The sequence below is a fragment of the Diplotaxodon limnothrissa genome, linkage group LG5 (genome assembly GCF_057381915.1).
Source record: "Diplotaxodon limnothrissa isolate DT_005_m linkage group LG5, D_limnothrissa_male_GT1.1, whole genome shotgun sequence".
In the NCBI taxonomy this organism is placed as follows: Eukaryota; Metazoa; Chordata; class Actinopteri; order Cichliformes; family Cichlidae; genus Diplotaxodon; species Diplotaxodon limnothrissa.
In genome coordinates, this window is record NC_140600.1 from 8,312,421 (window position 1) to 8,383,151 (window position 70,731).

General features: G+C 41.7%; 5 protein-coding genes across 5 annotated transcripts; 2 read left to right on the plus strand and 3 right to left on the minus strand.

Annotated features, from left to right (window-relative positions):
* Positions 1-672: 672 nt before the first annotated feature.
* LOC146631554 (uncharacterized) lies at positions 673-2,121 on the minus strand. The gene is made up of 2 exons (XM_085353761.1): positions 999-2,121; positions 673-914 (listed from the first exon to the last, which is right to left on the minus strand). The coding sequence occupies exons 1-2, from the start codon at positions 2,119-2,121 to the stop codon at positions 673-675; spliced, it is 1,365 nt and encodes a 454-aa protein (XP_085209887.1).
* A 9,723-nt stretch (positions 2,122-11,844) lies between these two features.
* Positions 11,845-17,486, plus strand: cdk5rap1 (CDK5 regulatory subunit associated protein 1). The gene is made up of 13 exons (XM_085353762.1): positions 11,845-12,270; positions 12,349-12,452; positions 12,537-12,571; positions 12,657-12,757; positions 12,830-13,040; positions 13,128-13,248; positions 14,664-14,894; positions 14,982-15,079; positions 15,177-15,232; positions 15,513-15,643; positions 15,742-15,891; positions 16,668-16,808; positions 17,179-17,486. The coding sequence occupies exons 1-13, from the start codon at positions 11,985-11,987 to the stop codon at positions 17,308-17,310; spliced, it is 1,797 nt and encodes a 598-aa protein (XP_085209888.1). The 5' UTR covers positions 11,845-11,984; the 3' UTR covers positions 17,311-17,486.
* Positions 17,487-19,191: 1,705 nt separating this feature from the next.
* LOC146631556 (bactericidal permeability-increasing protein-like) lies at positions 19,192-23,419 on the minus strand. The gene is made up of 15 exons (XM_085353763.1): positions 23,317-23,419; positions 23,110-23,224; positions 22,884-23,015; positions 22,655-22,810; positions 22,500-22,563; positions 21,760-21,820; positions 21,590-21,681; positions 21,311-21,487; positions 21,169-21,228; positions 20,929-21,096; positions 20,783-20,850; positions 20,656-20,698; positions 20,518-20,581; positions 19,392-19,468; positions 19,192-19,230 (listed from the first exon to the last, which is right to left on the minus strand). The coding sequence occupies exons 1-15, from the start codon at positions 23,417-23,419 to the stop codon at positions 19,192-19,194; spliced, it is 1,419 nt and encodes a 472-aa protein (XP_085209889.1).
* Positions 23,420-28,337: 4,918 nt separating this feature from the next.
* Positions 28,338-28,781, plus strand: LOC146631557 (paraneoplastic antigen Ma1 homolog). The gene has a single exon (XM_085354822.1). It carries the CDS (start codon positions 28,338-28,340, stop codon positions 28,779-28,781), a length of 444 nt encoding a protein of 147 aa, XP_085210948.1.
* A 16,413-nt stretch (positions 28,782-45,194) lies between these two features.
* On the minus strand, positions 45,195-49,415 carry LOC146631558 (bactericidal permeability-increasing protein-like). Its single transcript, XM_085353764.1, has 15 exons — positions 49,325-49,415; positions 49,118-49,232; positions 48,892-49,023; positions 48,663-48,818; positions 48,508-48,571; positions 47,767-47,827; positions 47,597-47,688; positions 47,318-47,494; positions 47,176-47,235; positions 46,932-47,099; positions 46,786-46,853; positions 46,659-46,701; positions 46,521-46,584; positions 45,395-45,471; positions 45,195-45,233 (listed from the first exon to the last, which is right to left on the minus strand). The coding sequence occupies exons 1-15, from the start codon at positions 49,413-49,415 to the stop codon at positions 45,195-45,197; spliced, it is 1,407 nt and encodes a 468-aa protein (XP_085209890.1).
* Positions 49,416-70,731: the final 21,316 nt, after the last annotated feature.

A 70,731-nucleotide genomic window follows, 5' to 3' on the forward strand; every position in this document is an offset into this window, starting at 1 on the left:
ATCTCCTGTAACCTGCGGAGCTAAGCTGTTTTACCAGCTCTGCTCTCTGATTTTTCTTTTATGAAAAAACACAAGTTGTCAAAGTTATTTGTTTGCAAATGTATTTCAGAAATATCGACATACTTTTTTTAATCAGCAGAAACTTTATGTCAGTAGTGCAAAAACCTGCACTGATCTGACCTCATTTCTTCCTCATCCTGATTCCTGACCTGGGAAGGGAGAGAAATATTTGTTTTTGTTTGTCTTCTTGTTTTATTTAATTCCTTGTGGGATTTGGATCCAACACGTAAAGTATGCATATTATGCACACACACAAACACACATGCAGCTATTACCCATTTCTTGTATTCTTGAATAAAGACACTGATTTGACACATTTAATTAGTGACCAATTGTTTTTATTGTTCAATTATTAAGAAAAAAGAGAAGGTGGGGGTGGGTGGGATGTAAAGAAGAGCGTAAAGTAAAGGGAGAGAGGAGAGAAAACCCCAACAATCCCCTCTGAGCAAGCACGAGGCGACGGTGGATAGGAAAAACTCCCTTTAAAGGAAGAAACCTATGACAGAACCAGGCTCTAGAGGGGGCAGTCAACTGTCGGGACTGGTTGGGGGGTGACTGTGAAAAGAGGGGAGGGAGATGGGAGAGGTGTTGGGGGGAGGAGGGGGGGGGGAATTAAGCTGGAGCAGAGGTGGGGGAAGAAGAGGTGACATTGGCAGTAGTGAAAGAAGGAGTGTTCTTCCTCCAGAAGAAGCGTTTTTTCTTTTTCTGCTTTTTCTCGAGGATGAGGATCAGCTCCTCGATTTTTTCTGTGTTTTGCTTCTGCAGCTTGTTGCATTTTTTCTGCACTTCTTCTTTTTCGGCTTGTTTTTCTTCCAACCTTTCTTTCAGCACTTTAGATGTTGCCTCCTGTTTTTGCAGCTTTTCATTTTCTCCTTCCAGCTCAGATGCTTTGAACTTCATTTTGTTGTAAAGTTCTTGCAGGTTTTGGTTTTTCTTCTCAAACTCCTGGAGAAGAAGTTTTTCTTCTCTCTGCTTACCGACCAGCTGTTCTCTCTCTTGAAGCAGGTCTTGATATTTGTGCAGTGTCTCATCGAACTTTACCTGCAGCATCGTGTTGTTTCCCTCCATGAGCTGGAGTTGGCACTCCATGTCTCCCTGCTTTCTGTCCAGCTGCTCTTTCTCTTGAAGGATTTCTTTATTTTGTTGCAGAGCTTCATCAAGCTTTCCTTGCAAGCTTTCATTTTGTTGCTTGATGCTCTGCAGATTGGAATCCATTTCTTTTTGTTTGATTTCTTGTTCCCTTTTCTCTTGGAGAAGCTTCTCGTTTGCTTGCTCTGTGCGATCAAGCCTTTTTTTGTCTACACTGTACATTAGCTCCATGTCTCGGAGATTGGAGTGCAGCCCTCTCTTCTTCGTGCTGTCTTGCATCTTCTCTTGGAGGAGTTTTCTATTTTGTCGCAGAGCTTGATCAAGCTTTCCTTGCAAGCTTTCATTGTGTTGCTTGATGCTCTGAAGCTTGGAATGCATTTCTTTCTCTTTTAACTCCTTTTGCCTTTTCTCTTGGAGGAGCTTTTCATTTTCTTGCAGTGTGCGATCAAGCCTTTTTTTGTCTACACTGTACATTAGCTCCATTTCTTGGAGATTGCTGTGCAGCCCTCTCTTCTTCATGCCGTCTTGTTTCTTCTCTTGGGCAAGTTTTTTATTTTGTTGCAGGGCTTCATCAAGCTTTCCTTGGAGCTCCTGGTTCTTTTTGTCCATGTCTTGGAGATCCTGTTGTTTCTCCTCAATAATAGCTTCCTTTTCTTGAAGCTGGTATGATAACTTTTTTAGTTGAGCGCTCTTTCGCTCATTTTCCTCCATCAAGAACTTAATGTTCTCTGTGTTTCTGAGCACTTCAGCCTCCATTTCTTCCAAACGCTTTTCCTCTAGTTCCACTTGGTCACACCAAGGAAGAGAGGAAATGGAAGAGTCTAGTGGCTCATCCCAAGGAAGAGTGTAGGCGTCAACTTCTTGTCCCTTTGGATTTGTTTGAGACATGTTGTGTCTGGATACAGTTACAATTGCAAAGGATCCAAATATTTCAAAAGGCTTTTCTGGCGAACGGTTCAATGCTGCACACATCAACGCTGCGAGAAACGGACTAAAAGTCGTTGCTCTTCACCCCTATTTATAGGTTTTTGGATCAAAGGATCAAAGGAAAGAATGGTGGTAAGATTCTACGTGTGTGACGTCATAATTCTGTAAGGCAATGAGGTTGTCACGTGATATTTTTGGAGGAGGGCATTTTTCAACTTGGACAAATTATCAGTAAAGTTTCAATCTCTGTTATTTTCCCCCAAAAACGTGTTGTCGCAATAATGTTTTCTACTGTAATTGGTGCCAACAGATGGCGCAGTTTAAAGTTGGCTGTTACTCTGCCCAGGCTGCTACCATAGAAGAAGAATGTAGACCGATGTCCGCTGATCGTTTCCGTGTAAATCTTAGCATTGCTTTAGCCGTCAAGCTAAAGGTTTAGCTTCATACTGCCATATTTTCAGAGGAACAAAATATTTAAACGGTCTCAGATCATGGTGAGTATTTGAAAAAATGTTTATTTAATGTGAAGCCTGTCATGTGGAAAGGTTAGCAAGCGTAATTTTGCCTATTGTGTTATACACGGGTGCTTACATCCGAGTAGTGTTGATCTTTTCTAAGATCCATGGGTTTATCCAACGAGCAGCTAAGTCACCGTTATATCTGTAATTTTGTGTGCAACGTCTTAATGCAAAAAAAATCCCGAAGCAAAGCAACGAAGCAAAGACTAAACAAAAAAACCCCACAATGCGTTTTTAAGCTCTCTCTGCGTTCACTGCCTCTGCAAGTGTCAAACTTCCTCGCTTTAGCTGATGCTAACCAACATTAGCGCTTACGGTTCGTATATAAACACAACTGTCAGCCCTTCACTTTTGGTGCCGACAACATTTTGAGCATTTTCTACAGTTTGTGAAATGGTCGCCATTGGCATTACATGCCAGTAGTGTTCGCTAATTGACTTTACCGGGGATTACATTTATTACAACGTTACTGCGTGGAAGTGATCATAGTGTATGCTTATGAACGTGAGTGGTAGGTGTTATTAGTGCGACTTTACCCTTAATTAGTTTTCCCACCGGAAGTAGAGTTGTTTATGCGACGTGATTGCTAGAGCAGTCCCAAACAATCGATCGCGTTTATTAACAGACCAATTCTCTCCAAACTTTTAGGGTAAGCTAGACTCGAGATATGGTTGCAATAATACGAACAATGGCGAGAACTTTAATATTTACATTGTGTTAGTGCACCCATCGCTCCGCATCCTTAACGCTACATTGATGTCGAGAGTCTCTGACACAGCTGTGCTCTGCAGCACAGACACCCTGCTTATCTGTGATTCGGCCAGACTGGTGTTGAACTCCAAAGACATGCGCGGGGTTAGGTTAGTTGGCTGTTGGTGTGAGTGGTTGTCTGAGTCTCTCTAATAACCCTCCAACAGACTGGCGACCTGTCCAGGGTGTACTTTTGCCCTATGACAGCTGGAATACAACCTGAATAAAATAAGTAGGAGAAAATGAATGATGTTTATGAACTGTAGTTAATGTAGTCAGACAATAAGTTACCGAGCAACAGGCCACAAGTCTTGGTGCAGAATCATACTAAGATTTAAAAAATAAAATGTTGGCACTGGTGTTTGAAACGGTATACTGTCAGTAAGACTGGAGCAACTGCACACATCTGGAAACTAATAACTAGAGTAGTTAAGTAACATTTTGTTACTGCATCCATTTAGCCAGGTATAATTAGCATGTCTACATACATGTCATTTCTATGTGGTATGTTGTAGGACAGTGAAGTGTCTGACACTGACCATGTAGCAGTGCCTGAGAACACTGGTATGGAGGGGGAGAACGCACCTCTTTACTGTATTTGTCGGAAACCAGACATCAACTGCTCCATGATGTAAGTATATATCAGTTTTCTATTTGCAGTACGCGCAGTAGGGGTGGGCGCTAGCTTCAGCAATGTTATCAGAGATTTTTTTTTTTAAATGAAGAGCTTCTATTTCGAGAAAACTACCAATAAGGATATATGCACAGATATAGAAAACAATACTGTAACATTTTATTGATGCTTGCAGTTTGGAGGAAGCAGTATTTGCAAGTGTAACTAAATTCCAGGCATTTTCCATCCTTCTTTTCCTATCAGCTTTTTTCTAGTTGTCAGTGTGAACCAAGGTGTCAGCAGCAGCATTATAGTGCAAAAGTAGTGACCCAGCATAGATCAAATGTAAGCACAAAAGTAGCCAAGGTAGTGTTTTTCCTGGAAATTTTAAGTGAAAGGATAAAGTAACTGCTTACCACTTTAGTTTAACAATGATTAATGAAATGTAACCGTGTAACTCATCAGCAGTCTGCACAGTATGGTCACATATTAAAACTGAAGAATATGTTGTACTTGTTGTAGTGTTTCATCATGGGTCCAGTTTTTACCCAGGTGCTTAAAGCCCTTCTTTACCCTCATGTAACACCAACAGTAATTTCCAACCACTATTTCCTGTTCCTGTCAGTCAAACAAACAGACGACAAACATCTTCTATAAACAGGAATAATGTCATTTTATCGGATTAGAAAACATCTAATCTAGCGTTGATATTACACTGCTGTTTAGTGTCTGGCTGATCTCAGTGTCACCAAAATATCTGCCCTACATGTCAAACAATGAGAGAACTTGAAACAGTACCATCACCTAGCAGCTTATTTTAATTAGCCAGCAAACAAACATTAGCACTAACATTGCTATTATTATAGTCCCAGTTAAATGACTTTGAATAGCTTTATTTCAAAAGTAATTTTACAATTTCACAGCCATTTAGCTGTGTTAACTGTACATGCTGTAGGTCATAAGGCGTGCATGGATCATTTTTATAATCAGCCTCTTATCTTTTGTCCACCACAGGCTTTGCCATGATAAATTGGTCAGTTGACAACCAGGAGCCGTACACCTTAACCTCAGAGGCCAGGACATCCAAGCGCAGTGCGAACACGAACTTCTTTAAATGGGATGCAAGATGGACTACAGAGGGCCACCCCGTCGCCAGACAACCAAGTGCTGTCCCTGTCCACGGCCAGTGTGAGAAGGACTCTCACTAAAGTCAACCCACACAAAGCTGCTGGACCAGACAATATACCTGGACGCGTGCTCTGAGCCCGTGCTGACCAGCTGACTGATGTCCTAGTGGGCATCTTTAACATCTCCCTGAGTCAAGCTGTTGTGCCACAGTGCTTTAAAACCACCACCACCATCATACCTGTACCAAAGACAGCTACAGGCTCGGAGTTGGAAGACAATGGACGATGCGATCTCATTGGCCCTCCACCTAGCCCTATCACAACTGGATCAATGCAACGCCCATCTAAGAATGCTGCTCAATGATTTCATCTTAGCATTCAACACCATCATTGTCCAGCAGCTGATCAGCAAGCTGGACCTGCTCAGACTTATCACCTCCACCTGCAACTTGATCCTGGACTTTCTTACTGATAGACCCCAGACACTACAGGTTGGAAATATAAGATCCAACACCATCACACTGAGCACAGGAGTCCCCCCAGGGATGTGTGCTGAGCCCGCTACTCTTCACGCTGCTGACCGACGACTGCACCTCCAGCTCCAACTTGTGATGATTCAATGTTGTGATTGCTTGTGATTGATAACAAAAGCAAACGACATTATCAAGCTTGCAGATGACACCACAGTGGTGGTACTCATCAGGGACGATGATGATGCGGCATACAGGGAGGAGGTGCAGCGGCTGGCGCTTTGGTGGCAGGACAAGAATCTATGTCTCAATGTTGACAAGACAAAAGAGCTGATTGTTGACTTTAGGAAAACCGAGGCTGTCCATCTCTCGCTCAGCATTGCTGGTGTCACTGTAGACGGAGTGAAGAGCACCAGATTCCTCAGTGTTCACTTCATAGAGGACCTGTCCTGGACCAGTAACACCAAATCAGTGACAAAAAGAGCTCGGCAGTGCCTGCATTTCAAGAGACGACTGAAGAAGGTGCGCCTCCCCAAACCCATCCTTAACACCTTCTACAGGGGTACCGTACAGGGGTACCTTGTGATGCTGTTATGAAGTCCAGGGTCAGCCAAACACAAAATACAGACGAGTCCTTGGTCCCCAGACCGTGACAACGACAGTTCATTCTTGAATGAAGACACTAATCAGACAGTTGTAAAATAGAGCCAATTGTGTTTATTAAAATATGGAGGAAATGGAAGGGGGGGGGGGGTGTTGTAGAGACGAGGGTAATGGAAAGGGATAGAAAGGAGCAAAGAGAAAAAGGAGAGAAAACCCCAACAATCCCCTCTGAGCAAGCACTATGCGGAGAGGGGAAAATTAAGCTGGAGCAGAGGTGGAGGAAGACGAGGTTTCATCAGCAGTAGTAAAAGCAGGAGTGTCCCTCCTCCGGAAGAAGCAGAAGCGTTTTTTCTTCTTTTGCAGCAGCTTTTCGACGAGCACTTTTTTTTCTAGGATCAGGGTGCTCAGCTCATCGATTGTTTCTCTATTTTGCTGCTCAAGTTTCTTGCACGTTTTCTCCACTGCTTCTAATTTGGCGTCTTTTTCATCCAACCTTTCTTTCAGTTGTTTAGATGTTGCCTCCTCTTTTTCATTTTCTGCTACCAGTTCTGTTGTTTTGTTTTTCATTTTGTTATAAAGTTCTTGCAGGCTTTTGTTTTTCCTCTCAAAGTCCTGGAGAAGAAGTTTCTCTTCTTTCTGCTTTATGACCAGCTGTTCTTTCTCTTCAAAGATTTCTTGATGTTTTTGCAGAGCTTCGTCAAGCTTTCCTTGCAAGCCTTCGCTGTGTTTCTTAGCGCTCTGAAGCTTGCAGCCCATTTCTTTTTCTTTGATCTCCTGTTGCTTTTTTGCTTGAAGCAACTCCTCATATTTTTGGAGTGTGTTATTAAGCATTGCCCGCAGCATCCTTTCTTCTCCCTGCATCTGTTGGAGTTGGTACTGTGTGTCTTACTGCTTCCTTTCCAGCTGTTTTTGTCTTGGATGATTTCTTCATTTTTTTGCAGCGCTTCGTCAAGCTTTCCTTGCAAGTCTTGGTGTTTTTTCTTGGTGGTCTGAAGCTTGAAATCCATTTCTTGTTGTTGGATCTCATGTTGCCTTTTCTCTTGCAGCAACTCCTCATATTTGTGCAGTGTCTTATCAAGCCTTGCCTGCAGCATCCTGTCTTTTTCCTGTATTTGTTGGAGTTGGCACTCCATGTCTTTTTGCTTGCAAGCCATTTCTTTTTGCTTGATCTCATGTTGCCTCTTCTCTTGACGAAGATCTTCATTTGCTTTCAGTTGGTAATCAAGCCTTGCTTTTAGCACTCTGTGTTGTATCTCTGTGTTTTGGAGTTGAAACTTCATGTCTTTCTGCTTTCTGTCCTCTTGTTTCTTCTGTTGGAGGATTTCTGTATTTTTTTGCAGAGCTTCATCAAGCTTTGCTTGGAGCTCTTGGATCTTTTTGTCCTTATCTAGGAGTTCCCATTGTTTCTCATCAATAACAGCTTCCTTATCTTGAAGCTGGTAGGACAGCTTTTTAAATTCGGCGCTCTTTTTCTCATTTTCTTGTGTCAATAACACAATCTTCTCTCTGCTGACGAGATTTTCATTCTCTAATTCTTCCAAGCGCTTGTCCTCTACTTCTACCTGTTCACACCAAGGAAGAGAGGAGAGGTAAGGGTCTAGTGGTTGATCCCAGGGAAGAGCGTAGGGGTCAACTTCTTGTCCGTTTGGATCTTCTCTTTGAGACATGTTGAGGTCTGGATGCACTGACTTTGCAAAGGATCCAAAAGTTTTTGACCAAAAGCTCCTTTGACCAAAAGTTTTGAAATGCTTCTCTGGCGAAGATTCGAATGCTGCGAACTTAAATGCTGCCAATAACGGACTAAAAGTGGTTGCTTTTCACCCCTATTTATGGGTTTTAAGGATCAAAGGATCAAAGGATCAGATTGGTGGTATGATTCTAAATGTGTGTGACATCATCATTCTTTTAGCCAATGAGTGTGTCACAGGACATTTGTGGAAGAGGGCATTTTTTAAATTGGACAAATTATCAGTAAAGTTTCAATCTCTGTTATTTACCATAGAGTCTGCACAGTATGGTCACATATTAAAACTGAAGAATATTTTGTACTTGTAGTGTTTCATCATGGGTCCAGTTTTTACCCAGGTGCTTAAAGCCCTTCTTTACCCTCATGTAACACAACAGTCATTTCCAGCCACTGTTTCCTGTTCCTGTCACTCAAACAAACAGGCGACAAACATCTTCTCTAAACTGGAATCATTTCAGTTTATCGGATTAGAAAACATCTAATCTAGCGTTGATATTACACTGCTGTTTAGTGTCTGGCTGATCTCAGTGTCACCAAAATATCTGCCCTACATGTCAAACAATGAGAGAACTTGAAACAGTACCATCACCTAGGAGCTTATGTTAATTAGTGCTAACGTTTTGTTTGCTGGCTAACATTGCTATTATTGTAGTCCCAGTTAAATGACTTTGAATAGCTTTATTTCAAAAGGAACTTTGCAATTTCTCGGCCATTTAGCTGTGTTAACTGTACGTGCTGTAGGTCATAAGGCGTGCATGGATCATTTTTATAATCAGCCTCTTATGTCATTGGGTGGAATTCATTTCTGTTCTGGGATTGAATAATTGGTTGATCACACCAGTACTTAACCACCAGATGACAACCCCCTGGTCCCCTCTCTCCAGCCTCCACCACCCAACAAACAGCCTGTCCTTCCAAGCTTACTTAGTGTCTTTGTCTGAAAACTTGCATGTATAACCCGATGTGTGTGTCTGGCGCTTGAGCATTTCCGTCGTAAATATTTGTGAGTAGCTTTGTAAAGTAGCATTTTCGTGCCTTTCTCACTGTGTATGTATTGTCCACTGCAGCAGCCTAGTAGTGGTATGAAGCCCTTTCTGCTGACTCAGTTTTCTCTTTTGGTTGGATTTTTGTTTTTAATCGGGAAGCTTGAGTACCTTTAGGGATTTTCTTTGTTTGTTATTTTTGCATTGCTCACTGGCGATGTAAATAAATGGCTGCATAGCACTTTTAAAAGTACATTGTTTTTGCTCTTTCTTGGGTGGTGGGTTTGGGGGGGGCATAACAAAAGCAAACGACATTATCAAGCTTGCAGATGACACCACAGTGGTGGTACTCATCAGGGATGATGATGATGATGCGGCATACAGGGAGGAGGTGCAGCGGCTGGCGCTTTGGTGGCAGGACAAGAATCTATGTCTCAATGTTGACAAGACAAAAGAGCTGATTGTTGACTTTAGGAAAACCGAGGCTGTCCATCTCTCGCTCAGCATTGCTGGTGTCACTGTAGACGGAGTGAAGAGCACCAGATTCCTCAGTGTTCACTTCATAGAGGACCTGTCCTGGACCAGTAACACCAAATCAGTGACAAAAAGAGCTCGGCAGTGCCTGCATTTCAAGAGACGACTGAAGAAGGTGCGCCTCCCCAAACCCATCCTTAACACCTTCTACAGGGGTACCATACAGAGCACCCTAACCCGCTGCATCACAGTCTGGTATGGAAATTGCCACGCGTCCGACCGCAGAGCCCTCCAGAGGATTGTATGGTCCGCTGAGTGCGTTATTGGCAGCTCTCTACCCAGTCTACAGGACATTTGCACCTCACTCTGGATTGGGATAGCCACTAGCATCATGGCTGTCCAACATCAGCCCTCCCACCAACTGTTTACTCCCCTATGCTGCAGAAGACGACTGCGGCATAAGGAGCAAGTCAGCGAGATTGTCCAATAGCGTGAAACTTAAAATGTCAAAAGTCTACTTCATAATATAAATATCATTAAATAACTTTAGAAAGACTTCCATTTGACTCTTTACTTTTAATGTTATAAAAAATGTATTTTATTTTAAAAATAATCTTAAAATGGTATTCTACAAAATGTGCAGCAATTTACTTTGTTTATTCTTTTTAGATGATAGTCTGTGAGGCCCGGGAAGACCGTATACCTGCATCTCTACAGTTTCTGTGCACTCCAGCCTCTTCTGTTCCATGTGAGGGGAAGGCAGGGGAAATTATCTCCATGAAAAGAAACAGATTCGGCCATCGCACAGTGGAACTAATTCTTAAATAAAATTTAAAAGGGGTTTCCTTAAATGCATCATGTTTTTAATTTGCAAGTTTATAAGCATTTTCCCTTTGCAGTTCACAATCAATTCTACCCCCAGGTCAAAAACATATATAAGAAAATTGGCCTAATATAATATTATATATAAACATACCTGTCCAGCTGTCCAGTGATTAATTGCATTAGTACATGGAGGCAGGACCTCACAGCAGAAGCATACTCCATAATCTGTTGTACATTATTACATGTATATTATTTGTGTTTTTCAATTACTGTATTTACCGACATCAAGAAGTCACAAGTAAAGAAAGACCACACCGTGACACATGTTTAATCAAGGAAAGTTTATGTATCAAAATTGTTTATTAAACAAATAAACAACATTTTTTTCACCCCAAAAAATACATGTTCAAAGCAAGACAACGGTGGCCCAATATCAGACAGAAGTGTGAACTCTACGCTGTAGAGTGGGCAGTCATAATGAAGCAGTTCGTTTCATTTTGGAGCTTCAAGCTGCTCTTCATATTTTTGGCCACCAGATGTGACCAGAGAGGACTGTGTTGAAAAGCTTCGAGTAATGAACCCTTTTTCAATACAAGCTTCAATGCTTCAGAAAGCTTCATTTGGCCATCACTACATTTTCCCCCCAAGCAGTCCGGCTCCTGAACACCATGCTGCTCTCCTCCACACTGGACTCTCTTCTTGGACTACAAAACACTCCCTCTCACTCCCGATACTTGCACTATTCTGTATTGCACTGTTCGTATCTGTCTGTGTATTGTATTTATTTATTCTAATTCTCATTGTTTTCTATTCTTACTCTCTCTGTATTCAAGAACAATAGTGTTGTACTCACTCTTAGTTTATCTTATTAATGTATAGTTGTATGTATGTATATTTAAATTTTTTCATTTTATTTTTACACTGTGCACCTTTGATCCAGGAGGGTGATATTTCGTCCTACTGTATACTTGAGTGTATATTGTTATGTTGACAATAAAACGCTACTTGACTTGAATTAAACTTGTGCATGAATGAATGAATGAGAAAACGCTCGATAGCTCAATCGATTCATGTAAATAACAAAACAAGCAAGCAAATAAACAAACACAAATCATTAACTTTTTATTTCATTCGCCACACTAATCTCGATCTCAACTGAGTTTTGAACAATAACCTAACGACATAAATCCGTCTCTCACCATCAATAACCCGATTCTGTAAATGTTAAAGTTCCCTTCAAAGCTTTGTCGCACATACGGAACCATAGTTTAGAATAAGGAGTTTATGATGACGGACCGTGAAGATGGACGTACAGTGACATTTTTGTCTAACGGACATTACGGACTTCTCGAGGATTTTCAGTCTGACATTTAATTATCTTTTACGACACAGTAACATCTTATTAACACACCAGATAAGCACCTGAATTGACTTAAAAACAATTTTTTTTACCTCATTTCGAGCTTCCTCTATGTTTGAAACAAACTTACTAGTATGTAGCAACACTTCACAAGAGTGAAACGTTTTTCCGGGTTTCATTAGCGTCAGGTACTTGAAACAGGGAGTGACTCCTCTTGATACTAAGACATCTTTGGCTCCACATGATATCTGTACCTGAGTGACAATTCACTCGAGGTAGTTAGCACTCGTGCTTTATCTTACTGAGTAAAAAGGCACTTTTGACACTATGTTAGTTTTTAGGTTGCGGCAAAGGTAGCTAACTAAAATACATAGTCGCTCATTTCCAGATACACCCGATAGGGAATTACGAAGCCTTTGCTCTTGTGGTTAGCTAAGCATGGAGTACCTCAGGACTTTAAAACCCATATTTACAGTAACCCAACACTGGCCCCCTCTCAGCCGCATCCAGGCTAGATACTGTTCTAAACTGGCTAGCGCTGTTGACACTGTGAGAGAAAAGAAGAAGACTGTAGACAAGTTCAAGAGTCGGCTATCATCTGGTCCAAGTTTTCAGGATTTCGTTAAAGGGCTTCCAGCTAACAGGAGCCGTGCTGCAGATGAAGAACCCTCAGAAAAGCATGACTATCTCTCTGAAGGCTTGTTGATGGGAAACTCAAGGAAAGGTCGGTGAAAGCCATTTGTTTACTTAGCTTTGAATGTTTGTGGTGATGCTAAAGGGGTTCTTTGGCTTATTGTTGCAGTTTATTTTGAAACCTATGGATGTCAAATGAATGTGAATGACACAGAGATAGCCTGGTCCATACTGCAGAAGAAGGGCTATCAGCGCACAGCTCATCTAAGCGAGGTACAGCTGACTTCTGGTTTTATTTTATGAATCTAGCAGAAGTAACTTTAATGCAGTTTGTTTAAGATGTGCGTGTACTTGCAGGCAGATGTTGTTCTTCTGGTAACGTGCTCTGTAAGGTAGGAGCAAAGATCAAACATGAAAAGTTTTGAAATCTAGTGCTAGGTGATGGCAGCTTTGCAACCTAATCTCTTTTCTTAACAGAGAAAAGGCTGAGCAAACAATATGGAATAGACTGCAACAACTAACAGCTATGAAGAGGAAACGATTAAAGACCCACACACCAATGAAAATTGGAATTTTAGGTGAGTAAGCTCTCATGCACTCAGATGATGGAGGTCACATTAAGGGTACGTTCATGGGTGTGTTTGTCTCAGGCTGTATGGCGGAGAGGCTGAAGATGGAGCTTCTGGAGCGAGAGAAGCTCGTAGATGTCCTCGCCGGTCCAGATGCATACCGGGACCTTCCGCGTCTCTTGGCTGTATCTGATGGAGGTCAGCAGGCGTGCAATGTGCTGCTCTCTTTAGAGGAGACCTATGCTGACGTCATGCCCGTCCACCACGCGCCTCGGGGGCACAGTGCTTTTGTGTATGTTGTTTATCAAATGGTTATCCGCCTTTTCCTGTAACAACGCATCTTCATACTGAATCTGCTGATGGTTTTGTGTACCGGCAGGTCCATCATGCGAGGCTGTGACAACATGTGCAGTTACTGCATTGTTCCCTTCACTCGAGGGAGAGAGAGGAGTCGACCCGTCCGCTCTATCCTGGAGGAAGTTCGTATGCTCTCTGATCAGGTAAGCTGTAACTTCAACATTAAGGTTGGTTGGAAAAACTCCTGCATTTGTAACCACGCAACAACAGAATAGGAAAAAAACAAAAAAGAAAGTGACTTTGTGTTTGTGTTTTATGATAAATGCAAAATCTATACAACAATAATTTAACATGACTTATGAAACAAACTCAATTCAGTTTTACTTATATAGCACCAAATCACGAGAAGAGTTGCCTCCAAGCACTTTATGTGGTAAGCAAAAGCCCAGACAATAAAACAACACCCCATGAGCACGCACTTGGCAACAGTGGGAAGGAAAAACTCCCTTTTAAACAGGAAGAAACCTCCAGCAGAACCAGGAAGGGACAGCTATCTGCTGTAACTGGTTGGGGTCGAGGGGAGATAAGACTGAAAACATATGCCATGTTCCTTTCAATAAAGGTTGAAACTATTGATTAAGACCATAATCTCGTCATGAAAGTGTTTATTGAGGTCATGCAATAAGGAAGTCGACAAAATTCTGTAAAACCAGTCATTTTTTGATAATAACCCATAAATCATAGACTTCCTGCTATTATAAAAAAGTTTGTAGCTTCTAAGTCTGAAAAATGAAGTTTATGAAAAAGTACATGAAACCTTAAATCTTATTATGGCCAGCAGGGGGCAACAATGCCTCTTATCGTTAAAAAGATGTATGCATCTATAATCAGGGGTGCACATAAGTGGTCCGCAGGTACGTGTCTTTTATTTTGACAGCGCAAGCGCACCTGCGGACCACTTATGTGCACCCCTGATTATGAGTCAACTCACCTGATCTGTCACCTCAGCAATTGCGCTACTTGTCAGTTTGAGGTCTCAGTTGTTACAGTATGATGTTCATTCTGTAATTTAAACTGTCCAGTAAAGTTAAAAAAGGAGCTAAAGCAGGGTATGCTTTACCATCTCATTAACAAATCGTTGGGCTGTGAGCTTGGAGCATCCCTCTGTTTCTCAGTCAGATCCACCCCTAACTGGTCTGGTATGGATAAAAGAAGCTAATGTGATGACAGTGAAAACCCTAACATTACAGAGACATTATCCCTCTTTTCTACACAGTAAATGCAATCTCCCTCTTGCTCTGAACATAGACTGTTGTACTGAAGGAATCCAAAGCTTGAATATGATTGGTCAGAGAGCTTTCAGTGCCCAAATATCATCCACCTTGTTTATAGATTCTCCAAATTCATATGTAGATGTGTGTTTATACAGTTTGCACTCTATAGGCAGTAGGCGAGTGCTTTAATAATTATGTCTGGTTCTCTGGTGTTGATTTTGATCCTTTTCTTCTGAATTATTCATGTGTCTGACACTGCTGCAAATTTCTCGTCCTTTGAGTTCAGCTCTCTAAAATGAACACTTGAGTGTGCCTGACGAGTGTGTGCTGGGTGCTTCTGTCAGGGTGTGAAGGAGGTGACGCTGCTGGGTCAGAATGTGAACAGCTACAGGGACACGTCAGACGAGCAGGTCTGTGGTTCAGATGCAACCAAGCTCAGCCGTGGCTTTAAGACAGTCTACCAGACAAAGCGGGGGGGTCTGCGCTTCTCTGACCTGCTCGACCAAGTGTCACGTATCGATCCCAACGTGAGGATCAGATTCACATCACCTCACCCCAAGGATTTTCCTGATGAGGTATTTTCTTTAATATGCTTTTCTTCCTTTGGATATTCACTTGGTTCAGTGAGCCCTGCTCACCTGGTCTGTGTGTCGATCTTACAGGTTTTGCATCTGATTGCGGAGCGAGGGAACATTTGTAAGCAGATCCACCTCCCAGCCCAGAGTGGAAGCAGCCGGGTCCTTAAAGCAATGCGTCGCGGGTAAGAGATTAGTTCACTAGCATATGACTTTGTGAAATTAAACTTAAACACCACTAATTGTCCTCATAACATGTTGTTTTCCTCCTAATATGTACAGCTACACCAGAGAGGCCTACCTCGATCTTGTGAGGAACATAAAGCAGATCATCCCAGGTACTAAAATCAGGTTTCTCCTTCAATTTGTCACCTGTCTCTGGGTATGATTATTACATTTAAACATTCATTTTACTACCTGAGTATCTTTCACTTGTGTGTAGAACGAATGTAAAGAGATCTTGGTATTGTCCATTCATTTTTAACAAAACTTTCTCCTTTTTCCAGGAGAATCCTGAATCTATCTGTAAAATTATAAAATACACTAAGAAATAAGGAAAAGCACCTTCTGTCCTCTTTAACCGCAGTCTGTTTTACATAATTTCTGTTCGTGTGTCAGACGTGAGTCTCAGCAGTGACTTCATCTCAGGCTTCTGTGGTGAAACTGAGGACGACCACCAGCAGACTTTGTCTCTAATCAGAGAGGTGGGCTACAATGTGGGATTCCTTTTTGCTTACAGTATGAGAAAGGTGAGTTCTTCTTACTCTAGAACTCACTTACTTTCTTTTCACCCGTCCTTTAAATGATATGTGATGTAATTGTTTTTCCATGTCTGCCACACATTCAGAAGACGCATGCCTTCCACCGGCTCCAAGATGACGTCCCAGTGGAGGTGAAGCAGCGAAGGCTGGAGGAGTGCATCACCGTGTTCAGAGGAGAAGCTGAAAGGGTCAACGCTGCTCTCATTGGCAGTACACAGCTTGTCCTGGTGGAGGGAGTGAGTAATACACACAGAGTTTACCAGTGTGTTATCAAAATTGTTTTTAAATATATGTTGACCTTCAAATAGCATGATTGCAGGTGGTAGAGCAGTGAACAGTAACTACGTCAGCCACACCCTTGAACCACAGGCCATATGTAAAGGATGGTGTAGCTGTTGTGATGTCACCCATTGGTTTTGGACATTTTGAGCTATATGAGTAAAACACAAACACAAATGTGCACAATTACTGCACAAACTGAAGCACACTTTGTACCTGGTAACAGCCCCATTATATGGCTATTCCATTAAAGAGGCACCAACAGCACATCGTCGAGAGGTCCAGTTCATTGAGTTGTATTAGCCCCCCTAACTTCAAGCCTTGCCAGTGTCCAAATGTACGTCTGTAAACGATGCATGAAAGACCCGACCACATATTTGCACTTGTCGCTACACCTCTTTATTGCGGCTGTCGATTTACATACTCGGCTGCAGCTTTTCAGCTACAGCCTACACACAACAACAACAGGACATAGTTAATGTTTTAAGCCGGCGAGACCACGTCCCACCACAATGACATAGTAAAACAAAGTAATAGACTGTACTCATGCTTTTCAGTGCTGTTTAGTTAGATATTTTGACATTTGTTAAGGTTTGTGGTGGTTTACTTGCTGAGGAACTAAGTTTTTTGGCACTTCATTGTGGGCTTAAGGCCTGGATGTTGCTACTTGACTGGAACTTAAATTGCTTTGAGTCGAAAGAAACTGAATTGGCTGCTTTTGATTTTTATTCAGGAAAGTAAAAGATCTGCTGAGGACCTGTGTGGAAGAACTGATGGCAATATGAAAGTGATTTTCCCCAAAGAGGACGTTCATGTTCAGCCTACAGCATTCAGCACTGTACCCATCAGTGTTGGAGACTATGTGCTGGTGAAGGTAGGATATAATTGATATAGACGGATGCAACTTTAAAGAATATCTGTTGTCTTCTAAAAAAACACAATTTATATGAGCAAGATGTTTGGCAGATTGAATGAGTGTTAGGCCACTACCTGAAATAGTCAAAGCCAAGTTTTAAGGGATCCTTTAGTGAATATATCATGTGTTTATGATGTATCATCATGTCAGCAGTTTAATGTTTCGGCTGTAAGCATTGGTTGATCCAACTTTAAATGCTGGGTACACTGTCACCAGTCAGGAAAGTGACTGGAAAAGTGTTTCAGGAATATTGATTATCTTGAATGTATAAATAAGGTTCTTGTATTCAGTCTTTTATTCTCTGGCGTCTTCTTTTGTCTTGTTTTAGATCTTGTCTGCCAACTCCCAGAGCCTGAGAGGTCGAGCTCTCAGTCTCAGCTCCCTGAGAGCCAGAGAAGTGCACTGTAGGACTCCACCTGAGGACCAGCGTGATGAACATGTAGCTCACACTCAACCGTGACTTAAACATGTCACTGATTGATGGACTCGGATGATACCACATCGAACAGACTGCTACATTTCCTTCATCACTTGTTTGACGTTTTTGACAAATGGAGGATGCTTTCAGGTGGACTGTTGCAACAAGCTGTGAAAGTTTCACTTGTAAACAAACTATGGAAGTTTATTAAAAGCTGTTTGAACGATGCCTGACGGTGTTCTGTGTGATACATAAAGTGGCATTTTTTTAAGATCATTGAATCATAAGGAGACACATTGTCTTTTATGTGACTTTGTCATTTATTAAGCACTCTAAATTGCCAATGTCTGAACATGCTGTAAGGTAACTTACAAAAAGCAAACAGGGAAGCAAGCGTTAGCTAATATTAGCCGGACGACACCCTAAGGTAAATTCTACAGTCCAATTCTAATCCCAACTAAGGTAAATTCCAACCTGACTTATATGTCAAAATGTAGTCTTGAGAGAAAAAGGTTAATTGCAGGGCTGAAGTAGTAGCTTAGCTTTCTTTTGCCAAAATACTTATTGTTACAAATGAATCATGTCATATTTGTGCAGCTAGCTTGGTTACAGCTAGCCTGGTTACAGCTAGCCTGGCAACTGTATGCTGCTTGCTAAGATTAATGTCATGTAGCTTCACCCATAAAACCATGTGGAAGTAGCTTATATTTATATTCTTTTAATCTCTACCCACCACAGAGGGATGCATGCAGTTGCAAAAAGACTAGCAGTCCTAAAGTGGTCAATCCGGTTGTTCAGTCTGACGTCACTAGCCGTGTCTGGGTCTAAACTCCGCTGCAGGTCCATATATCAAACGATCACTATGGCATTACTGAGAGTTGAAAAACTGTCTAAAGTCTTTCATCTTTAATAAAATGATCAGCGTTCTGCTCTACCAGGTGTAACAATTGAGTTTAACATCCAGGCATCCATGAAAACAGAATTTATGACATTTAACAGAATTAGAAGTTAGCAGGGAGTTAGCTCGCTAGCTTCTATCTAAATACAATATAGCATGTCCTGACTGCGGGGTTTTGGAAACAAATTAAAACGTACAACTCTTATCACTTCCAGCATAAATGAAGACAGAAAACTAAACAGCAGTGACGTTTGTAGGGTTACTGAAGTTGGGCTAGCTGGTATATAATGATGTGCTACGTGATCGCTAGCGACACAGCTATGTTAGCATAATATAAACAAGCTAACTTTTTTCCCACTCGATAAAAGTTACCGTGAGTGTTCTCGGTGGTCAGGAACAAATGTAATCGCACGGCAGGATGCTGTAAAAGGACCAAACTTCAGCCAGGAGAACAACTGAGATAATCCATCCACAATACGAGGTTAGTCATTCATATACTGCTGTATGGGCTGGGCTGTAGTTACAGCCTAAGGTAAAAACTGAGCTTAAATAAATGATTAGCGGTAATAAAAGCCGAGGGAGGTCAACAGTGATCACTGACTGTTTTAGGAGCTTTTTGAGATCAAATATAAGAAAATACATAACATTAAACATGTTAACAACACAAAAGCCATATTAAACGCAGACTACTTTAGACCCAAAAGTACGATTCGTCGCGTCATCACTGAACAACCGGATAGACTGGAGCTCAGAAGACATTTTGCTGATGAGTGTGCTGATGATGTCCTTGGCAACTCATTTCACTCATATTAAAAAAGTTCATACGCACTAAATATAGAAATGGTTAACTTCAGAGGAGAACCAATACATAGAAAACACAATATTCTGACTGCTGTCAGAAGTAATACTTATTTAGCTTTTTCTTGGGAATTTCTGCCAGATTATCGTACTCTGACTGTAATTGTGTCTTCATGGAAGGACGCTAGAATGCAGAAAAGAATCCTGGGAGTTTTCAGGAGTGCAGTTCAGCTGAACTGAACATCTGTCCCAATCAGGATGTAGTCCTAGAAGGAACAGTTCACAGCTTTGAGTTAGAAAATCTGCTCATTCCTTAGAAATGTCAAGATTTCTTAATTAGATCTCATGTCATATACAAGAAGCAATACGCTCACATGCATGAAATCGATTAAAAAAACAACAACAACATATTATCAGTATCTCTGACCTTCAGCACATCAAGCTGGGTGTTCATAAGCTTCATCTTTCCAATTGTGGGCAGTGGGTATCCCTTAGCAAGTTGGACTGCAAAATGAAATTCATAATTTTAGACCACAATTTCACAAATGTGGCAGAATGTCATAATGATATTATAGATGTATTACATAGCATGCACTGGAATCATTCCACCTAATGTAACTTCATACACAAATTCAATTAAGGAAAATACTGACATCAATAAAATTATTGATGAAAACAGTGGAATGTGTTAAAGTAAGGTCTCTGATGAACGTCATTCATTTAAACTGTTAGAAAATAGACTCCCACAGTGCAAATTAAAAACAGCAGACTCATTAGAAGTGGTAAAGAGATGCACAAGGAGATGACCCTGAAGGTGATTCAAAGGTATATATTTTTGGAACATTTTATGATTTCCCCAATAAGAAAATGGGGTAGAATCTTAAAATAAATGGTAAAATATTCAGAAGACCAGTACAAGCTCTATCCCCATGCACTAAACAGAAGTGAAGAAGTTAAAGAATTGAAAAGTGGAGGGAGGGTGGGACACGTCAATGAGAACGAACAGCTGTTAGAACTGGGGGAACGTATATAGATGAGAACCAGGAGGAGCATATTTGGAGGCGTGGTCCCACTCCTGAAATTCCCGATATTTTATCTCCAATAAAAGCAGGAGTGAAGGTAGGTGAGTACAGTTCCTGTACTGTGGTGGAAGTATTCTGGATTCTTGTAAATTACTTGAATAACTTTATCTTTTATGTTTTAAATTCTTAACAACACCTGAGAGGTAAATAATGAACTTCTTCCGATTTCATAAACTTATTGACTTTATAAAATATGAGCTGATAGCCTAAATAAAATCAACAGAAAGAAAGAAAAGGAATGAGAATAGTCTCCATATAAGTAAGAGCTGGGGGTCTGTTTTACACAATACAATATTAATAATTATCCAGACATATGTAGCTAAAAATGATAATCCTGCTGGTCCCTCGTGTTGTTTGTCTAATATTCCCTGGAACTTTGGAGCTGCTGTGAAAATGCAAATGGAAATCCTCTTTGGAGATTTTGGTGAAAAAAAAAACACTCTTTAAATTTCAAAGTGAGGATGAACTCACCATTAACTGTGGGTATCACCACCAATTTGAAGACCCCTTGTAAGATGCTATTGAGGGCGCTGACCTGTAGGTTAGATGTAGGGTTAGTTTGAGTTGCTGATGATTCAGACTGTTATTGTATAGAAATGCACTTCTTACCTGAAAGTCTCCCACATTACTTTTGTCCAGGGTCAGATCCATTCTGTGCAAATTAGACTAAATTAGAACGTGATGTTCATCTTAACAAAGACCTCTCGGCCCTATTTTTCTTTGCCAGTTAACTCACTTGTTGAGGGTGACAGCTGCAGCCAATTTCATTTCACTGACAAACATACGGGCACTCACGCTGGCCTCCTGTCAATGGTGGTTCATTTCAGATGGTTTTCTAAAACCACAAAGACAATTTAAAATCATATCAGCTGGGTAACTTACCAAGTTCAGGACAAAAAGAGGCGACAGAGTAGAGTTGGGCTGGATGGCAAAGGCCGTCACTGTGGTGGTGGCCTGGACTGTTGCGTTGTTGGGCTCAAAGGTCAGTGTGGGGGTTTTCTCCATCTTCACCAGCAGCTTCATCATCAGACCTGGGAACTGCTTAGCAATCTAGAAAAAAAGAATTTCATGTGAAAAACTGCCAAGAATGCGTCACATAAAATGACTGGGATGTGTTGTCACCTCTGGGATAATGACTCCAAACGTTATGGTGTTGAGTCGGATTGGAGAGCTTTTTGGTATCTGGCACGACAAAGTGAGAAAAGTTAGAGATCAGTTTGATGTCCTGAAAAGAAGGTATGAGACTCAGGAGGCAGCAGTTTACCATGTCGTCAGTGATGGACAGGCTGAGGACTCCAGCATTGTTGTAGACGAAGGCTGCAGAGTTGACAGTAAAGGCAGACATGCCGATGTACAACATGTTGTTGTTCTGGGGTGGCAGGTTAAAGGCCGCTGGTGAGAACGGAGGCTCCTGATGCTTCCCGATGTTGTAAAATTCCCCCTGAGAAAGAAGACCCAGAAAACAATGCTCCAGATTTTTTAAAACTAATAAAAATGTTATCTTTAGATTCCTGTAAAAATGTAGTGTTGCATAATTCTTTACCTTCAAGCTCAGATCTATCGAGGACTTTAAAACAGTCGGGGACGATACCATGGAATATTCAATCTCTGCATACTTGTCCACCTTGGCTAAGACTGCATAGAGACAGAAGCTCACTCATGTGTTCATCACCAGTGAAACAGCTGATTGAGTAACTAAACAGGATACTTTACCATTGAGAGTTTTCAGCTGAGGGTTTAAATCAGATACTACAGTGGTGGCCCGAGGGCAGATCTGCAAAGCGGAAGGAAGAAATCTGGTGTTAGACTTTGATTTGTATTGGAGAAAGTCATCATTAAAGGCTCACAAAGACATTTCAAAATTAAACATTGGTGAACAAAAGAGCAGATGTTAAATAATCACTTAATCGCTTCTCTTAATGGATATCCATGAGCAACATGGATATCCATTAAGAGAAGCTCACAGTTCTCCATGTAGCAGCTTAAAATAACCTAATGAAAAAACATACACAAGTTTTTCTGAGAACAAACAAAATCCTTCTAACTGGGAAAGCAAAGAGATGATGATGTGTTTGTTTAATGATAAACTTAATGCTGCTGCAGTTGAACGTTTCATTCCACATACAGCTTGTTTCATGATTTCAATTAGGCTACATTGTTAGTGTAGTTTGGTTTGTGTTTGTTGCCTCCCTTCCTCCCTGCTTCTGGCTTTCAGTGCATATCTAAGGCTCCTAAGGTTTCCATATTTTGGAGGTAAATCAAAGTATCTTGAAACACTGCGGGCTAAGCCCGAACCAATAAATCTTTACTTCTTTATTTTCATCATTATCCGGTTACTTCAGAGTAACAAATGAAGGAAGATAATGTGAGACACTGTGAACTAGCAGACACCTTACCTAGCAGGTAAAGTGTGTAAGCTGGATTTCTGCTGCATGTAGCAGATTTGCCCTCACCTGTTTCTGAATTGCATTGCGCAGAGCCTTATCAATAAACCTTGTGAAGAGATTGTACAGCCAGCTATCAAAAAACAAAACCAGCAGGAATTAGAAGAATTCTGCAGATGAAGTAAAATAGTAAAACCCTTCTCCCTCACAGCTGGGTTTCTCACCTCGCTCCACCATGAAACTTGACCTTTGCACTTCCAACAGCAGCTGAGCAGCTGTCACTGCTGACCGCTGGTCGGCCTGTCTCATCAGTCTTGATGGAGATGGTTGTAGCGATACTGAGACCATTCACATTCAATTCAAAAGACCCGCTGTGCTTTCTGGTAAAAGAGAAAAAATATCTTTTTAAGCAGATAAATTACTTCTCTAAAGAAGAGATGTTACCTCACTCACATTATTCGCAGGTACTTGACCCTCCAGTTTCCATTCAGACTGATGAAGGCATCACCTATAGACATTCTGACTCCAGTCCCTGGCACCAGGTCCACTGAAGACTTTGGTATTCCCACCTTCAATACACGTATACTGGAAGAATTCGTGTTTTGTTTGTTTAAGCGGAAACAGGACAAAATACTTTGTAACAGAATTTAGAGACATGTTGAACAAACTGGAGCCTTACTTTGACAAATTGTACTGGACTTTTCCAATCGGAGACACCCTCTGTTTCCCTGAAAAGTCTGGAACTTGGATAGAATTGAGTTTCTGCTGCATGTCAGCCATGCCCAGTTGCCTGCCTAACAAAATGTAAAGAAAAATAATTTACTGAGCAAACACTGGAGAAATCAGTCCTTTTTGAGCAAGAGGACAGCTTTTACACAAACCTTACCATATTCAATGCCTTTTTCTGTCAACCTGACCTTTACTCCAGGATTGATGCTTAAGGTTGTGGGGATGAGAGCCCCCAGAACCAGCCAACAGCACAGGAACATCTTCAGAGCTGAGCCATGAAGAATAAGAAGACCAAGGAATATTTATACAAGCACAAAAGCAGAAGAAGCTAAGCTTCTGCTTACGAAATCTATGGGGAAAAATCGGAGAGCAATAAAATCCAGCTTCTTCTTTTAGTGACAGTTTACAAGAACATGTACCAATTCAACAGTACTGACATACAGAGCTTAGTGGAGCAGCAATGCAAAGCAGTTTATTTCCCCACTTCCTCGGGTTGCTTAGAGTGAAAGCCTATGAAAGAGCTAACGGCCATTGCTCCACATGAGACTGCATAAGATTGAATGACAAATTACATAATGATGAAGTTTAGTTATACAATGACAACACAGTTATCACACACTTAGTTCATGTGTCTCAACATTTAATTTTGTTAACAAATAAACCACAACAGAAAACTACTAACGATTTGTAATCAGAGCTATACAAAAAACCTCTAACATTAAGTCTTAGAAAAAGTTAAAGACATCTAGCTATGAAATCGAGAGCACCCTAAATTTAGAGTCACACTGAACATCAAAAGTTATCCTGGTGCTATAGACACCTGAAGATGTTTTAGGTGTATTTGGCAGCAGGTACAGGTGTGACTGTGAACCTGAATGAAACGGTTGCCCATCTTCTAGGAAAGGTGCCCAAACACCATTGCTCTCTCCTAATCCATCCTATTTTTTTCTACTTTTGCTTTTTGGTAGTGTCATTGTTACTGCAAGACACAGTGCAAGAGTGTGACAGAGATACCAGGAGATATGCTGTTAAACAAGGAGAGCAGGACTAGTGATGGCTGCTTTGTGCAATGAGGAACAGAACAAACGCTGTCAGTCGTGCAGTGGGACTTGTGCTTGCAGCCCAGCACCATGTATCCATTGGAATTCCCCAGAGAATACCAGAACTGGCTGCTTTGCTCTGACATCCTGTTTTCATCACACATCGGAGGCTCACACAATTTCTGTTAACAGGGAAAGACTTTCTGGCAAAATAGTGACGAGAAATTTGCAAAGAGCGTGTCAGTGGTGGGAGCCATTACTCCTGTACTAGCCCCCCTTGTGTTGTGTTGTGGTCAAATTTGACCAATTTAATAGTTTTATGTCTGAAAAGTGTTGTTAATTTGATCACACAGACTTAAGATTCTGTGATTTTCTCCACAAAGAGGATGTCAACCCACAACCTAAATTTGATTAATTTGCATAACATTTTGTGTATTTTATTGAGCATTTTTACACTCTTGGTGTTCCTGGTCAAACGTAATCCCATTAATAGAAATGATTCGTTGTTTTCTAAGCCTTGCTCACAGAGCACTGTCTGGCAGCACCGTGGCAGGTCGATATAGAGTGAGGCTCGTGATTACACATTTGATCACCACACTGGTGAGGAGAAAGAGAAGCCAGGAAACTGACGCTGAAGATGGATTAGAGGGGGAAGTGTCAGAAGTTGAATATAATCCAGACCAAGAAATGACTAATGAGGGCGAATCCACTGATGTAGATAATGGCTATGCTGATGCTGATGTCACATTCAAGTCAAAGACTTGGACTTAATCCCCACCTGAGAATCAAGGTGGGCTTTTAGCTGAAAATGTCACAAGTAAGCAGCCTAATGGTACAGTCTGGTTTACTTTTCTTACAGATTCATGATGGAACTTTAGTCCTCCTTTGAAATGAGTTATAGTTGGTTTCACAACAACAATTTCAGAATGCTGCCTCATCCACAGTGCTTAGCTGATTGATCTTGTAGGGTTCATTTTTGTTCCTTCACCTGATTCAAATTGTGAATACTTAGCTTCCCTGAATTTTTCCATGGTTGTTTGTTATTTGAAAAAAGATAAAAATGTTGAATAAGTTGAAATGTTCCACACTGTGCCTCTGTGAGTGTTCCAGAATCCAGAATGACCTCTCCATGTAAAGACCATTTCCCCCCTGCATCTTTGCGGATTTGAAAGTTAACTGGTCTTCACGTTGCAGTGCAGAGTGATTGCCCTACACTCTTTGATCCTGTTCAAAAGCAGAATCCAAAAGCGGATTGTTTGCAGAATGGTTCCTGACTTCAACCTTTACTTCTTTCTGATATTTTTATATTTGAAAAAACTCAAATATATTTTGATATTTTTAGTGTCAGAAAATTTATTTGAATTTTTGTTATATTTAAACCTGTCATGCATGAATTATGACAACCTCAATCAAGATTTTTTTCTTAAGTATTTTTATTCATCTTTAGGCATGAAAAAAAGACAAAAATTTTTAAAACGTACTTTTCAAAGAGTTTTTTACATGTCCACTTAGGTGGACAACATGTGTTTTAATTTATGAAATTGACAAACGAGTGCACATCAGTGTCTTATGTAGTGGTTTATGTGCAAGTATACCATCAACACTGATACAAATACAAAAAAACAGCCTTTGAATAGCTGTCCACTGTAGTGACCACAATGAGTGAAAGGGTTAAAATGCTATTGATTGTATTTGTCTCACTTCACTTTATTTTGTGACTATTTTAAGAATAATATAAAATATGTATTTCTGTTATTATTACTTTTCTATAATTTTACCAATTTAGGGGAAATAATGACAAAAGATACATGACTATTATAAAACAGACTGTGAAATTACTGCAAATTACTGTAAATATACCTACCAACTGACAGTCTATTAATACTTTCTGATGTTACATAGCCATAACAACACAAAATTACATAACATAGAAGTTGATTAACAAGCAAATCTATGTAAAATTACAAAAACATCTGCAAATAAATCATCTTTATTTACAGGTGCAATTTTTCACGTTATTGTACATTCGACATGTTAATTCACGTCTTTTTTGTAATTCAATGATATTTCATGTATTTAAAAATAACAGGAAATTTCTGAAAAAAATATATATAACAAAGTTCTGGTAAATTACAGATTTTGTTTACAGTATAGAAAGCCTGTTAAAACATGTCTGGTAAAACACTATGCACAGTAATATGTGTGTTAATGCAGTTTGAAACCTGCTAATGCGCTCTAGTGTAATAGCAAATTTCTTCAAGAGAAGGACAGAAAGCTTCCTGCCTCTGTGAACTACATAATAAACATTTTTATATTTTTAAATATAATTATTACAATTATTATAAACTGTTTGGTGCTGAATATGTAAATATATTTGATTCATTATGTGACTCTGACTCATTATCGATTACTTAGATTAAATATGTCAGAAAGGGAGGTAAGGCTTGCTAACACAGTGGTATAAAAACTATTGTAGATCAGTGAATTTATTAACTGCTAATTAGTGAAAAACTGAGGTTTGTCTCTGTCTTTCTGTCCATGTTCACACATCTGAGTTTCCCATTGTGACAGTTTTTAAAGTTGTGGATAGAAGTGGGGGGCTGGCCTTATGCCATGTGTATTGTGGCTGTGAAAGTTATTCCTATGAGTTGATTTATTTGGCGTGAGAGGTGGAGATGTTATTAGAATGGATGTGTGCTTTAGCTCAAACCTAAACCCCCCAAACTTGACTCTTTTTTTTTTTTTAAACACTAACTTTCTATGATCAGTATTTAGAGATGAACCACACACACCTCAATAACACTCTTATTTTAATGAAACAGAGCAGAAATAAAGTGATCTCAGTAATCTGCATACAGGAAGTTAATTTTTTATCACAGATTTTATTGAATCTGTAACAATAAAAGTGAAATGCCTGTCCAAATGTTGCTATTAACAGGACTGTGTTAGTGTGTTCGATTATTTTGTAACTGTTACAATGTTCTGAACCCTTCTGAAGCTATGGCCATCATGTAGAGACTTCCAGGTTGCTTCACTCACTCAGGATCTTCCTAAACAAAATGGACCACTGAATCATACCCTTGACATCAGTACAAACCTTCCTGATGAGTTTATGGGCTGAGCCACTGGTTTCAGGTCATAATGAAGAAAAGATTAGGTCGGCATCAACTGTTTATATACCTATCACAAAAGTTCACAAAATCAATACATAGAAAATATATAATATATATTTTAAAAATCAAATGATGTCCAAACAGTCATCAGACAGAAGTAAAACTCATTCTCATTCTTTTTGTTTGGTTTTTTTTGTCAAATATCTGTTAGATTATCGTACTCTGACTGTAATTGTGTCTTCATGGAAGGACGCCAGAATGCAGAAAAGAATCCTGGGATATTATTTGATTATTTTGTTTCTGTTGAGGTAGATACCTTACCATTGTTTAACAAACTTTATTGATTTTACTTATTTTCTTTTGTGTTGTTAATTAAGCATTCACTAAAGTGGAGTTAACTTTATAATTAACCTGCTTGTGTGTGATTTATTTCCATATAGTGTAGATTTATTGCATATTTAATACCATAAGCATTAAAAAGGGAGTATCAATAGGAAAGTAACAACAGGAACCCAGGGCCCCTCTCAATAGAACGTGGGACGGGTGTTACACAATTATGGAGGCACCGCTGGGATACTCCCGTGCTTAACTTTTCTAGTTTGTTCTTCAAAGGAGTATTTTGTTTACAGATTTGCACAGCTTAGCACACCAGCATTAGGGTTTGTATGATGACTACTCGAAAAGAGTCTCAAATTGCACCTGAGCTTAGTAGCTGGTGCAGTAAAGCAGGTATAGACCCAAACCGGGCTTTTGTACTGCATGATGTTCCTTCTGATTTTGACTTATCAGACATTGAAGAGACAGCTCAGTCAGTGAAAGCTTTTGGAAGAGTAAAAGTGAGAGATAGACTAAGAGACGCCCAGACAGGCAATAACCTTGTGCTGTGTGAATGCCGTCAAGATATTCAGCCAGACCGCATACCACCACATGTACAGCCATTGAACGGAGGGCCTGTCTGGAAGATTTCCCTCCTCACTGAATCTGTGAGGTCAGCTGATGACTTCTCAGCCAAGCTTAAGAAACTAATGGTAGAAGAAGGCAAAACAATTTATGATGTTAGTGCCTTGCTGTCTACTGAAACCCCGCAGGAAAACTCCCCTGAATCCATCCTTCGGGCAGTCGGAGACCTGTTAGCAAAAACTATGCGACCTACCAGTGAGAATACTGCATCTCGACGTCTGCGGATATTCTCTGGCCACTCTCCCACTCCAGCAGGTGAAGAGAGCCTTGATAGCTGGGTTGAGCAGGCTCGCCTGATGATTGAAGAGTGTGACTGCTCTGAGAGAGAGAAGCGAAGGAGAGTAGTTGAGAGCCTAAGGGGACCGGCGTTGGAGATCATCCAAGCTGTATGGCGAGATAACCCTAATGCTAGCCCGGAGAGCTATGTAGAGGCTCTAGAAAGTGCATTTGGATCCCTGGAGTCAGGTGAAGACTTGTACCTCGCCTTCAGGAGCCTGGGTCAACAGTGAGGAGAAAAGCTGTCAGACTTCCTGAGAAGATTGGAACGCTCTCTGACCAAAGTAGTGCAGAGAGGGGGTCTCCCTAGCCATCGAGTCGACCGTGCACGTATTGACCAGCTTATACGGGGTGCAACTCAGTCAGAGATAATGTTACTGCAGCTAAGACTCAGAGAAAGAAAGGAAGAGCCACCCGCTTTCCTGAAGCTGCTCAGTGAGATTCGAGAAGAAGAAGACCATGCAAGAGTGAGGCATGAGTCAAACACCACAGTTAGACAAGTGAAAGTTGGCGAAGAAACAAAAGCCAAATCGACAGAGGTTCAAGAGCTCAAAGCCGAGATCAAAGAGTTACGCTCTGAGCTTAAAGAGTTAACAAGCAAGCGCTCAGATGCTGAGCTAATGTTGAAACAAACCAAGAAAGTTGCTGAGGCTGGGGCGGAGAATGAAGTCCAACAGTTAAAGCAGCAAGTTCAACAGTTACAACACCAGCTGACTGTTATGGCAGTGTCACAGGGTTCAACCCAAACTGACTCAACAAAGAGAGATGGGAGAGCCAGACGAAGCAAGGTAAACAGACCATATGCTGCAAAAGATTCAGAAAGTTACTTCTGTTACCGGTGTGGGGAGAATGGCCATATTGCCACCCGCTGCATGGCTCCTGAAAACACTGCCAAAGTAATCCAGAGGCTACTCGGAGCCCTTCGTAGGAGCAAAGAGGGAAAAGGAGCTACAGGTGGCGCTTCTGAGCCCACACAGGTCGGTTCCATTAGGAAAAGTTCCGTGCACACATCCTCACAGTGTGGACTCCCAGAAGGATTGGTTGGCCCATCCATGATGACCGATGTGACCATAGAAGGACAACCATGTAGAGCTCTCCTTGACAGCGGCTCTCGAGTCACCATTATATTCGAGAGCTGGTATTCCCGTTTCATCCCCAATGTGCCCATTCTTCCTTTAAAAGATCTCGCCATATGGGGACTGAGTGATTCCAACTACTCATACAAGGGGTATGTGGCAGTTGAGGTGGGTTTTCCCCCCCAACTCGAAGGAAGCTGTAGAGACAGTCACTGTCTTGGCCTTGGTGTGTCCAGATCCAAAGAGCCCAGACCCGGTTCCTGTCATCATTGGCACTAACTCCCAGAAACTGCATTCTCTGCTGAGAGATTGTGAAGAGGTAGGAGGGAAAGATGAGGTTCACTCACTGAGGATAAATAAATACCCTCTCCTCAGAACAACCCTCATCACATATTACCCAACAAACAGGCGTGGTGGGTCATGTGAAGTGGCAAGGCCCCGGGCCAATCACTATCCCTCTTTGTGCAGTACAGTATGCAGTTTGCAAGGTGGAACAACAGCAGCCATTAGACAAAAGTATTCTAATGGTGGAGGTGGGCGAATCTACAAACCTCCCAGCTGGAGTGTTGGTTCCACCTGTGGTACTACCATCTTCTGAGATGGACACTAACAGTTTCACACTTCTGCTAAGAAATGAGTCCCAAAGAGAGACTATTGTCCCCACCGGTACAGTGCTAGCTCAGGTGTACTTGGTGGACACTGTCACTGAGTTAACAAAGACCTCCGCCCAAGAAAGGTCTATTGACCCTGAACTGTTTGACTTTGGAGATTCTCCTATCCCTGAAGAGTGGAAAGCCAGGTTAGCAGCAAAGTTATCAAAAAGAGCAGATGTTTTTTCCCTGGAGGAGTGGGACGTTGGCTTAGCCAAAGGTGTCACTCACCACATAAGGCTGAGAGACCCTCGACCATTCAGGGAGAGATCCCGCAGAATCGCACCCGCTGATATTGAAGATGTCCGACGCCATCTACAAGAACTGCTGGCAGCCGGCATAATCAAAGAGTCACGCAGTCCGTATGCTTCCCCAATTGTCATAGTCAGGAAGAAGAATGGCAAGGTGCGGATGTGTATTGATTACCGTCAAAGGAGCTTGCAAAGAAAAGCGTCTGGACTTAAGCAACTTAAAGAAGTCCAGACGCTTTTCTTTGCAAGCTCCTTTGACTACGATGACCTGGATGACTAAGAACCTTCACAGATGTATTGATTACCGTCTACTGAACTCCAGAACCATCCCAGACCAGTACACTATGCCACGCATAGATGATGCACTGGATTGTCTGACAGGAAGCAAGTGGTTTTCTGTACTGGACCTGAGAAGTGGATATTACCAAGTGGAGATGTCTGAGGCTGATAAAGAGAAAACAGCTTTTATCTGTCCTCTTGGGTTTTTCCAGTTTGAGAGGATGCCTCAAGGCATCACTGGCGCACCCGCAACCTTTCAAAGGTTAATGGAGAGAGCTGTTGGAGACATGAACCTGATTCAAGTCCTTGTGTATCTGGATGACCTTATTGTGTTTGGCAGGACACTGGAGGAGCACGAGGAACGGTTACTTAAAGTCCTGGACCGGCTGGAGGAATGTGGTCTCAAAGTCTCCATTGACAAGTGCCAATTTTGCCAACCCCAGGTGAAGTTCTTGGGACACATTGTCTCTGCCTCTGGAGTTGCCACTGATCCTGAGAAAGTGAGTGCGGTGACCCACTGGAAGAAGCCCACTGATCTGAAATCCCTAAGATCTTTTCTCGGATTTTGTGGATACTACCGGCGGTTCATCAAGAACTACTCCGCCATAGTCCGCCCTTTGACAGAACTGACCAAGGGATGTCCTCCTGCACAGGGTAGCAAAAAGGGTGTCACTAAAGGAAAGCAAAATAGCTACTTTCGAGTTGCCGAGCCTTTTGGTGATCAGTGGACCCCAGCTTGTGATGACGCCTTTCAGGGCATTGTTTACAAGCTCACACATGCTCCAGTCTTGGCATTTGCTGATCCAGCCAAACCATACATCCTACATGTTGATGCAAGTTTGGACGGGCTAGGAGCAGTCCTGAACCAAGAGTACCCAGAAGGACTCCGCCCGGTAGCGTTTGCCAGCCGCAAGTTGAGTCATGCAGAGCGGAACTACCCAGTTCACCAACTCAGGGCTCTAGACTAACTTTTTTACATGGGCGCCTAACTTTAAAAATTTAGGCGTACCAGCACAAAAGTTAGGCGCACTCAAATTTTTCAACCGCATCGCTTAACACCGCAGTTTTACATGTGCACTTTCTTATTAACTAACAAGCTTGTGCTTAAAGTGCTTTGTCAATATTGTAGAAAATGTTAAACTTAATCATCATCTTGGCCTCCTCTGCCGACCTGTTTGCTGCTGTCTGCTGCTGAAAGGCCGTGGGGAGAGGGGACACTTGGGCAGTGCATTTATTGCAGCATATAATGTGTTTTCTGGATACACTGTGCTTTTTCAGCATTCAAATATTGATGGCACCGTGTCAGAGCACTGGCTATGAATTTCAGACAGATCAGGCCTTAACTTAACAAAAAAGTTATCAATAGTTCTTTTCATCTTTTCTTATTACCCACAGCTACATCTACTTCTCTCAGGCCTAGGCTGCTCACTAGGGCTGGGTATCATCACTGATTTCTATAATCCATTCAATTCCGGTTCTCAAAGTCCTGATTTGATTCAATTTAGCCTCAGACAGTCAGAAATATTATAATTCTGATCATTTATCAGTACTGATACACATGAGACTTCATCAGAATTGTGAAAATCACAGCAGATGCCTTTGTGTGAAAGTAACTGAGAATAAAACACAGGAAAACATGAAGGAGATTTTCCTGGTCTGGCTTTTTATAGCAGATAACCTTAAAAATATTCTGCAATATTCTGCAATTTTGCATAATTTTAAGAAATTTAAATTTCTTCAGTATTGAACAGCAGAAATTAGGCTTTCTTGTCCGAGGTCATTTAAGTGAAAAAAGAAAAAGCGCTGTAAACAACGGTAGACTGGTGGGTAATAAGCGAATGAATAATGCAGAAAACAGATTTGAGATGGGAAACTGTTCCTGAAGTACAGAGAGAGAGAGAGAGAGCTGTGCAGGAAGTGTGATTTTTATCGTGGTGGAAGCAAAACAGCAAAAGTCAGAGGGAATTCATGACGACATTGATCAAATGTGAAGCGCAGTTTGCTGCTTCTTTTGCTGCTGGCTCGGCGAATTTTGGTTGGAGAGAGACAAAACCTGCAGCTCAGAATCAGCGCAAAAAGACGTAAACACAGCGCGGACCCGAAGAATCGCTAAGCTCCGACAGCGTGTCCGTGTTCGGGCCGTCGGGTGAGAAAGCCAAGAAAGACGAAGCTGATTCTGATGTGTCAGGTCCGCTCCGTGTTTAGGTCTTTGTGTGGAATCCGTTAATGAATTGATATCGCTTTATTCAAGCTACTCACCTCTCTCTTCCACCTGCACTTTCAATTGGACCACGGCCAATCAGAGAGGTCCCACCCCTGACTATCTCTGATTGGTTTAGTCCACGATAGGGGCATAATGTGTGTCTGTTGTTGACCACACGGAGAGTTGCAGAGATTTTTTTTTCATTACCAGAACAGTTGGTCGCACCTGTGCGACCAAATATTTATTTTTAGTCGCACCACTGAAAAATTTGGTTGCTCTAGAGCCCTGCAACTGGAGTTTTTGGCTCTGAAATGGGCAGTAGTGGAGAAGTTCCATGACTACCTTTATGGGGCTAAGTTCACAGTGAGAATTGATAATAACCCACTCACCTACGTCCTGACCACTGCCAGGTTGAACGCGACAGGTCATCGGTGGCTAGCAGCACTCTCCACCTATGATTTCAGCATTCAATATAAGCCCGGCCGTGAAAATGTGGATGCTGACTCACTGTCCAGGAGTCCGCAAGAGACAACAGATGGATGGGTGGATATCCCACCTTCTGGGGTAAAAGCTTTGTGTCGTCGGATCACTACAGATGGTTTTCAAGAACACACCACCAGATTTGTCGACCAGCTGGGTGCTTCGCCAGACGCCATTCCAGCTTTATATGCAAATTTCACTCAGATAGAAGTGGGCCCGCTGGAACAGCTAAGCCTGAAAGAACTGTCAGAAGCCCAAGACTCTGATCCAGTTATAGGTGTGGTGAAACCTCAGGTTGAGAGAAACCAAAGGGTTTCAGCTTCCACGCATGCAAACCCAGATGTTGTGTTGCTGATGCGAGAAAGATCCAAGTTAAAGGTTAAGCGTGGCCTTCTGTACAGAGTCACCACAAGACCCTCTGGTCGAGAAGTGAGTCAGATCGTCTTGCCTGCTAAGTATCGGCCAATGGTACTAAAATCAGTGCATGATGATGCTGGTCACCTGGGCACCGAACGAACTACAGAGCTCATTAAAGACCGGTTTTACTGGCCCAGAGTGGCATCTGAAGTTGCAACATACATACAGAACTGTGGAAGGTGTGTAGCTAGGAAGTCCATCCCACAGAAAGCTGCCCCTTTACAGCACATTACCAGTAATGGCCCTCTAGACCTGGTCTGCATAGACTTTCTTTCTATTGAGCTAGACTCTAAAGGCATAGCTAATGTGCTGGTTGTCACTGAACATTACACCAGGTATGCTCAAGCATTTCCCACAAAAGATCAGAAAGCACTGACTGTTGCCAAAGTCCTTTTTGAAAAGTTCTTAATGCGTTATGGATTGCCTGCTCGCATTCACTCAGACCAGGGTAGAGATTTTGAGAGCAAGCTCATTAAGGAGCTATTGACCCTGCTGGGCATTCGTAAGTCCCGAACGTCACCCTACCACCCTGTGATGGCATGCCACACATGGTAAGCTCCACACCTCACCACCCGTTGATTCACTTTTGTTTAATTTACAGTCACTACTTTAAAATATTCTGTTTATTGTTCAATATTGTTTCTTTATTAAATGTATTTATTTTTCCATCACACCTTCCAATGTTTATATGGCGTGCACTAGTGATGGCCCGCTTGAAGCTGACGCTCCGGAGCGTGTGTCGAAAAAAACAACACACTGGTTCAGAAGCACTGTGTCGAGGCTTGCTTCGTTTGGCAAAAGTCACGTGACCAGTGACGTCCGAAGCTTCATTACGCACGTAACTGCTTCGGTACCTGATTCAAACGGATATAAGGAAGTGAATCATCCACGGGATTCGTGGAGTGTGTTGATGGTGACAGAGAGCGAAGAGGTGATCATTCCACTGACAGATATGAGCGAGGAAGAGAGGACGTTCTGGCGTGTGGGAATATTTTGAGTTGATTTTGCTCAATTCATTTTATCTGCCGAAGTGAAAAACTTGAAATGTCCAAAATCATGTTTTCATAATGTAAATATCATTACAGCATATGACTTTAGGAACACTTCCATGTGATTTAAAGCTGATGAAGACTACAACAATGTATTTGACACTATACGTACAATACATTGCTACAGTTTAGAAAATCATTTTGTTTATTGTTTTTGGGTGATAGTCTGCAGGACCCAGGAATACCTGCATATCTACCAGCTTGCAGTGTGGTTCCTGCACTCCACAGCCTCTTCTGTTCCATGCAAGTGGATTTTCTCCAGGGCAGGAGAAACTATTTCTAAGAAAAGAAACAGACTCAGCCAGCGCACAGTAACACTAATCCTCTTTTTAACTGTAAATAACAAAAGGGCTACCTGACATAGATCATGTTTTTACTTTGCAAGTTCTTGATTAGGGGTGGGTTTTGATTATCGCCTTTCTGATTACAATCCATGCTAAATTGAATAAAGTGATATTGATTCATTACAATCCTGTGTCGATTTGTAAATTAACGTTATTATGCCTGAAACGCCAGCATCTCAGGTTAAACCTCACAACATGTCGTCAAACACCATGCAGCTAAAACAGTAACTGGGAGCAGGTTTACGGATTCTGCATACAAACGTGAACACAGAGCGCGGACCCGACGCGTCAGAATCAGATTTTGGTGTGTCGTCGGGTCCGCGCTGTGTTTGCCTCTTTTTTCTTCGCTGGCTTCTGCAGCTGCAGGTTTCATAACTCTCTGTTTACATCTCTAATTAAGTCTCACATGTGTCAGCTTTCTTTTAATAGATACGAAATTATGGATATATACTGATACATGACCAGAATTGTAATATTTCTGACTGAGGCAAAACTTTCAAGATTCCAATCAAATTGAATCGGATCCTGTATCGAATCAAAATGATTCTACAAATCAGTAACGATGCAGCCGTACTCAGCCCCCTAAGCATTTTCCCTTTCCAGTTCACAATCAGTCTCCCCCCAATGTCAAAAATATGTATAGGACAATTGGCCTCGTCTAATATTTTGTATGAACCTGTCCAGCTGTCCAGTGATTAAATGACAAGTAGATGGAGGCAGGACTCCACAGCAGGGGCATACTCCATAATGTGCTGTGCGTTATCATATGTATATTGTATATATTGCTCACTTATTGTATTTACCAACATAAAGGAGTTATGAGCAAAGAAAGGCCACACCATAGTGCATGTTTAAATAGGGAAAGTTTATTGATCAAAATGTATTACGCAAATACGCATTACATTTTTGTCAGCCCCCCAATCGAGAAAACAAAACCAATTACATGTTCAAAGCAACGGAACGGTGGCCCAATATCAGCGAGAACTCCACTCTTGAGTGAGCAGTGATGCTTGAGCAGTCCGTTTTATTTTGCAGATTCAAGCTGCTCTTCAAAATATTCGCCACCAGATGTCACCGGAGAGGACTGTGTTGAAAAGCTTCGAGTAATGAACCATTTTTCAATACAAGCTTCAGTGCTTCGGAAAGCTTCATTTGGCCATCACTAGCGTGCACACATATTAACCTTGCATGGTCAAAGTTCTGTTTTATGTTATATTAATACATCTTTCTTTGTTTGAGTTACCTGGGGGTTGGTGTCTCCTCCTGTCTGGCAAAAGGTGTGGCAAATAGTGATGTGACGTTCTGTATCGAGGCTTCGAAGCGTGTGTCGAGTAATGGAGGGGGCGTTTCCGCGAAGCGCGTATCGAGGCTTGCTTCATTTATGGGAGGAGCTGAAAATGATGACGTCCGAAGCCTCGCTGCCCGGCTGTACCACGTGACTGGTTCATGAAGTGGTTCGAACTTTGCCGCGAGCCATGACAGCGATATAAACCCCTCAGACCCCATTCAAAATGTGGGTGTTTGATGGAGAGTTGCGGTTAGTGAGAGTTTGGAGACAGTTTGGAGGTTTATGAGAGTGAGGAGAGAAAGTCAGGAGAGAATGGAGCCAGCTAAGAAGAGGAGGATGTCCTCCCCTGTGTGGGAACATTTTGAGCTTATATCTCCCAACAAGGTATGTAAATTTCCACAGAAGATGTATTTTCATAATACTGATGGTGCAATAAAACCTATGTTAAGCTGTCTGTACTTTTGTACAAGGTGAGGTGTTTGCTATGTGCCAGGGAGCTGGGATATAACAACAACACCTCATCCATGCTTAGGCACTACAGAGCTTTGCATGAGAATAAGGGGAACACCGATTGTGGAGCAAGACCAGGTGAGCCATCAAATGCCATGATAATATAGCATGCAGTAATGTTACTAAATGATATAACAATATCATACACTGCAATAAGTGACGTGTGTGATATTTATATTTGTGCTTTGTTTTATTGTCTTTACATTCTGCCAGCATAAATATACACAGTATGCTGCCATCACTACAATATAGATGTTTTACACACTCCTTTTGTTGTTGACATTTACAGGCTGTGTGCAAAATGCCACACTCTTCAAATTCATGCCAACTAATATTTTTACGTCCAGTAGGTGTCCTACTAGAGCAAATGAAGCTTCAAGAAGCTTCGCGTTGGGGTGAACCAATTGGATGAAAAGCTTCAGTGCTTCATGAAGCTTCATCTGCCCATCACTAGTGGCAAAGGGCTGGGAGACCTGAAGTACCACTGACAGCCTAATTGGATTGCACCACATGCTTCATTGCCTGGGGGGTGTTTCATGTTTGTTTAATTGTTTTTTATTAGTTGGTTATATGGCAGCCATCTTGTTTCCCCCGTGTGTATCATTTGGTTTAGCTAAACCAGTATTTAAGTTCCCCTGTGTGTCATTTCAGGAGGTCAGTTTATCATATGTTTGTTTGAGGTTTTGTTAATTATTATCTTGAGTTTAGTCTATTGAGTTGACCTCTTTTATTGGTCTGCCTGTTTAAGTTTTGGCTTTGTTAAATATGTTTTCATATTTTTGGGTCAATAAAACCCCTTTTTTGAATTAAAACCACCTGTGTCCTTTATGCTTTACTACTTGGTCCCTGACAATTGGTGGCAGCAGTGGGATCATCCAGTATTGGACACAGGTCTTTTTTTTCTTTTTTTTTCTTTTTTCTGTTTTTCCCCATGAGGAGGAAGAATGCATCGTGGTGGCAAGAATGAAAAGAAAAAGGGATCTGCTCAGCAAACCTGCGTAGAGGAGGAAAATGGAACCTCAGGAGTCACCAAAGTTGTGGAGAGAGTGGAAAAGGAGCCTACTTTGTCTGATCTAGTCAATATGCTACATGCTCACATGGAACAACAGGACATCTGGGATGCAAAACAGAGTGAGTTAAATGCACGACAAGAACAGCGATTTAAAGCCTTTCAACATCAGTTTAGACTTCTGCAGTCAGAAATCCAAGTCAGAACATCATCATCAGATTCTGCAGAAGCTCGCTCTGAATCATTAGAGTTTGATATTCATCCTTCTTCCTCTGTTCAGCAGGCCCAGGGTGAACCAGTTATGACTAATTCCAATCCAGCCATTTCACCAGCATTTCAGTTTCCCCTACAAATAGAGGGCAGATTGAACATTTCCTGATCACATTTGAACGTATGGCTACAGCTTATCGATGGCAGAAATCAGATTGGGTTTTTCATTTGATACCCTTGCTTACTGGTAAAGCTAGAAGTGCCTATGTTCACATGGACATTGATGATTCATTAGACTATGATAAAGTGAAATCAGCTATTCTGTCAAAATATGACATTAACCCTGAAACATATAGGCAAAGATTCAGATCCCTGGACGTTCAACCAGATGAAAGCCCTCGTGAGCTATATGCGAGACTGAAGGAGCTTTATGGGAAATGGATCCAGCCAAAGGGTAAAACTATTCATGACATTGGTGAAACTATAATCTTGGAGCAGTTTCTCAGAATGTTATCTCCTGAGCTTCAGGTTTGGATCAGAGAACACAACCATGGTTCAGCAATGGAAGCGGCTCGGTTAGCTCATGTTTTTGTTGCTGCCAGAAAGAAGGGGCAAGCATGGAGCCATAATGCATGGAAGGCATCGAGGGACACCCGGAAGATACCTCAGCAAAACCATCTGGATTCAGCAAATACAAGCACCAGTAAGAGCTCTCAGTCTACCACTAGACCACCAAAGGCCTCTGGTAAGAAGCTCATTTGTTATCTTTGTGGATTAGAGGGCCATACAAAACCTATGTGCCCAAGAAATTCTGCTAAAATGGTGCAAATGTGTTTTGCTCCTCGTTCTAATGCTGATCCTGAGCAGGAGAGTGACAAATCCATCAAAATGAGCCAGATTGAAGTGAATGGGGTTCTACTCAATGCCCTTCTTGACTCTGGCAGTTCTCGGTCTCTTATTCACTCAGATTTTGCCCCACCTAATATTGTTCGCACCAGTGATACAATTTCAATCTGTTGTGTCCATGGAGATGAGAAAAGATATCCGACAGCTGACATCTACATTAAAGTTCAGGACCAGATGTATCTGCTGAATGTGGGTGTTGTGAACAGTTTGCCTTACTCTGCCGTGTTAGGGCGTGACCTTCCTGTGCTTTTTGATTTGTTGGAGTCTGAGCAGACTGAGGAGTGCAATGTAGCTGTTACCAGAGCTCAGGCTAAGCAAGTCAGTACCCACTCTGAGACCCTGAGTGCCCTGCCTTTTTTTAATGAGGAGTTTGAGACAACTGTGGCGAAGCCACGGAAGACCCGCAGACAAAGAAGGCAGGAGAAATTCAAATTTTCACCTGTGGATACACTAACAGACGCTGAGCCAACACCGTCACCCCTAGGGTTTAATATTCCAACTGAAATTGCTGAACTCCAAAAATCTGATCAATCTTTAATATCTCTTTTCCGGAAGGCCAAAGAAAAGGAACCTGGAGTGGAGCAGGTTAACAGTGAGTACATCTTGCAAAATGACATTCTCTATCGTCAGCAGGGGTCGGTGCTGCAGCTGGTGGTTCCCCAGAAGGTTAGAAACGCCATTCTCACCTTAGGGCATTCTATTCCGTGGGCTGGCCACCTTGGTAAACACAAGACCACAGCTCGCATCAAACATCATTTCTACTGGCCTGGTCTTAGCAAAGATGTGGCTCAGTTTTGTAAAAGTTGCCCACAGTGTCAGATAACATCTGCTAAAATCCCCCATAGAGCTCCACTCCAACCTCTCCCTGTCATCGGCACTCCTTTTGAGCGTCTTGGAATGGATATTGTAGGGCCTGTTGAGAGGAGCAAAGCAGGAAATCGTTACATGCTTGTTGTAACAGATTATGCCACAAAATATCCTGAGGTGTTCCCTTTAAAATCTATAAAGGCCAAGCCCATTGCATTTTGTTTAGTGCAGTTCTTTGCAAGAGTTGGGTTTCCACGAGAAATACTAACTGATCAAGGCACTAACTTCATGTCTACTCTGTTAAAGCAAGTTTATCAGTTGTTGGGCATCCGGAGTCTGAGAACTTCACCATACCACCCTCAAACTGATGGGCTGACAGAACGGTTTAACCAGACATTGAAACAGATGCTCAGGAAGTTTGTCAACGACAGTGGTAACGATTGGGATCAATGGCTGCCATATCTACTCTTTGCTTATAGAGAAGTCCCCCAAGCCTCCACAGGTTTTTCACCTTTTGAGCTGTTGTATGGTTATGAGGTTCGTGGCCCTCTAACTCTGTTAAAGGAGATTTGGGAGGGAGACAAGGTGGAGGGGGGATCCAAGAACATTTTGTCTTATGTCATTCAGATGAGAGAACGGTTGGAGAAAATGGGTGAACTTGCTCAATCACATATGGTGGAGGCCCAGCAGCAGCAGAAGTCTTGGTATGATAAATCTGCTCGTCAGCGTGCGTTTGAGCCAGGACAAAAGGTGCTCGTGCTCCTCCCCAGTGACAACAACAAATTGTTGGCAAAGTGGCAGGGGCCATTTGAAGTCATGAGGAAGCTGGGACCCACCACATATGAGGTGTCCACCCCAGGGCAGTTGCGCTCCAGCAAGGTCTTGCATATAAACCTTCTGAAGGAGTGGGTGGAGCGTATTGAACACAAGGCGGATGCAATGCTCATACGGCGAGTGCCTGAAGAAGATGAAGCAGATGAGCAATATCTACCACCTGCTGGCTCTCTAAATTATGATCTCAGCCATCTCCCAGAGGACAAGCAGCAGCAGGTGAGAGAAATGTGTAAATCAGCAGTCTTTCAAGAGAATCCAGGGAGAACTGACATTGTCGAACATGATATTGTGGTACGAGAAGGTGCCTCTGTGAGACGATTAAGTTACAGGATCCCAGAACGTCTGCTGCCTTCATTGAAGAAGGAAATCGATTTGATGCTATCTCTAGGGATCATTGAAAGATCTAAGAGTGAATGGTGCAACCCTGTGGTCTTGGTACCCAAAAAGGATGAGAGTATGAGGTTCTGCATTGATTTCAGGTACCTGAACTCCATATCCATGTTTGACTCCTACCCGACACCAAGAATTGATGATCTACTTGAACGTCTGGGAAAAGCAAGGTACCTGACCACAATAGATCTGTGTAAGGGTTACTGGCAGGTCCCACTCACTCAACGGTCCAGAGAGTTCACAGCATTCAGAACACCATGGGGGCTTTTCCAATTTACAGTCTTGCCATTTGGACTACATGGAGCTCCAGCAACTTTCCAACGGCTAATGGATCAGGTATTACATGACTGCTCTGACTTTGCAGCTGCTTACTTGGATGATATTGTTATCCACAGCAACACCTGGGAGGAGCATGTGGAACACCTGCGAACTGTTCTGGACCACCTGCACTCAGCTGGGTTGACGGTGAATCCGTCAAAGTGTGTTTTCGCCGCTGCTGAGACAGAATACCTGGTGCATGTCATCGGCAAGGGGGTTATCAGGCCACAGGTCAGCAAAATCGAGGCCATGGAATCATCCCCCCTGCCCCAAACAAGGAAGCAGCTGAGATCCTTTTTGGGCATGGCAGGTTTCTACCGTCGTTTCATCCCTCAGTTCTCCAACAGGGCAGCTCTGCTCACAGACCTGACGGGATCACGTTCCCCCAATCACATCCAGTGGACAGAGGAGGCAGTGGCAGCATTTCATGACATACAACAGTCACTAAGTAAGCAACCGGTTTTGTACAGTCCCAACTTTGATGAACCGTTCATATTACAGACTGATGCTTCAGATCGGGGCCTGGGAGCTGTCCTCCTTCAGGAAACCATGGAAGGCCGCCATCCAGTGGCTTACATCAGCCGGAAACTGTTTCCACAGGAAGTTCGGTATTCCACAGTAAAGAAGGAGACCTTAGCGATCAAGTGGGCCCTGGACTCCTTCCGCTACTATCTACTGGGAAGAGACTTCACCTTGGAAACTGATCACAAAGCACTCCGGTGGCTTGAGCAGATGAAGGACACAAATGGGCGAATTACCCGCTGGTACCTGGCCTTACAGCCATTCCGATTCACTGTCCACCACGTACCAGGCAAGGAGAACCTTACTGCTGACTATCTCTCTCGCTGTTCCAGCGAGAGCTCTGAAGAGGGAAGGTGTGTGATGGCATGCCACACATGTTACCTGGGGGTTGGTGTCTCCTCCTGTCTGGCAAAAGGTGTGGCAAAGGGCTGGGAGACCTGAAGTACCACTGACAGCCTAATTGGATTGCACCACATGCTTCATTGCCTGGGGGGTGTTTCATGTTTGTTTAAATGTTTTGTATTAGTTGGTTATATGGCAGCCATCTTGTTTTCCCCCGTGTGTCATTTGGTTTAGCTAAACCAGTATTTAAGTCCCCCTGTGTGTCATTTCAGCAGGTCAGTTTACCATATGTTTGTTTGAGGTTTTGTTAATTATTATCTTGAGTTTAGTCTGTTGAGTTGACCTCTTTTATTGGTCTGCCTGTTTAAGTTTTGGCTTTGTTAAATATATTTTCATATTTTTGGGTCAATAAAACCCGTTTTTTGAATTAAAACCACCGGTGTCCTTTATGCTTTACTGCTTGGTCCCTGACAGAGCTATATGAGTAAAACACAAACACAAATGTGCACAATTACTGCACAAACTGAAGCACACTTTGTACCTGGTAACAGCCCCATTATATGGCTATTCCATTAAAGAGGCACCAACAGCACATCGTCGAGAGGTCCAGTTCATTGAGTTGTATTAGCCCCCCTAACTTCAAGCCTTGCCAGTGTCCAAATGTACGTCTGTAAACGATGCATGACAGACCCGACCACATATTTGCACTTGTCGCTACACCTCTTTATTGCGGCTGTCGATTTACATACTCGGCTGCAGCTTTTCAGCTACAGCCTACACACAACAACAACAGGACATAGTTAATGTTTTAAGCCGGCGAGACCACGTCCCACCACAATGACATAGTAAAACAAAGTAATAGACTGTACTCATGCTTTTCAGTGCTGTTTAGTTAGATATTTTGACATTTGTTAAGGTTTGTGGTGGTTTACTTGCTGAGGAACTAAGTTTTTTGGCACTTCATTGTGGGCTTAAGGCCTGGATGTTGCTTCTTGACTGGAACTTAAATTGCTTTGAGTCGAAAGAAACTGAATTGGCTGCTTTTGATTTTTATTCAGGAAAGTAAAAGATCTGCTGAGGACCTGTGTGGAAGAACTGATGGCAATATGAAAGTGATTTTCCCCAAAGAGGACGTTCATGTTCAGCCTACAGCATTCAGCACTGTACCCATCAGTGTTGGAGACTATGTGCTGGTGAAGGTAGGATATAATTGATATAGACGGATGCAACTTTAAAGAATATCTGTTGTCTTCTAAAAAAACACAATTTATATGAGCAAGATGTTTGGCAGATTGAATGAGTGTTAGGCCACTACCTGAAATAGTCAAAGCCAAGTTTTAAGGGATCCTTTAGTGAATATATCATGTGTTTATGATGTATCATCATGTCAGCAGTTTAATGTTTCTGCTGTAAGCATTGGTTGATCCAACTTTAAATGCTGGGTACACTGTCACCAGTCAGGAAAGTGACTGGAAAAGTGTTTCAGGAATATTGATTATCTTGAATGTATAAATACGGTTCTTGTATTCAGTCTTTTATTCTCTGGCGTCTTCTTTTGTCTTGTTTTAGATCTTGTCTGCCAACTCCCAGAGCCTGAGAGGTCGAGCTCTCAGTCTCAGCTCCCTGAGAGCCAGAGAAGTGCACTGTAGGACTCCACCTGAGGACCAGCGTGATGAACATGTAGCTCACACTCAACCGTGACTTAAACATGTCATTGATTGATGGACTCGGATGATACCACATCGAACAGACTGCTACATTTCCTTCATCACTTGTTTGACGTTTTTGACAAATGGAGGATGCTTTCAGGTGGACTGTTGCAACAAGCTGTGAAAGTTTCACTTGTAAACAAACTATGGAAGTTTATTAAAAGCTGTTTGAACGATGCCTGACGGTGTTCTGTGTGATACATAAAGTGGCATTTTTTAAGATCATTGAATCATAAGGAGACACATTGTCTTTTATGTGACTTTGTCATTTATTAAGCACTCTAAATTGCCAATGTCTGAACATGCTGTAAGGTAACTTACAAAAAGCAAACGGGGAAGCAAGCGTTAGCTAATATTAGCCGGACGACACCCTAAGGTAAATTCTACAGTCCAATTCTAATCCCAACTAAGGTAAATTCCAACCTGACTTATATGTCAAAATGTAGTCTTGAGAGAAAAAGGTTAATTGCAGGGCTGAAGTAGTAGCTTAGCTTTCTTTTGCCAAAATACTTATTGTTACAAATGAATCATGTCATATTTGTGCAGCTAGCTTGGTTACAGCTAGCTTGGTTACAGCTAGCCTGGTTACAGCTAGCCTGGTTACAGCTAGCCTGGCAACTGTATGCTGCTTGCTAAGATTAATGTCATGTAGCTTCACCCATAAAACCATGTGGAAGTAGCTTATATTTATATTCTTTTAATCTCTACCCACCACAGAGGGATGCATGCAGTTGCAAAAAGACTAGCAGTCCTAAAGTGGTCTATAGACTGGAGCTCAGAAGACATTTTGCTGATGAGTGTGCTGATGATGTCCTTGGCAACTCATTTCACTCATATTAAAAAAGTCCATACGCACTAAATATAGAAATGGTTAACTTCAGAGGAGAACCAATACATAGAAAACACAATATTCTGACTGCTGTCAGAAGTAATACTTATTTAGCTTTTTCTTGGGAATTTCTGCCAGATTATCGTACTCTGACTGTAATTGTGTCTTCATGGAAGGACGCTAGAATGCAGAAAAGAATCCTGGGAGTTTTCAGGAGTGCAGTTCAGCTGAACTGAACATCTGTCCCAATCAGGATGTAGTCCTAGAAGGAACAGTTCACAGCTTTGAGTTAGAAAATCTGCTCATTCCTTAGAAATGTCAAGATTTCTTAATTAGATCTCATGTCATATACAAGAAGCAATACGCTCACATGCATGAAATCGATTAAAAAAACAACAACAACATATTATCAGTATCTCTGACCTTCAGCACATCAAGCTGGGTGTTCATAAGCTTCATCTTTCCAATTGTGGGCAGTGGGTATCCCTTAGCAAGTTGGACTGCAAAATGAAATTCATAATTTTAGACCACAATTTCACAAATGTGGCAGAATGTCATAATGATATTATAGATGTATTACATAGCATGCACTGGAATCATTCCACCTAATGTAACTTCATACACAAATTCAATTAAGGAAAATACTGACATCAATAAAATTATTGATGAAAACAGTGGAATGTGTTAAAGTAAGGTCTCTGATGAACGTCATTCATTTAAACTGTTAGAAAATAGACTCCCACAGTGCAAATTAAAAACAGCAGACTCATTAGAAGTGGTAAAGAGATGCACAAGGAGATGACCCTGAAGGTGATTCAAAGGTATATATTTTTGGAACATTTTATGATTTCCCCAATAAGAAAATGGGGTAGAATCTTAAAATAAATGGTAAAATATTCAGAAGACCAGTACAAGCTCTATCCCCATGCACTAAACAGAAGTGAAGAAGTTAAAGAATTGAAAAGTGGAGGGAGGGTGGGACACGTCAATGAGAACGAACAGCTGTTAGAACTGGGGGAACGTATATAGATGAGAACCAGGAGGAGCATATTTGGAGGCGTGGTCCCACTCCTGAAATTCCCGATATTTTATCTCCAATAAAAGCAGGAGTGAAGGTAGGTGAGTACAGTTCCTGTACTGTGGTGGAAGTATTCTGGATTCTTGTAAATTACTTGAATAACTTTATCTTTTATGTTTTAAATTCTTAACAACACCTGAGAGGTAAATAATGAACTTCTTCCGATTTCATAAACTTATTGACTTTATAAAATATGAGCTGATAGCCTAAATAAAATCAACAGAAAGAAAGAAAAGGAATGAGAATAGTCTCCATATAAGTAAAAGCTGGGGGTCTGTTTTACACAATACAATATTAATAATTATCCAGACATATGTAGCTAAAAATGATAATCCTGCTGGTCCCTCGTGTTGTTTGTCTAATATTCCCTGGAACTTTGGAGCTGCTGTGAAAATGCAAATGGAAATCCTCTTTGGAGATTTTGGTGAAAAAAAAAACACTCTTTAAATTTCAAAGTGAGGATGAACTCACCATTAACTGTGGGTATCACCACCAATTTGAAGACCCCTTGTAAGATGCTATTGAGGGCGCTGACCTGTAGGTTAGATGTAGGGTTAGTTTGAGTTGCTGATGATTCAGACTGTTATTGTATAGAAATGCACTTCTTACCTGAAAGTCTCCCACATTACTTTTGTCCAGGGTCAGATCCATTCTGTGCAAATTAGACTAAATTAGAACGTGATGTTCATCTTAACAAAGACCTCTCGGCCCTATTTTTCTTTGCCAGTTAACTCACTTGTTGAGGGTGACAGCTGCAGCCAATTTCATTTCACTGACAAACATACGGGCACTCACGCTGGCCTCCTGTCAATGGTGGTTCATTTCAGATGGTTTTCTAAAACCACAAAGACAATTTAAAATCATATCAGCTGGGTAACTTACCAAGTTCAGGACAAAAAGAGGCGACAGAGTAGAGTTGGGCTGGATGGCAAAGGCCGTCACTGTGGTGGTGGCCTGGACTGTTGCGTTGTTGGGCTCAAAGGTCAGTGTGGGGGTTTTCTCCATCTTCACCAGCAGCTTCATCATCAGACCTGGGAACTGCTTAGCAATCTGGCAAAGAAAGAAGAAATTCAGATGACAAGCTACCAAACATTTATACTTTAAATATACCAAATTGTGTTGTCACCTGTGGGATAAAGGCTCCAAACGTTTTGGTGTTGAGTCGGATTGGAGAGCTTTTTGGTATCTGGCACGACAAAGTGAGAAAGGTTGGAGATCAGTTTGATGCCCTGAAAAGAAGGTATGAGACTCAGGAGGCAGCAGTTTACCATGTCGTCAGTGATGGACAGGCTGAGGACTCCAGCATTGTTGTAGACGAAGGCTGCAGAGTTGACAGTAAAGGCAGACATGCCGATGTACAACATGTTGTTGTTCTGGGGTGGCAGGTAAAAGGCCGCTGGTGAGAACGGAGGCTCCTGATGTTTCCCGATGTTGTAAAATTCCCCCTGAGAAAGAAGACCCAGAAAACAATGCTCCAGATTTTGTAAAACTAATAAAAATGTTATCTTTAGATTCCTGTAAAAATGTAGTGTTGCATAATTCTTTACCTTCAAGCTCAGATCTATCGAGGACTTTAAAACAGTCGGGGACGATACCATGGAATATTCAATCTCTGCATACTTGTCCACCTTGGCTAAGACTGCATAGAGACAGAAGCTCACTCATGTGTTCATCACCAGTGAAACAGCTGATTGAGTAACTAAACAGGATACTTTACCATTGAGAGTTTTCAGCTGAGGGTTTAAATCAGATACTACAGTGGTGGCCCGAGGGCAGATCTGCAAAGCGGAAGGAAGAAATCTGGTGTTAGACTTTGATTTGTATTGGAGAAAGTCATCATTAAAGGCTCACAAAGACATTTCAAAATTAAACATTTGGTGAACAAAAGAGCAGATGTTAAATAATCACTTAATCGCTTCTCTTAATGGATATCCATGAGCAACATGGATATCCATTAAGAGAAGCTCACAGTTCTCCATGTAGCAGCTTAAAATAACCTAATGAAAAAACATACACAAGTTTTTCTGAGAACAAACAAAATCCTTCTAACTGGGAAAGCAAAGAGATGATGATGTGTTTGTTTAATGATAAACTTAATGCTGCTGCAGTTGAACGTTTCATTCCACATACAGCTTGTTTCATGATTTCAATTAGGCTACATTGTTAGTGTAGTTTGGTTTGTGTTTGTTGCCTCCCTTCCTCCCTGCTTCTGGCTTTCAGTGCATATCTAAGGCTCCTAAGGTTTCCATATTTTGGAGGTAAATCAAAGTATCTTGAAACACTGCGGGCTAAGCCCGAACCAATAAATCTTTACTTCTTTATTTTCATCATTATCCGGTTACTTCAGAGTAACAAATGAAGGAAGATAATGTGAGACACTGTGAACTAGCAGACACCTTACCTAGCAGGTAAAGTGTGTAAGCTGGATTTCTGCTGCATGTAGCAGATTTGCCCTCACCTGTTTCTGAATTGCATTGCGCAGAGCCTTATCAATAAACCTTGTGAAGAGATTGTACAGCCAGCTATCAAAAAACAAAACCAGCAGGAATTAGAAGAATTCTGCAGATGAAGTAAAATAGTAAAACCCTTCTCCCTCACAGCTGGGTTTCTCACCTCGCTCCACCATGAAACTTGACCTTTGCACTTCCAACAGCAGCTGAGCAGCTGTCACTGCTGACCGCTGGTCGGCCTGTCTCATCAGTCTTGATGGAGATGGTTGTAGCGATACTGAGACCATTCACATTCAATTCAAAAGACCCGCTGTGCTTTCTGGTAAAAGAGAAAAAATATCTTTTTAAGCAGATAAATTACTTCTCTAAAGAAGAGATGTTACCTCACTCACATTATTCGCAGGTACTTGACCCTCCAGTTTCCATTCAGACTGATGAAGGCATCACCTATAGACATTCTGACTCCAGTCCCTGGCACCAGGTCCACTGAAGACTTTGGTATTCCCACCTTCAATACACGTATACTGGAAGAATTCGTGTTTTGTTTGTTTAAGCGGAAACAGGACAAAATACTTTGTAACAGAATTTAGAGACATGTTGAACAAACTGGAGCCTTACTTTGACAAATTGTACTGGACTTTTCCAATCGGAGACACCCTCTGTTCCCCTGAAAAGTCTGGAACTTGGATAGAATTGAGTTTCTGCTGCATGTCAGCCATGCCCAGTTGCCTGCCTAACAAAATGTAAAGAAAAATAATTTACTGAGCAAACACTGGAGAAATCAGTCCTTTTTGAGCAAGAGGACAGCTTTTACACAAACCTTACCATATTCAATGCCTTTTTCTGTCAACCTGACCTTTACTCCAGGATTGATGCTTAAGAGAGCCCCCAGAACCAGCCAACAGCACAGGAACATCTTCAGAGCTGAGCCATGAAGAATAAGAAGACCAAGGAATATTTATACAAGCACAAAAGCAGAAGAAGCTAAGCTTCTGCTTACGAAATCTATGGGGAAAAATTGGAGAGCAATAAAATCCAGCTTCTTCTTTTAGTGACAGTTTACAAGAACATGTACCAATTCAACAGTCCTGACATACAGAGCTTAGTGGAGCAGCAATGCAAAGCAGTTTATTTCACCACTTCCTCGGGTTGCTTAGAGTGAAAGCCTATGAAAGAGCTAACGGCCATTGCTCCACATGAGACTGCATAAGATTGAATGACAAATTACATAATGATGAAGTTTAGTTATACAATGACAACACAGTTATCACACACTTAGTTCATGTGTCTCACCATTTAATTTTGTTAACAAATAAACCACAACAGAAAACTACTAACAATTTGTAATCAGAGCTATACAAAAAACCTCTAACATTAAGTCTTAGAAAAAGTTAAAGACATCTAGCTATGAAATTGAGAGCACCTTAAATTTAGAGTCACACTGAACATCAAAAGTTATCCTGGTGCTATAGACAGCTGAAGATGTTTGTAGGTGCATTTGGCGACAGGTACAGGTGCGACTGTGAACCTGAATGAAACGGTTGCCCATCTTCTAGGAAAGGTGCCCAAACACCATTGCTCTCTCCAAATCCATCCTATTTTTTTCTACTTTTGCTTTTTGCTAGTGTCATTGTTACTGCAAGACACAGTGCAAGAGTGTGACAGAGATACCAGGAGATATGCTGTTAAACAAGGAGAGCAGGACTAGTGACGGCTGCTTTGTGCAATGAGGAACAGAACAAACGCTGTCAGTCGTGCAGTGGGACTTGTGCTTGCAGCCCAGCACCATGTATCCATTGGAATTCCCCAGAGAATACCAGAACTGGCTGGTTTGCTCTGACATCCTGTTTTCATCACACATCGGAGGCTCACACAATTTCTGTTAACAGGGAAAGACTGTCTGGCAAAACAATGACGAGAAATTTGCAAAGAGCGCGTCACTGGTGGGAGCCGTTACTCCTGTACTAGCCCCCCTTGTGTTGTGTTCTGGTCAAATTTGACTTAGTTAATAGTTTTATGTCTGAAAAGTGTTGTTAATTTGATCAGACAGACTTAAGATTCTGTGACTTTCTCCACAAAGAGGATGTCAACCCACAACCTAAATTTGATTAATTTGCATAACATTTTATGTCTTTTATTGAGCATTTTTACACTCTTGGTGTTCCTGGTCAAAAGTAATCCCATTAATAGAAATGATTCGTTGTTCTCTAAGCCTTGCTCACAGCACTAGCTGGCAGCACCGTGGCAGGTCGATATAGAGTGAGGCTCGTGATTACACATTTGATCACCACAATTCAATTCAATTTTATTTATATAGCGCCAAATCACAACAAAAGTCGCCTCAAGGCGCTTCATAGATACAGAGAAAAACCCAACAATCATATGACCCCCTATGAGCAAGCACTTTGGCGACAGTGGGAAGGAAAAACTCCCTTTTAACAGGAAGAAACCTCCGGCAGAACCAGGCTCAGGGAGGGGCGGGGCCATCTGCTGCGACCGGTTGGGGTGAGAGAAGGAAGACAGGATAAAGACATGCTGTGGAAGAGAGACAGAGGTTAATAACAGATATGATTCAATGCAGAGAGGTCTATTAATAGTGAGTGAGAAAGGTGACTGGAAAGAAAAAACTCAATGCATCAAGGGAATCCCCCGGTAGCCTACGTCTATAGAGATTGAAAATGTGACGTCACTCAGGGGTAAAACCGCAAAGAATTCTGGGAACTCGTGGCAAGAGGTACTAGCGCACGCAGGCTTTCAATTGAAATCAGTTATACAGCGATAAAAAGAAACACAAAAAATGGCAAGAAGCTGTTGTATTCTTAACTGCAATAGCCGGTCGCATGACAGCCACGGAAAGCCGACGGGTAAAGAGATCGGTTGTTATCGGATTACGTCGTTGAAGAGAAATTGTTCGAGCCATGTTTCCGAAGTAACAAAGGCGACTGGATTGCAGCCATTCAAAGACAAAATATAACGTCCCAGAACACTCCAGCTCACAGGTTAGTCTGCTCCAAGCATTTCCACAAAGGTCAGTCTGCTGTTGTAGTTAATGCGTCATTTTTCTTAACATAATTGTTGATATAGGTAAGCAAGTCTGGCGCTGAACAGAAATTGTCGCGCTATGCTCCTTTGTTTATTGTGCATAAATAGTAAATTGTCCTGACACAATATTGCGTTTCGCTTCTGTTATTACCATGGTACATTGACAAAAACATATACTTTTATTCACAGGATAAAACAGTTGTTTTGTATCACCTATTGCCCAGTACGATTACAGCATACAATATTATTGTCACTGCTACATTTCTGTAACACGAACCAGAAATAATTTCCACTACTAATTAATTACCATTGCGCTCAAAGGTCCTATTAATAAACGGTTAACGAATGTGTATTTATGAAGACGATTTGTGAGACTGGTAAACTTATGATATGTACGATGGTCTTTCGTTCTACACGGTGCATTTCAAGGTCCTGTACCCATCCGTTGGTAAACTGTACCTGGGTTTGTTGCAGTGACCTGAAGTTACTAAACTTCACGAGTGTGTGCACTCACTCCAAGAACCGTATAATTATAAATCTGAGCGTGGTGAAAGTTGGGCAGCACGCTAACGTATTTTGTCCCTCTGTGTGCTCGTAAGGGTCTGACCTTTTCACTCCTTTGATTTTTTTCCTCGTATCTTTTCTTTGACTTTTCATCAAGTCTGTCTTTGTACGGACCGGCATTGTTCTCCTTCGTTTTGTACATTCCTTTTTGGGGGGGCAAAGAAAAAGCAAGAATTTATTGGAACCGAAGAATGAACGTTTTGCAGTGCTGCAAATGCTTGCATTTGATGCGGTACTTGGATTGTTTTGCCACGAGTTCCCGGCATGCAATGCGCGAAAGTCACGTGGTCTGTCAATCTCTATTGCAGCATAACTAAGGGAGGATTCAGGGTCACCTGGTCCAGCCCTAACTATATGCTTTAGCAAAAAGGAAAGTTTTAAGCCTAATCTTAAAAGTAGAGATATGAAATGAGTTATAGTTGGTTTCACAACATCAATTTCAGAATGCTGCCTCATCCACAGTGCTTAGCTGATTGATCTTGTAGGGTTCATTTTCGTTCCTTCACCTGATTCAAATTGTGAATACTTTCCTTCCCTGAATTTTTCCATGGTTGCAGTGGCGTGTCCAGCAGGGTGGCCTGGGTGGCCTACCACTCCTGCTTGCACACAGCCGTCACATAACACAGATAAACGAAGATCATGTGGTCCAACCAGTCTTCTACCTCTTTTTACAACCCTGGAAGAGAGGAGGCTGACCAGGAAGAGGTGAGTAATCACAATGCTGTAAGCATCAGTGGTGGATATTTCAAGAAAAAAAAAAATACTGTCATGTATTCACTGTATTCACTTCAGCTTTAAATGTTTGTCCTCTGATCTCTAATGACTGGAGCATTTTTAACCTGTTTGTTCCTTTTCGTTACTGCAGCAGGAACGCCAAAGATTCCTGAGCGGGTACTACAGAGTCCAGACTGACACCGATGGGTCCCGCCCCACCGTGCGCTTCCCTTATTGTTTTCTACCAAAAATTGTTAATGTTAATATTGTATGTACTGGGTATGGTGTCGGAGTGGTGGAACAGGTCTTCATTTACACCACAGATGGAGTTTTTCTCACTCACTCAAGGGCAGTCTCCATTAGAGAGTCTTTAATAACACACTCCAAAAGTCTGAGGAGTTGCTTCAAGCAAAAAAGTAACAGGAGATCAAAGAAAAAGCAATGGACTGCAAGCTTCAGAGCGCTAAGAAACACAGCGAAGGCTTGCAAGGAAAGCTTGACGAAGCTCTGCAAAAATATCAAGAAATCTTTGAAGAGAAAGAACAGCTGGTCATAAAGCAGAAAGAAGAGAAACTTCTTCTCCAGGACTTTGAGAGGAAAAACAAAAGCCTGCAAGAACTTTATAACAAAATGAAAAACAAAACAACAGAACTGGCAGCAGAAAATGAAAAAGAGGAGGCAACATCTAAACAACTGAAAGAAAGGTTGGATGAAAAAGACGCCAAATTAGAAGCAGTGGAGAAAACGTGCAAGACACTTGAGCAGCAAAATAGAGAAACAATCGATGAGCTGAGTACCCTGATCCTAGAAAAAAGAGTGCTCGTCGAAAAGCTGCTGCAAAAGGTCAAGGTCAAGGTCAAGGTCAGATTTATTTATATAGCACATTTCCAACAGCCGATGCTGCACAAAGTGCTTAACAATAACAATAAAATTAAAAACTACAGTGTAATACAATAATAACAATAGAAACAATAAAATAGAAGAATTGAAACAATACTAACTAATTCAGATAAATCCAAAATGCTTGGGTCATAATGTGTTAAAAGCCAGAGCGTAAAAGTGTGTCTTTAGTAAAGATTTAAATTGCTCAAGAGTTTGAGCAGATCTAATATTAAAGGGGAGACTATTCCAAAGTCTGGGACCTGCCACAGAGAAGGATCTATCACCACGAGATTTGAGGTTAGTCCGTGGAATGGACAACAATAGTTTTGAACTAGATCTCGTGGGTTTTCCTGGAGCATAGGCAGAGAGGAGCTCTGACAAGTAGGGGGGGGCTCGGGCGTTGAGTGACTTAAAAACAAAAAGTAAGAGTTTAAATTGGATCCTGTAGGGGACAGGGAGCCAGTGTAAAGAGGCTAAAATTGGGGTTATATGCTCTCTCCGTTTGGTACCAGTTAGCAGGCGAGCAGCAGCATTTTGAACCATCTGAAGGCGATGGATGGTGGCATGATCTAGGCCATAATACAATGAATTGCAGTAGTCCAATCTGCAAGTAAGAAAAAGGTGGATGATACGCTCGAAGACGTCAGCCGGAAGGTATGGCTTTATCCTGGCTAGCTGTCTTAGCTGAAAAAAACAGGACTGAACTACTGCACTCACCTGCTTATTCAATTTAAAAGAACCATCAATGTAAACTCCGAGGTTTTTTACATGTGTTTTACAATACGAGGAGAGGGTACCCAACGTGCTGTCGATATGATTGAAATTGCCAAAAATGACAACCTCAGTTTTGTTTTCGTTTAGCTGTAAAAAATTTAATGATAACCACTGTTTAACGTCGTCAAGGCAGCGTAATAAGAGCTGCGGTTGATCTGATCCTGATTTTAAAGGTAGATAAATCTGTAGATCATCCGCAAAGCAATGAAATGAAATGCTGTACCGCGAGAAGATGGAGCCCAATGGCAGCAAATAGAGTGCGAAGAGGGCGGGACCCAAAATAGAGCCTTGAGGAACGCCGTATTTAAGAGGAGCTAATTTGGAGTTGTGGGGGCCCATATTGACATAAAAGAACCTTTCTGTCAAGTAGGAGCGAAACCACTGAAGGGCAGATCCTTTTAGGCCAGCATGCGATTCTAGCCGTGATAACAGGATGTCGTGGTCAACCGACAAAAGAAGAAAAAACGCTTCTGCTTCTTCCGGAGGAGGGACACTCCTGCTTTTACTACTGCTGATGAAACCTCGTCTTCCTCCACCTCTGCTCCAGCTTAATTTTCCCCTCTCCTCTCCGCATAGTGCTTGCTCAGAGGGGATTGTTGGGGTTTTCTCTCCTCTTTCTCTTTGCTCCTTTCTATCCCTTTCCATTACCCTCTTCTCTACAACACCCCCCCCCCTCCATATTTTAATAAACACAATTGGCTACATTTTACAACTGTCTGACTAGTGTCTTCATTCAAGAATGAACTGTCTTTGTCACGGTCAAGGACTCGTCTGTATTTTGTGTTTGGCTGACCCTGGACTTCATAACAGCATCACAAGGAGGAGTCTGTAAGCTGATTGGAGAGACACGTTGCACGTTATTCCAGGTGGCTACACGACTGGAGGAGACATCTATGAAGCGCTGCAGAGCTTAACTGCTCTGCAGAAATATGTGGCAGACCGTACATCAGGAGGAGACTGTATGGTACCCCTGTAGAAGGTGTTAAGGATGGGTTTGGGGAGGCGCACCTTCTTCAGTCGTCTCTTGAAATGCAGTCACTGCCGAGCTCTTTTTGTCACTGATTTGGTGTTACTGGTCCAGGACAGGTCCTCTATGAAGTGAACACTGAGGAATCTGGTGCTCTTCACTCCGTCTACAGTGACACCAGCAATGCTGAGCGAGAGATGGACAGCCTCGGCTTTCCTAAAGTCAACAATCAGCTCTTTTGTCTTGTCAACATTGAGACATAGATTCTTGTCCTGCCACCAAAGAGCCAGCCGCTGCACCTCCTCCCTGTATGCCGCATCATCATCATCATCCCTGATGAGTACCACCACTGTGGTGTCATCTGCAAGCTTGATAATGTCGTTTGCTTTTGTTATGCCCCCCCCAAACCCACCACCCAAGAAAGAGCAAAAACAATGTACTTTTAAAAGTGCTATGCAGCCATTTATTTACATCGCCAGTGAGCAATGCAAAAATAACAAACAAAGAAAATCCCTAAAGGTACTCAAGCTTCCCGATTAAAAACAAAAATCCAACCAAAAGAGAAAACTGAGTCAGCAGAAAGGGCTTCATACCACTACTAGGCTGCTGCAGTGGACAATACATACACAGTGAGAAAGGCACGAAAATGCTACTTTACAAAGCTACTCACAAATATTTACGACGGAAATGCTCAAGCGCCAGACACACACATCGGGTTATACATGCAAGTTTTCAGACAAAGACACTAAGTAACACTTGGAAGGACAGGCTGTTTGTTGGGTGGTGGAGGCTAGGAGAGAGGGGACCAGGGGGTTGTCATCTGGTGGTTAAGTACTGGTGTGATCAACCAATTATTCAATCCCAGAACAGAAATGAATTCCACCCAATGACATAAGAGGCTGATTATAAAAATGATCCATGCACGCCTTATAACCTACACAGCATGTACAGTTAACACAGCTAAATGGCCGAGAAATTGCAAAGTTCCTTTTGAAATAAAGCTATTCAAAGTCATTTAACTGGGACTACAATAATAGCAATGTTAGCCAGCAAACAAAACGTTAGCACTAATTAACATAAGCTCCTAGGTGATGGTACTGTTTCAAGTTCTCTCATTGTTTGACATGTAGGGTGGATATTTTGGTGACACTGAGATTAGCGAGACACTAAACAGCAGTGTAATATCAACGCTAGATTAGATGTTTTCTAATCCGATAAACTGAAATGATTCCAGTTTAGAGAAGATGTTTGTCGCCTGTTTGTTTGAGTGACAGGAACAGGAAACAGTGGCTGGAAATGACTGTTGTGTTACATGAGGGTAAAGAAGGGCTTTAAGCACCTGGGTAAAAACTGGACCCATGATGAAACACTACAACAAGTACAACATATTCTTCAGTTTTAATATGTGACCATACTGTGCAGACTGCTGATGAGTTACACGGTTACATTTCATTAATCATTGTTAAACTAAAGTGGTAAGCAGTTACTTTATCCTTTCACTTAAAATTTCCAGGAAAAACACTACCTTGGCTACTTTTGTGCTTACATTTGATCTATGCTGGGTCACTACTTTTGCACTATAATGCTGCTGCTGACACCTTGGTTCACACTGACAATTAGAAAAAAGCTGATAGGAAAAGAAGGATGGAAAATGCCTGGAATTTAGTTACACTTGCAAATAGTGCTTCCTCCAAACTGCAAGCATCAATAAAATGTTACAGTATTGTTTTCTATATCTGTGCATATATCCTTATTGGTAGTTTTCTCGAAATAGAAGATCTTCATTTAAAAAAAAAATCTCTGATAACATTGCTGAAGCTAGCGCCCACCCCTACTGCACGTACTGCAAATCTAAAACTGATATATACTTACATCATGAAGCAGTTGATGTCTGGTTTCCGACAAATACAGTAAAGAGGTGCTGTGATGGCTGCACTTACAGCCACACAGTGGTAATATCACCATGTTAGTGTAGAGGCTTATAAGTAACATTGCATTCACATTTCTTTCTTTAAATATAGGAATTTATTTACAGGACAATAAATAACTGGTTTTGGTTTAGTTAATTCATATATCCACATAACGCTGCATTCTAAAATAAGTGCGCACATTTTAGTTTACACTGTTATGTATGATTAATCTTTTGTTTTCTGAGTTACCTTAGTTGCAGCTGTTCCAGTCCCTTGATTAAGGAGCCAAGAGGTGGAAAAGGGGCGGAGCGAGGTTTAAAGGAAGGCTACAAATTGGTTCATACCATAACTCAGGACCATGGGGGGGGAATTGGAGTTCATTATGTTTGGTGTAGTTAGGTTTTGTGTGTTTTACCCCTTCTCCTGTTTTTGTGGGCTGATCAGCCACTATTTAAGTTTCCCCTTTGTCTCATTAAGTCAGGTCAGTTTGTTTGAGTTACCAGTTGTGTTGTCAACTTTGAGTAGAGTTTTGTTAGTTTGACCTCTTTTATGGGCCCAAGATTTTGATTCTTTTTGCATGAGTTAACCAATTATGTTTTTTGGGTTAAATAAAAAATCATTTTTTGGACTTTAACCTGTGCCTAAGTTTCCTTCACTGCTCGGTCCATCACAGGTGCGTTCTCCCCCTCCATACCAGTGTTCTCAGGCACTGCTACATGGTCAGTGTCAGACACTTCACTGTCCTACAACATACCACATAGGACCACATTAGAAATGACATGTATGTAGACATGCTAATTATACATGGCTAAATGGATGCAGTAACAAAATGTTACTTAACTACTCTAGTTATTAGTTTCCAGTTGTGTGCAGTTGCTCCAGTCTTACTGACAGTATACTGTTTCATTCAAACACCAGTGCCAACATTTTATTTTTTAAATCTTAGTATGATTCTGCACCAAGACTTGTGGCCTTTTGCTCGGTAACTTATTGTCTGACTATACTGTATTAACTACAGTTCATAAACATCATTCATTTTCTCCTACTTATTTTATTTAGGGTGTATTCCAGCTGTCATAGGGCAAAAGTACACCCTGGACATGTCACCTGTCTGGAAAAGCGTCTGGAAGAAATGGAGGATGAAATGCTCACAAATACAGAGAAGATTAAGTTCTTGATGGAGGAAAATGAGCGAAAGAGCGCTGAATTAAAAAAGTTGTCATACCAGTTTCAAGAGGCTCTTGCTCTTGACGAAGGCGGTCGCACTTTTCTCCTCTCCTCCTCCTCCTCTCCCTTAGCTTCCCTGCTTAGCCTCTTATGTCCTTGTCTAGTCTCGTGTTTTTTGTATTACTTTTCCCTGGAACACTCTCTCACAGTCTGTTCTCTAAAACCTAAAAGAGGAATTATGGATTTAATCAACTGGTCCCTAAATGCAATTGACACCCCTTTCTCAACGAGAAGTTTGGGCTTGGGTGAGCCTGAGTGCTGAAGATATCTACCTATTCGGAACCATGGTAACAGGGTTCTGGCTGATCGGAGCTGGCTTGGCCCTGACTTATCAAAGAATTAAGGAAGCAAAACTGGCTGTTCAAACCCCCACAAGGCTGCCTGCTGGGATTGAAACGATGGGAAGAGGCGTGAGTTTCTCAAAATGGGCTCATTGAGTGCAGCACGGATAAGATCTTGGAAAGGCTACGGCTGCTGTGAATACTCAGAACAACATCTCTGACTGCAGACTGGATTACATCTCGGAAGGGCTAGCTCGGAATAACATCTCTGGGCGCAAATTGGATGACATCTCGGGGAGGCTCACTGTTGTGAGTTCTCAGAAATCGGCTCCTTGAGCACAAGAAATGACAACATCACAGAACGCAAGTATGGCGAAGCTCGCGGCTCTCCAACGGGAGATTGAGAGACCAGTGTTGGACTGTAGAACTGCTTTGAAATTCATATGAGCTGTTCGCACTAAAGTAAAAACCGCCATCACTTATGCGGATACCCCTTTGGCGCCAGCTGCAGTCTCAAGGCTGGAGCTGAACAAAACACCCTGATAATGACTGTGTTTAGTCTGTTCCTTTCCATTCCATGCAAGGCCACCTGGGTTGGCTGGAAGACTGTTTACTTAGCCTAGCAGGGCGAAGGACACTGTCTCAGCTGAACTCTGGACACGCACACACATACATATACACTGATATGCACACACTCATCCCCTCTCCCTTTCCAAACGCCTTCGATGCTTATTCCCTTCCGATGCTGACGGTGGATCAAGGAGACCAGCCCACGCAGGCCCGGATGTACTGTCTAATTCGGCTGTCTCTAACCCTTTACCCACCCCTGTTGCTTGTCATGTGTTTCTTTGGTGTATTAAGAGTTTTTTCATGTGCAGAGGTGTTTTTTTCTGTTCTCAAACTGATCTCCCTGTTGGAGCTCAGTCTGGGAGGAGTTATTTTTTTCTCCTTATCTTTCCTCATGTGGTGCATTTTCCATTGTTATACCTCTCTGACCCGTCTTCCCCATGTGATGTTTTGTGTAATGTATGTATGGTCGGAGGGTAAGATGGCGCCGCCATTGCGTGCAATAGGTCGGCAGCCTTATGAAATTTCCCCTTGTGGGACTTATAAAGGTATATCAAATCAAATCAAATGGAAGCTATTATTGAGGAGAAGCAACAGGATCTCCAAGGCATGGACAAAAAGAACCAGGAGCTCCAAGGAAAGCTTGATCAAGCTCTGTGCCAAAATAAAAAAACTCCAAGAGAAGAAACAAGAGGACATGAAGAAGAGAGGGATGCGCTGCGATCTCCGTGACCTGGAGTTAATGTACAGTACTGACAAAAAAAGGCTTGATGACACACTGCAAGCAAATGAAAAGCTTCAAGAAAAAAGGCAACAGGAGACAAAACAAAAAGAAATGGATTGCAAGCTTCAGAGCATCAAGCAACAAAATGAAAGCTTGCAAGGAAAGCTTGATGAAGCTCTGCAACAAAATAAAGAAATCCTCCAAGAGAAAAAGAAGCTGGACAGAAAGCAGGGAGACATGGAGTGCCAACTCCAGCACATGGAGGGAAATGACAGGATGCTGCAGGTAAAGTTTGATGAGACACTGCACAAATATCAAGAGCTGCTTCAAGAGAGAGAACAGCTGGTCAGTAAGCAGAGAGAAGGAAAACTTCTTCTCCAGGAGTTTGAGAAGAAAAACCAAAATCTGCAAGAACTTTACAAAATAAAGTTCAAAGCATCTGAGCTGGAAGGAGAAAATGAAAAACTGCAAAAACATGAGGCAACATCAAAAGTAAAACAAGCCGAAATAGAAGAAGTGGAGAAAAAATGCAATAAGCTGGAGAAGCAAAACACAGTGACAATCGAGGAGTTGAAAATCCTCATCCTCGAGAAAAAGGTGCTCGTGGAAAAGCAGCTGGAAAAAAAGTTGTTCCTCTGTTCCAGCTTAATTTTCCCCTCTCCACCCCCTCCCTTTAACTACTAACACCTCTCCCATCTCACTCCCCAAGCAGTCCCGACAGTTGACTGCCCCCTCTAGAGCCTGGTTCTGGTCCTGCTCAGAGGGGATTGTTGGGGTTTTCTCTCCTCTCTCCCTTTACATCCCCCACCCCCACCTCTTTTTTTCTTAATAATATAACAATAAAAACAATTGGCTGCATTTTAAATTCGTCAGATCAATGGCTTTATTCAAGAATACAAGTAATGGGTAATAGCTGCATGTGTGTGTGCATAATATGCATACTTTACCTGTTGGATCCAAATCCCACAAGGAATTAAATAAAACAAGACGACCAAAAAAAAAAAATTATAGATATATATAGATATATATATCTATATCTATCTCCCTTCCAAGGTCAGGAATCAGGATGAGGAAGAAATTAGGTCAGATCTGTGCAGGTTTTTGCACTACTGACATAAAGTTTCTGCTAATTGAAAAATGTATGTTGACATTTCTGAAATACATTTGCAAACAAATTATGCTTTTTTATAAAAGAAAAATCAGAGAGTAGAGCTGGTAAAACAACTTAGCTCCGCAGGTTACAGGAGATCAGATGCCAAATACTTTTCATGACAGTCTTCTTTATTGCATAAATCTCCCCTTTGATCATGTTACATTCTTTGTCTAGGCGTGTATTGAACGCAAGAAGAAATTGGCCCACTCCCGCTCCACCAAAGCAAGAACACAAACAGTCGTATCTTTTAAAGTGCTAAGCAGTCATTTATTTGCTTCAGCAGTGAGCAGTGCCAAAAACAACAAACAAAACTCCCTAATGGTCCCTATGCTTTCCTATACAAATGAAAACCAAACAAAATACAATTCACTTACCTAACTTTCTGAGCAATGCCAAAATAACAAACAATAAATCCCTAAACATTCCTAACCTTCCCTAAAATAAAATAAAAAATCCAACCAAAAGACAATTTACTTACCTGACCTTGTAAGTGAAAAACAAGCGAAAACTGAGTCAACAGAAATGACTTCTCAACCCTACCAGGCTGCTGCAGTGGACAATATATACACAGTGAAGAAAGTACGAAAAGGCTACTTTACAACAAAAATGCTGTAGCGCCAGACAAACACATCAGGTTATACATACTAATACCAATTTATTAAGTTTTCATACAAAGACACTAAGTAACACTTGGAAGGACAGGCTGTTTGTTGGGTGTGGAGGCTAGGAGAGAGGGGACCAGGGGGTTGTCATCAGTACTGGGGTGATCAACCAATTATTCAATCCCAGAACAGGAATGAATTCCACCCAATGACTCAGCAGGCACTGGACTCAAGTAAGACACACCTAGGTATCCACACCTGAGAGAGAGAAGAGAAACAAAAAACCCACAGCCATCCTCTGGTGGGAGGACTCCCACATCAATCACAAGCAATCACAACATTGAATCACCACATGTTGGACAGCTAAATGGCCGAGAAATTGCAAAGTTCCTTTTGAAATAAAGCTATTCAAAGTCATTTAACTGGGACTACAATAATAGCAATGTTAGCCAGCAAACAAAACGTTAGCACTAATTAACATAAGCTCCTAGGTGATGGTACTGTTTCAAGTTCTCTCATTGTTTGACATGTAGGGTGGATATTTTGGTGACACTGAGATTAGCGAGACACTAAACAGCAGTGTAATATCAACGCTAGATTAGATGTTTTCTAATCCGATAAACTGAAATGATTCCAGTTTAGAGAAGATGTTTGTCGCCTGTTTGTTTGAGTGACAGGAAAAGGAAACAGTGGTTGGAAATGACTGTTGTGTTACATGAGGGTAAAGAAGGGCTTTAAGCACCTGGGTAAAAACTGGACCCATGATGAAACACTACAACAAGTACAACATATTCTTCAGTTTTAATATGTGACCATACTGTGCAGACTCTATGGTAAATAACAGAGATTGAAACTTTACTGATAATTTGTCCAATTTAAAAAATGCCCTCTTCCACAAATGTCCTGTGACACACTCATTGGCTAAAAGAATGATGATGTCACACACATTTAGAATCATACCACCAATCTGATCCTTAAAACCCATAAATAGGGGTGAAAAGCAACCACTTTTAGTCCGTTATTGGCAGCATTTAAGTTCGCAGCATTCGAATCTTCGCCAGAGAAGCATTTCAAAACTTTTGGTCAAAGGAGCTTTTGGTCAAAAACTTTTGGACCCTTTGCAAAGTCAGTGCATCCAGACCTCAACATGTCTCAAAGAGAAGATCCAAACGGACAAGAAGTTGACCCCTACGCTCTTCCCTGGGATCAACCACTAGACCCTTACCTCTCCTCTCTTCCTTGGTGTGAACAGGTAGAAGTAGAGGACAAGCGCTTAGAATTAGAGAATGAAAATCTCGTCAGCAGAGAGAAGATTGTGTTATTGACACAAGAAAATGAGAAAAAGAGCACCGAATTTAAAAAGCTGTCCTACCAGCTTCAAGATAAGGAAGCTGTTATTGATGAGAAACAATGGGAACTCCTAGATAAGGACAAAAAGATCCAAGAGCTCCAAGCAAAGCTTGATGAAGCTCTGCAAAAAAATACAGAAATCCTCCAACAGAAGAAACAAGAGGACAGAAAGCAGAAAGACATGAAGTTTCAACTCCAAAACACGGAGATACAACACAGAGTGCTAAAAGCAAGGCTTGATTACCAACTGAAAGCAAATGAAGATCTTCGTCAAGAGAAGAGGCAACATGAGATCAAGCAAAAAGAAATGGCTTGCAAGCAGAAAGACATGGAGTGCCAACTCCAACAAATACAGGAAAAAGACAGGATGCTGCAGGCAAGGCTTGATAAGACACTGCACAACTATGAGGAGTTGCTGCAAGAGAAAAGGCAACATGAGATCCAACAACAAGAAATGGATTTCAAGCTTCAGACCACCAAGAAAAAACACCAAGACTTGCAAGGAAAGCTTGACAAAGCGCTGCAAAAAAATGAAGAAATCATCCAAGACAAAAAACAGCTGGAAAGGAAGCAGAAAGACACACAGTACCAACTCCAACAGATGCAGGGAGAAGAAAGGATGCTGCGGGCAATGCTTAAGTGGCAAATCCATCAGCCACACATTTCTTTACACATTTCTTTTCCTTCCTACCTACATAGTTACTGCTAAGTTTAAGATATAGAATAGTAATGATAAGTTATTCGAAATGTACTAATAGTACGTTCAGAATATCTCACCATCTTTTTTTTTTAACTTTAAAAAAAGTTTTTAGTGTTTAAGATACAGTAGTGATAATTTTAGATTTAGATGTTCTGTCAATTCTGTTATAATCCTTCATTTACAATAAATTTTTGACTTTTCATGTTATGACATAAAACAAACAAAATAAAAACCAACTAATCTAATGGACCAGTTTTAGATTTTTATTGATTTGATGAGATGTTTCCAAAGGGTCACACCTATCTATCTTTTAATGTTTTGTTTTATGTTTTCATTTATTTTATGTTTTTTAAGGTTAATAAAAATTTGCTAAAAGATTCAGTAAAGCCTTAACATTGTTTGCATTAAAGTAATTCATTGTTTGGATTTTGAGAATATGGTTTCACTTCTTTATCAATCTGCAAACTGCCACTAATGAAAGAAAGCTCATGCTCAAACCATTATCTGCCCTGGTTTATTGATGAGTTTTGTTGTATTGCTAGTTCATTTTTCTCTCGCTCTCACAATGGTGTCATTCATTGACAAATGTACAAAGTAGAAAATGCCGCCGCCCGGTACACATTGCACCTGACCCCTATGGCGCCTCCTGCAGGAGGATAGGCCCATGTCCCTTTTTCAGGCTGTGCCCGGCCGGGTCCCAAGGACTAAGGCCCGGGCACTAGACACTCGCCCTCACCCACCCTCCCTGGGCCTGGCTCCAGGGCAGAGCCCCGGTAACACTATCCTGGGCAGGGTGAACTGTTCCCTTGATATTGTATTCATAGGGGTCTTCTGAACCTTTGTGTGGTTCCTCACCTAGGACAAATTGGCCATGGGAGACCCTGCCAGGGTACCAAAGCACCCCGGACAACACAGCCCCTGGGATCCCTGGCAGTGGCGTGTCCAGCGGGGTGGCCTGGGGGGGGGGGGCACAGGCCACCCCCCCCAACCAGACTGGCCACCCCGAAGCTAAAAAAAATAAAATTTAATGAAATATCAAATGTACGATTATGGTCTCACAGTGAAGCTCAGATATTCGAGGGTAAGTGAATGCAGCACCGGCTTCTGCACTATGAGCATCATGTTAGCAAAGGTAGGAGAGCCAAGCATGAAGCACTGCGGAAAACATTTTTTGGGCGAAAGATTAACAAGTTAACATAGCTGGACTAGCCATCGGACATGTCACGGTGGGCTGATGACTTATTTCTTTATTTTTTTTGTAACAGCATGAACAATGAGAGGTCGTGGATTGGCCAGATACTGGCCGATGTGTAAAAATAACTCAGTTGTTTGGTGGTGGCTATGGCGGAGCTTCCACAGAGGCAACAGGTGGATGAGGGAAGGGGACAGGGCTGGACTGGGACAAAAAATCGGCCCGGGCATTTTGACGGCCCACCAAAAATGTGACGTCATTCAGGGGTAAAACCGCAAAGGATTCTGGGAACTTGTGGCAAGAGGAACTAGCGCATGCAGGCTTTCAATTGAACTCAGTTACACAGCGATAAAAAGAAACACAAAAAATGGCAAGAAGCTGTTGTATTATTACTGCAATAGCCGGTGTTGTGCCAAAAAGTGATTGTCTGCCAAAAAGTGATTTCCGGTATTTTCCAAAAACTGATTGCTCGTATTTAAATTGCTATAAGTAACTTGTTGGGCTATAATATGTGAAACATATGTCAAATGCATCCCTCATGGATGACATAAAGTCATCTCTCCATCTCTCTCTCCTGCTCTTTTATTTCTCTCTCTTGCTCTTCTGTCTCCTCTGTCACAGACTTCTCCACTTTTGATGATAAATCAGCCTGGTGCAACATGTAAGGATTGGCACAATTTGTTAAGATTTTGAGGAGTTTGAGAAACTAACCTTAAGCATAAAATAAAATTTACTATCAGTAACTTCATAGCACCCGCCTAGCAGTATATAAACTCTGTCATGCTAGCTAGTACGCAGTACCAGTTATTCTAAGTGACTGTAAAAAGTCAGCACAACGAAAACAAACTACAACTAAACTTGGTTTATATCTGATACAGATAGACAGCAGGTCATAACTTCTTACCTGAAGTTCAGTTCCTCTGCCACTATGACCGGCGGCATCATCCAGGCATTAGTGATGGGATTTCCGGCTCTTTTTAGAGATCCGGCTCTTTCGGTTCGGCTCACTAAAAAGAGCCGGCTCTTTCGGCTCCGAATCGGCTCTTCAGGTTGTTTTGTTGCTTTAATTAATTTATTATTAACAGTACTATAAAATTGTTGCACAAAAGGAATTACTAACGTAAAAAAAGTGGTTTTATTTATATATGTTTATATATAAATATAAAACACATTTCTAGCATGAACTGAACTTCCAAAGCAGAGCTACTAGATCACTTAAATTACACAATTGAAAGCATGTGTGTATTGTTTGTGTATTTAAACACAGGCACTCATATATATTCAAATAATTTTAAAAAAAGTTCATTTACCTGTTATTACCACACACCAAATCCAGTCGTTGGTACTTGCTGGCTTGTGTAGCCACAATACAACAAAAACTCCACACTGTGCCCAGCATCCTGGAGCACTTCTGTTGTCTTTTGTACGTGTTTTGAGTTTTTATGTGCTTCTGAGTTTTTATGTGCTTTGGAGTTTGTACGTGTTTTGGAGTTTTTACGTGTTTTGGAGTTTTTACGTGTTTTGGAGTTTGTACGTGCTTCAGGGTTTGTATGTGCTTCAGAGTTTGTACGTGTTTTGGAGTTTTTACGTGCTTTGTCTGTAGGGGCCACCGTAAATATACTTTCATTTATTCACTCCACAAAAATGTAATAAATAAATCATATAATACAAAAATCAACTATTCACATTTCAACTTTTAACTATTTAAATTTTCCGCTTTTTCCTTTTACAAATTTAAAGTAAAACAACACAAAACACTGCAAACCACAACACAATTAAATATAAATTATAATATGAAAACAAAAAGAAGATGCATATTCTCTGTCATATGGGCCCGCATGAATAAACTTTCTGAATCCTTTATCATCTGCAACTGAAAATAGTTGTGGATGATTACTATACCTTTCTAATGTGACGTTGTTGTCTCTGGCTCTCTTTCTCTGTCTCTGTTCCTGTGCTACTGCGAGTGTAACTACCGCCCCTCCCCCCTCTGCCCAGCATAAAGCACAAGACTCCCGTGCAGAGTGAAGCGGAAAAAAAGTGCTAGAGAGAGGTTGAGAGAAAGAAAATAGAAAAAAAAAAAAAACACGTGACGGCTCGCGATAAGGAGCCGGCTCGCGTCGTTCACTTCAAAGAGCTGGCTCTAAGAGCCATTTCGTTCGCGAACGACCCATCACTACCAGGCATCCATGAAAACGGAATTTATGACATTTAACGGAGTTAGAAGTTAGCAGGGAGTTAGCTCGCTAGCTTCTATCTAAATACAATATAGCATGTCCTGACTGCGGGGTTTTGGAAACAAATTAAAACATACTGCTCTGTTATCACTTCCAGCATAAATGAAGACAGAAAACTAAACAGCAGTGACGTTTGTAGGGTTACTGAAGTTGGGCTAGCTGGTATATAATGATATGCTGCGTGACCGCTAGCGATACAGCTATGTTAGCATAATATAAACAAGCTAACTTTTTTCCACTCGATAAAAGTTAACGTGAGTGTTCTCAGTGGTCAGGAACAAATGTAATCGCATGGCAGGATGCTGTAAAAGGACCAAACTTCAGCCAGGAGAACAACTGAGATAATCCATCCACAATACGAGGTTAGTCATTCATATTAGTGATGGGTCGTTCGCGAACGAAATGGCTCTTAGAGCCGGCTCTTTGACGTGAACGACGCGAGCCGGCTCCTTATCGCGAGCCGTCACGTGGGTTTTTTTTTCTTTTTCTCACCCTCTCTCTCGCACTTTTTTTCCACTTCACTTCGCACCTGAGCCTTGTACTTTATGCTGGGCAGAGGGGGAAGGGGCGGTAGTTACACTCAGTAGCACAGGAACAGAGCCAGAGGGAGAGAGAGAGAGAAAGAGAGCCAGGGACAACAACGTCACATTAGAAAGGTATAGTAATCATCCACAACTATTTTCGGTTGCAGATGATAAAGGATTCAGAAAGTTTATTCATGCAGGCCCATATGACAGAGAATGTGCATGTTTTTTTTGTTTTCATATTATAATTTATATTTAATTGTGTTGTGGTTTGCAGCGTTTTGTGTTGTTTCACTTTAAATTTGTAAAAGGAAAAAGCTGAAAATTTAAATAGTTAAAAGTTGAAATGTGAATAGTTGATTTTTGTATTATATGATTTATTTATTACATTTTATGTGGCGTGAAAAAATAAAAGTATATTTACAGTGGCCCCTACAGACAAAGCACATACAAACTTCAAATCACGTACGAACTCTGAAGCATGTACAAACTCCAAAACACGTAAAAACTCCGAAGCACGTAAAAACTCAGAAGCACATAAAAACTCAAAACACGTACAAAAGACAACAGAAGTGCTCCAGGATGCTGGGCGCAGTGTTGAGCTTTTGTTATCTTGTGGCTACACAAGCCAGCAAGTACCAACGACTGGATTTGGTGTGTGATAGTAACAGGTAGATGAACTTTTTTTTAAATTATTTGAATATATATGAGTGCCTGTGTATAAATACACAAACAATACACACATGCTTTCAATTGTGTAATTTATGTGATCTAGTAGCTCTGTTTTGGAAGTTCAGTTCATGCTAGAAATGTGTTTTGGAGTTTGTACGTGTTTTGTCTCTAGGGGCCACCGCATATATTTATATATAAACATATATAAATAAAACCACTTTTTTTACGTTAGTAATTCTTTTGTGCATAATTTTATATTATTGTGAATAATAATTGGGGCGACCGTGGCTCAGGGGGTTGGGAACCGCATCTGTAACCGGAAGGTTGCCGGTTCGATCCCTGGGCTCTCTGTCCTGGTCGTTGTGTCCTTGGGCAAGACACTTTACCCTACTTGCCTACTGGTGTTGGCCAGAGGGGCCGATGGCGCGATATGGCAGCCTCGCTTCTGTCAGTCTGCCCCAGGGCAGCTGTGGCTACAACTGTAGCTTGCCTCCACCAGTGTATGAATGTGAGAGTGAATGAATAGTGGTATTGTAAAGCGCTTTGGGTGCCTAGAAAAGCGCTATATAAATCCAATCCATTATTATTATTATTATTATTATTATTATTAATAAATTAATTAAAGCAACAAAACAACCTGAAGAGCCGGATCGGAGCCGAAAGAGCCGGATCTCTAAAAAGAGCCGGAAATCCCATCACTACTATGTGAATAAGGCAGGGGTTAGCACAAATGCTACTCCTTGCTTGGCTGACCATGAGCAGAGGCCAGCTGTGAGTCAGGATGGCTCTTCTATTGAGAGGTTGATCAGCATGCTAGAGAAGGTGCTGCTTCAAGGCTCAGGCTATGCTCGAGCTAATGCCAGGCGACAGAGTGCCCGACTGCCGAGAATACCAGGCTTAGATGACACACCATGTTCCATCTGCAGAGATAGCTCCCACTCCACACTCACACACTGTCGGGAAAACAGATTCTGCTTCCTGTGTCACCTACCTGGTCATTCGAGACGTAACTGCCCAGAGGGCAAGTGTACTCCTTCCAGTGGTAATCAGGGAAACTGAACGATCTGCGTGGAGGGGAGGACAGCGCAGATCCAGCAAGTAAGCCTCCCATCTTGGACGTGACTGATATTAATGATTATAACACTTTGTATTCCACTTACAGTGGCAATGTCCCGCCAAATAAAACACTGATTGCACAGGGCTTGCATAGGCTCTCAAACACTGATAGCTTATTCTACTCTGCAGTGACTACTAGTAGTGGACAAGTTCTTAAAGCATTAGTGGACAGTGGATCTATGGCATGCACCATAAGTGAGACAGTTGATGACAAACTTTCACAATCGATACCTGATATTGAGAGACGTTCAGCTGAAGACGTTGTCATTGTTGGTTGTGGGGGTCACCTCGTTACGCCTTCTGCTATGTATGATCTTACAGTGTCAATATATGGCTTTAAGGTGGTGATTCCTATTCTGGTGGTTCCAGGCCAGGCTGATTCAATTCAATTCAATTCAATTTTATTTATATAGCGCCAAATCACAACAAAAGTCGCCTCAAGGCGCTTCATAGATACAGAGAAAAACCCAACAATCATATGACCCCCTATGAGCAAGCACTTTGGCGACAGTGGGAAGGAAAAACTCCCTTTTAACAGGAAGAAACCTCCGGCAGAACCAGGCTCAGGGAGGGGCGGGGCCATCTGCTGTGATTGGTTGGGGTGAGAGAAGGAAGACAGGATAAAGACATGCTGTGGAAGAGAGACAGAGGTTAATAACAGATATGATTCAATGCAGAGAGGTCTATTAACACATAGTGAGTGAGAAAGGTGACTGGAAAGGAAAAACTCAATGCATCATGGGAATCCCCCGGCAGCCTACATCTATTGCAGCATAACTAAGGGAGGATTCAGGGTCTGTCTGAGAACAGAATCACCAATTACCAGAGTTTGGCCCCCAGCGGGTGTGTCGCCGAGTGGGGAAAAACGGTTAGACACATGAACGGGTTGGTGGTGTACCTGGGGCTTCTGTTTAGGACTATGCTTCCTCCTCACCGTCACCCAGCCGCCCTCTTTCCCCAGCTGCTTGGGGTCTGCCGGGGAACAGCTAGCGGGGCCTATGCTATCTTCGGCTGCACCAGCTACAGGGGCCTGG

What these genes read in the sequence shown, in the direction of transcription:
- LOC146631558 (XM_085353764.1), bottom strand. Translation starts at nt 49,415, where the DNA reads ATGTTCCTGTGCTGTTGGCTGGTTCTGGGGGCTCTCTTAAGCATCAAT. An exon ending in AAGTTTCATGGTGGAGCGAG is followed by an intron (nt 48,572 to 48,662) that starts GTGAGAAACCCA and finishes GTTTTTTGATAG; the next exon opens with CTGGCTGTACAATCTCTTCA. An exon ending in GGTGATACCCACAGTTAATG is followed by an intron (nt 45,472 to 46,520) that starts GTGAGTTCATCC and finishes TTCATTTTGCAG; the next exon opens with TCCAACTTGCTAAGGGATAC.
- cdk5rap1 (XM_085353762.1), top strand. Translation starts at nt 11,985, where the DNA reads ATGGAGTACCTCAGGACTTTAAAACCCATATTTACAGTAACCCAACAC. An exon ending in GATGGGAAACTCAAGGAAAG is followed by an intron (nt 12,271 to 12,348) that starts GTCGGTGAAAGC and finishes TTATTGTTGCAG; the next exon opens with TTTATTTTGAAACCTATGGA. An exon ending in CGGGGGCACAGTGCTTTTGT is followed by an intron (nt 13,041 to 13,127) that starts GTATGTTGTTTA and finishes GTGTACCGGCAG; the next exon opens with GTCCATCATGCGAGGCTGTG.
- LOC146631556 (XM_085353763.1), bottom strand. Translation starts at nt 23,419, where the DNA reads ATGTTCCTGTGCTGTTGGCTGGTTCTGGGGGCTCTCATCCCCACAACC. An exon ending in GCAATGCAATTCAGAAACAG is followed by an intron (nt 21,821 to 22,499) that starts GTGAGGGCAAAT and finishes TCCGCTTTGCAG; the next exon opens with ATCTGCCCTCGGGCCACCAC. An exon ending in GGTGATACCCACAGTTAATG is followed by an intron (nt 19,469 to 20,517) that starts GTGAGTTCATCC and finishes TTCATTTTGCAG; the next exon opens with TCCAACTTGCTAAGGGATAC.
- LOC146631557 (XM_085354822.1), top strand. Translation starts at nt 28,338, where the DNA reads ATGGTAGAAGAAGGCAAAACAATTTATGATGTTAGTGCCTTGCTGTCT.
- LOC146631554 (XM_085353761.1), bottom strand. Translation starts at nt 2,121, where the DNA reads ATGTGTGCAGCATTGAACCGTTCGCCAGAAAAGCCTTTTGAAATATTT. An exon ending in ACTTCTTCTCCAGGAGTTTG is followed by an intron (nt 915 to 998) that starts AGAAGAAAAACC and finishes ATGAAAAGCTGC; the next exon opens with AAAAACAGGAGGCAACATCT.